General features: G+C 32.5%; 1 protein-coding gene across 4 annotated transcripts; it reads left to right on the plus strand.

Moving 5' to 3' along the window:
• The first annotated feature begins 18287 nt into the window (after window positions 1–18287).
• LOC149576630 (alcohol dehydrogenase-like 4) lies at window positions 18288–38277 on the plus strand. 4 transcript variants are annotated; one of them, XM_089818526.1, is made up of 10 exons: window positions 18288–18648; window positions 19782–19918; window positions 20203–20252; window positions 20338–20663; window positions 20759–20841; window positions 36098–36173; window positions 36252–36313; window positions 36406–36501; window positions 36605–36766; window positions 38003–38277. In XM_089818526.1, exons 1-10 carry the CDS (start codon window positions 18582–18584, stop codon window positions 38111–38113), a joined length of 1170 nt encoding a protein of 389 aa, XP_089674652.1. In that variant the 5' UTR covers window positions 18288–18581; the 3' UTR covers window positions 38114–38277. The 4 variants fall into 4 exon arrangements, with proteins under 4 accessions (XP_089674652.1, XP_089674660.1, XP_089674668.1 ...); XM_089818534.1 differs by lacking the exon at window positions 18288–18648 and adding an exon at window positions 19265–19444; XM_089818542.1 differs by lacking the exon at window positions 18288–18648 and adding an exon at window positions 19422–19663.
• Window positions 38278–72089: the final 33812 nt, after the last annotated feature.

The following is a 72089-nucleotide window of genomic DNA, read 5'->3' on the forward strand; positions in this document are numbered from 1 at the left end:
TATGAAAGAGGGAGATAAATGAGATCAATAGTAAGGATGCAGTAGTCAAGAAAGTAGCAAAGAACATATATAATCTTGGTGGTAATTAAGTTGATCAATTGATCAGTTTGGTTTGCCATCAATGCTAAAGAGGGAGATTGTTGGAAATGATTGAAAAGATCATGAGGGAGATTGTTGGAAATGATTGAAGAGATCATACATAAAGAGTAATGGAACTGGTAAAGAATGTTCTCAATCATTGTTTTGTCATTGATGTGAGACTTGCTACTTGTAGGAATGACAATTGCTTTAGTGATCCAAATACTATCAATTGGTTGATTGACAAGGAGGAGGCAATCAATAAGATGTAACTAGTACACCTAGAGAAAGGTTTAAGTTATGATGTTGTAATGAAGTACAAGGATCAGCTAAGCCATTGATGAAAAAGTGTATTGACGACATACTCTAAGACACAGAGAATGGGCACACTAAAACATAACAAAGATGTAAGGTTTTAGCTAAGTCATTTGTAAAGCCTAACTAAGTCTATTAGAGAGGGAGCCAATCAAGCTAGTAAGTGCCAAAAAAATTCCTAGTTGAAGCCAAGCAAGTGATCTTCAGATGCCGAGCAAATTTTAGATGCCGAGTGAACTTTAGTAAGTGCTAAGTGAACTTCAGATGTCGAGTGAACTTTAGATGCCGAGTGATCTTTAGATACCAAGTGATCTTCAAGTACTGAGTAGGATATAAGTGTTGAGTAACACAGAGGTACCGAGCATTAGTAAACCAATAATGTCAAGTTGGTGCATTATTTCTAAGATCGAAGATTCATCAGATCTAAGCCGACAAGGTTGTTATCCAGAATTTTGTGAATTAAATAGAAGATAAGAGTGATGATATGGTGGCATAGAATACCATGTAAAACATTTTTGGAGAATACAACTGGACTCTAGACAAAGTTTCTAGATAAGAGCAAGATATGGGGTAGATACATTGTACCCTACCTAATCCACCTGAAACCCTAAAATTGGAGAGGAAGAATCGAGCAGGAAAGGGACTCCAAATTTCTATTTAAGGAGTAACAAGGTCACAAAGCAGAAGAGAGGAGGTCAAGCATGAAAGCATAAAGTGTTGAAGGAGGTGCTAAGGAGTAAGAGAGCATAGATACTTCACTTCATTAGATGACCACAGATATGGTTGCATTGGTATGATGAGTAAGAAGACTTAAGGAGACAAAGCTAGAGATGACAAGCTATCAAAGCTGAAGTGATTAAAGCCAAGCAAAAGGACTAAACTGAAATGTGATATGAAATTTGCAAAATATGTTGTAAGTTGTATCATATCAAAAAGCTATTATTGTTACTCTCTAACAGTTGTAAAAGATAGTTTAAATCCTATGGACTTAGGTTGGTTTAATAGCCATGTTATAAATCCTTTAACAGGGTGACATTCCAAGTGAATGTTCAAAAGTCCTTTGACCAGGCCCATTCCTAACAGTATGGTGAAATCCTCTAACAAGGTCAGATTTAACAGTGTGTTGTAAGCCTTTAACAGGGCAGGCTTTTAATAGGGCATCATTTTAGAAGAGTGAGAATTAAGTAACATGTTACTGGTGGTTTTTTCCAAATTGAGTTTCCACGTAAATCACTGTGTCATGTGTTGATCTTGCATGTTTTATCCCTACATATTGATTTGCTGTAATTTGCTAAAATGATTGATTTAAGTTTGGATGGATGAAAAGTTTATGGGCTCACTATAATTAGAGAAAAAGTATTATTAGGGCATTTAGACCTTGAACAACTGATTCACCCCCCTCTCTATTATTCTAAAGAATTCTAATAGTTTCATGATTGTTATAAGTATGTGAGGAAGTGTGAAAAATGCACCTTCTTCTTGGGTAATAAAAAGCTCGTAGGTTTTCCCCTTCACCCCATTCAGGTGGACCAACCTTTTGGTCAATGGGGATTGGATTTCATAGGCCTTATCAATCCTTCTTCCAGTTTTGGTCATAAATGGATTCTAGCTGCTATTGATTACTTCACTAGATGGAAAGAGGAAATTGCACTAAAGGAGGACATTGAATCTTCAGTTGTTGAATTCCTTGATGGAATTGTGACCAGGTTTGGTGCCCCTTTAACTATCATTTCAGATAACACAAAATCTTTTTTAGGAGCTCAGATTTGTGCATGGGTAGTTGACCATAATATCTACTTGAGCACATCATCAAACTACTATCCTTAGGGAAACAATCCGGTTGAATCATCCAATAAAAATTTAATTACAATTATGAAAAGGACAATAGAAGATAACCAGAGGTGTTGGCATTAGAGGTTGAAGACTGCCCTGTGGGCTGATAGGATAACACCTAAGAGGTCAATAGGGAATTTTCCATTTATGTTGATATATGGCAGAGAAGCAAGGCTTCTAATTTAATTAGAGTTCCCATCCCTAAAACTAGCTCATCAGCTAGAGCTAATTGAAGATGATGCCATGGCAGTGAGAATGGAAGAGCTGATGAAGCTAGAATAAAAAAGAAAACAAGCCATGTAGACCATAGAAACTCATCAACAACAAGTGAAAATGAGTTTTGACAAGAAGGCCAGGGTTAGAATCTTCAGGGAGGGTGATCTAGCACTAAAATGGGATGCAAACAAGGCAAAGCTAGGGAGGCACTCAAAATTTGATACACTATGGAGTGGTCCCTATGTAATTGTCAATTGCAAGCAGGCCAATGCTTTTCAATTAAGCAAGCCTGATGGTGAAACTTTGCCTATCCCAGTCAATGGGATCTATCTCAAACCATGCTTCTAATGAGGGTTAAGGTTTCATGTATATAAGTAGAGTAGTTTTCTTCCTATTGGTTTCCTACTTTCCAAGAAGTGCATGAGCATAGGTTTCTCTTTGCGAGATAGCTAGTTTTCTCGAGTTTTGAAGGTTGCAAGGGTTTTGGTCTCTGTTTCCAATTATAGAGGGCAGACTTTCCAAGTTTTTTTCTCTCATAGAGGTAGGGTTAGGGTTTCATAATGCACTAATCCACATTTTTTACAATTCTATGGCCCAATGGATGCATAAGGTCACTAGTCATATGCATAGTTGGCTTGCATCCCTTCTGAGTCACCAAAAATGTTAGTCATGTTTGCTTCCTGCCAAAAATTTAAATTCAAATGCCTGAGCCCACCTTGATAGCTCCCCATTTTTCCTTGCCCATTATTTCTTATGATGTTACGATGGAGGGTTACTAGAATAACATAATCTAGGGTTGTGGCCTTTTTTGATCTCACAATTAAGGTTGTGTCTTGTTATTGTAGACAAAATTTTGAGTTTCCCTAATCATACGATATCCTTTGTATCATATGATCGTATAACATTTTAATTGGCTTGCATTTTTGTCTTCTCCCATATTATGACAAAAGGCTCATCATGGTGTCATGAGCAGTAAAAGGGCTAGTTATGATCTTGTGATAAGGTGTTCATCGTGAGATTGTAAAAGAATTGTGAAATGTAATTTCCTTGCCTTTTAGATCAAGATTGGATATACAGCTGTCACTTTGTCACTATGGAGAGTTGCTTGAGATATAAGGATAGCCATATAGTGAATAAAGCAAATGAAGGAGGGACCCACCACTCTAGTGTTAAAAAATACATTAAATGTCTGCCATCAAATTAAGATGAGATCAAGGGTTACCGCTTCATTTCTATGGCTACATGCACACTCTTTATGTATAGCAAAGTAGCAACTCAATGAGATGTGTCCTTAAGGATTAGTGGGTCCAATTTGTGTTACTAGTAGTGAAAGAAAGGTACACATGGCAGTCTACCATGAGATCAAAGATTACATTTTAGGGGTCTATGATGCTACGAAGTTGTTCTCTGTCATATGGTCGCAAGGTGAAATTTAATGGCCAGTGATGCTACAACTTGTCCCTTGCCCTGTCATGAGATTGGGGGCAGTTTTCAAGGGCTTGCAATTTTATGACTAGTGTAAGTGCATAAACGAAAAAAGAAGGCACTCAATTAGTTGCAAAGTGGTCAACTGCATGGATACTTTGCGGGTGGCAAAACAAAATAAAATCATTTGCGCATGTGGCTCATTCTGGTTACAAAACTTGTTTGACTTGCTAACTCTATTGACTCAAAAGCTAGAAACAAAGAGAATCATGGTTTCTTGCACAATTCGATCTTTATGATCAATTCCAACCACCATCAAATGAATGTTGTGCCCAGTAAATGAAGAAAACAATCTACCACCTCTGATCCTATCCATCTATTTGGTTAGAATGGTTTAATGGCATCATTTCTATCTTCTCAAGGCCCTATTTTAGCAAGATTTTGGATTTCATTGTATTTAAGTCTATGCCAAGGTTAGATTTTCCCTAGATCTATATGATTATTCTCTATAAGACTTAATGGTAGTGGTTGTGGAGTAACTTTAGTCGAAAAACATCTCAGTTATGCCTAAGCTATAAAGGCAATTTTTGTAGATTTTGAAATGGTTAGACTCTTCACTATTTTTCTCTGATATTGCTCTGTAACTTTAGTGTAAATTTCCTTTACCTCTGAACTATATGACATTATGTCTTATCTCTTCTAGCTATCAATGTAAAGTATAAAAATTACTTGCATCACATTGATGTATTGTGGATATCTATGATCTTGCATGACTGTATCTCTTTTGGCCTATGAATGGTATATAAGTGAATCTTCCCTTTCCTTGTGTCATTTATTTGGTTTTTTTGATCTTCATGTGATTGCTAGATTAAAGAAAGTTTGGATGTGTATATCTTTGGTGTCATAATGCTTCAATAGTGCATGTATGGACAAAGATTGGTTTGCACACTCTATTTTGGTGCATCACCCCCTTAGGTTAGAGTAGGTAGATTTGCTTCTAGGCATTCCTTCTCCCTTTTCCTCTCCAAGAGTAGTTAGGTGTGCCTTGATAGTAAAGGAAGTTGACCTTCTCCAGAGGATCAACCTCATAGTTCAAGTCCCACAGCTTGGAGGTTGTTTCCATGTTTCACAAGGTTGTCCTTAGGCAAAAACTTTGGACAAGGGTGCAAGCTTTTGCGACAATAGATACTTAGAATGCACACATGCATATGATTGACAAACACATTTACATTTGTATGCTTGATGAAAGGAGATGAAACATTTTGAAGAGATTCTTGAATAATACCTTGATAAATCAGAGAAATTTGAAAAAAATCCTAAACTAATTATCTTGAAAAGAGTAACATGATGTTACTCAATAAGATCATAGTCACTTGGTTTCTTGATTAATGGCTTAAGTTCTTGCAAAAGACTTATTTGATAAGCTGGAAAAGAAAAAAATTTAAGAAGCATTTTTAGATCAGCAAAACTTTTTTAAAAATTAGGAGAGTTACCATTTGGTTGTCTTAGAATGGTTTTGACATTTGAGTGTCAACACACTTAACCACATTCTACATTGAAGTCAAGTGACTTTAGGTGCCGAGCATTATATAGGTGTCAAGTCATAGTTGATGTCGCACAAGTAGAACGCTTCATATGCCGAGTGAGCCAAAGTCATACATGTGCCAAGCAAGACCGAATGCAATAGGTGCCAAGCAAAGCAAGATAGTATATGTGCTAAGCACCCATAGTCTAGTATGTGTCGAGTAACACAGAATCAACATATGAGTTTGTGCCTTCACAAACTCAGACATAAACCATTTTTGGAGTCGACATATAAGGATTTTGAAGGATAAAAAGGATAAGAACAAATCTTGTACATTTCCTATGCAATCAGCATGCAACCAATAAGAAAAATGGAGAAGGCATGCAACTAATGAGAAAAATGCAAGGCTATGAAGTCTTTATAAGAAGGCTTAGACCCAACAATTTTAAGTTGTTGAAGAGAATTTAAGGAAGTTGCTAAGCAGATAGAAAAATTGTCGAATAGAATAAACATCAAGGGCATCATAGACTTAGTGAATTGAGTAGCAATTACACATCTAGTTGATCAGAATAGAACAAGGAATACAAATAGGTATTAGATCAAACAAGGATCACATCAAAATGAGCAAATAAAATGCCTAAAATTAGTAATTGAAGATTGTAAGAAATTAGGTCAAAGATTTCTAATACTCTCTAGCAATTGTATTAGATAGTGAAAACCCTATGATGATAGGTTAGCTCAATAGCTATTTTGTAGATCCTTTGAAGAGGTGACTAAATCCTTTAATAGGGTGACACTTCACGTAAAGTGTTTGTAAATCCTTTGAATAGGTCACTATTGACACAGTGTAAAGCTTTTAACAAGGTAGGCCTTTCACAGGGCAGACCATCAGAAGTGGTCAAACAATTATTGTTGCAGTAATTTTTGTGGGTATCATCCCCACCCTAGTTTTACCTTCTTATTCTTGGAGGCTTTCTGGGTTACCAAATCTGGTGTTATGTGTGTTGATGCATGTGTTTACTTTATGTTTATTTAATATGTTTACATGTATGCAGTTTACTTTCAGTTATTTTTTTCAAAGGAGTTGAAAAGGTTAACGTGTGTTACTTTTGATTCACCCCACCTCTCAGAAGTACTCTTCCCATTTGAATATTCCAACAATTGGTATCAAAGTTTGGTTACTCACAAGGAAAATCCTAATAGCTTAGATAAAAGATTTGAAGATGGAAATCTTCAAACTTGGGAAGATCATAGACAATCAGGTGATTGATGTGCATCTCGCTCTACACAAATTGGAGGAAGCTAGAGAAGAATTAAGAAAATCCTTTAAAAGAAGGAAGGATATAGCCATAGCTGAAAATGACATACACTACAAGGAGATTGATACCACACAAGTGTTTTCAAGTGAAGATCCCAAGGAATTTGATCACAAGCCATAATGCTTTGTGAAGTGACTAAACAAAAGAAATGAGCCATTGAAGATAAGGCCGTGATAGAAGATGACAAGAGAAATCTTACCAATCGACTAGAGAAGATAATTGAGTTTGAAAGAATCTCAAACATGCAGCTTGACACCTTAAGCCAGATGATGAATGCTCATCATGAACTGAATATGAAAGACATTGAGATCTCTACATTGAAGTTACAAAATGATCAACTGCAAAATGACCTAGAAAGAGAGAAGGAGATAGCAGAAAGCTTCAACAAATCCAATGAGGCTATCAAGTACTTTGAGCAACTACTAAAATCACCAAGGGCTAGTAATGATACTTAAGGACTTGGGTACACCAGCATTGAACAAGGAGAATCATCCAAGACTACAAAAGAAAGGAGTAACAAAGGTAAGAACACTAAACCTACTTGTCATTTCTATGGTAAAAAGGGACATACCTCTAATATATATAGGAGCAAGGATGGTCATTAGCATGATAAGCCTAAAAATACAAACTTTTTTCACAAGTGCAAAAAGCAAGGACATCAAGCACATGAATGCAAAACCAAGACTATGAGGACACCAAGATTTGAAGGTCACTACTATAACTGCAAGAAATATGGATGTAGAGCTTTTGAGTGCAGATCAAAACCTATGTGGCGACCCAATCAACCTACAAATGGAAACAACCATGCACATCATTACAACTAGGATTACAATACTAGGTCTAGTTATCACTACTCTCAGGAGTTTGGACACATTCCTAAAAATTGCATAAGGACACATTTTAGAGGAAATTATTGCAGATGGTTAAGTCAAACCACATGTTTTAGTAGCTTGAAGATTGGTCATATCAGTAGGAATTGCCCAACAAAGTTAAAAGCACCCAAGTTAGAAGTCAACAAAGGAAAAGAGAAGATAAATGTTGAACAAATCAGAAGGAAAATGAACAAGACTTGGAAGAAGAAAGATGAGTGCAACACATCAAATGGAGAGATCACTTCACCCAAGAGTTCAAGTGATCACATCTCATCCAACTAAGCAAGAATAAGTGTGTACGACTAATATAAAAAGTTATATCATACATCATTCCCAAGATAAAGAAGTACTACAAAGAAGAAATTAGTATGAGCAAAGATGCCAAGTCAAAAATTTGAAGTCACTGCAAAACTATTCTCAGATGCCGAGTAAAGCTCTAATGGATGTTGAGTTACCAATAGCAACCAAGTTGATAGTTGATGCCGACTGAAGTGGAAATCTAGTGGAAGTTGAGTCATGTCGAAACCTTCAAGTGCTGAGTTTACAACTATATGTACTAATTATTTAATGCTAGTTTCAAAAGGTATAAGGTCCAATTTTGTTCATTTTCATGCCATTTGAACATAGAGAAAAGACAAGAAGAGTGCAGAAGCGATCATACAACAACTTTGAAGCCATTTGCATCGATCTCAACCATGATTTAGCATACATTTCATTGATCTAAGGTATTTATCAAGTGCCGAGTTAGGTCATATTAAAAGTTTTTAAAACCCTAGTTTGGTATAATGGCTACTAGTTCAAGAAACCCCAAAGGAAAGGAAATTCATGAGGTCCAACTAGTCAGTAATGAGGTCAAACAACCCAAGTTTAGACCAATCTCTAAAGTCACCTACAGAAATGATCCAGTTGGCACATTGTCCATTATTCCACCAAAGGTTGTCATGGTACAAGATGTGAGGAAGTGTTATAACTGCAAGATAGGAGCAATAGGAAATCTTGAAATATTTCAAGCCTATAACAAACTGTGTGATAACAAGATATTGAAGGATGAATTTTACATAGTTGAGAAGAAGGGTTTAACAAATGCCATAGTTTATCGTACAAGTTTCAAAGTAGAATGGATATGGATTGTTTTAAGAAGAATGCACAATGGATGTTTGTGGTTGGAAATAGGACTAATTAAGATTACCAAAAGGATAGTACATAGGGTTATGGGTTTCCCAACCCTAGATTGGCCTAAGACCCTATGCAGTGATTCAAAAGAGATCATTGAAAGGAATACATGAGCTAAATGGAATAAGAGAGGTATGACTATTGACACAATCACATATCCCCTTTTGGACTTTGTTGTGAGAATCATTTCTCACAAATTCTACCAACCAGTAGATTGAATAGTGTGTCATGTATAGCTATTGATGTAGCTTACAAACTTATGAAGAAAGATCATACATATGATCTATCAAAACTGATGTTGTAGTAGATAAATGAGAACTTACGAGCAATTAGAAGGTCAAAAGGTGCTCAATGCAAGTTTGATTCAGTTCTTATTTGCATATTTTTCTATGTCATGGAAGAGTTTCCTTCAATTGGAAAGGTGAATTAGAATCCAAACAAAACTACAATCACACAAATCAATGAGTTCATTGATCAAATGGATGATAATTTTGAGGCCCAAATGACAAGTTATTTTGAGGATTTTAAGAAATTCATGAAGTAAAGGGTAAGAATACCAGGTTCCCTAGTGGAAAAACATATCAATGAAATATGCTTTCTGGTTGACATTGACTATACCTATATCTAGGCAGCAATTCCAAGAGTAAGATGGCTAAGGCCATTGGGATATGAACTTGATGTAGATGAAGCCTCAACAGAAATCACAACATTGCTTATAGAAGAGATAGATAACGAAGCTCCTCATTTTGGCACATATGATGTTGTCAAATCTAAAGTTGAAACAGAATTGAAGACAGCCTCTATTATTAAGAAGAAAGATAAATTAGTAAAGTAGATAAAGAAGAAATTTGGTGCAAATATTGAAGGAGAAGCAAGTGTTGAAGAAGAAGAGGAAGAGCAAGGGCAAGATCCAATAGAATTGACTCAAGGCTTAGAAGAAGACAAGGAGGAAGGTGCTGAGGAAGAAAAAGCCAAGGAAACACCTAAGAGAAAGGCTAAAACTCAACCTCTGGCTCAGCCCAAACCCAAGAAGGCTACAGGAACAACATAAGTGAAGCTAGCACTAACAACAAGAGCTAGCACAAGGGCATCTACACAAAAGGCCAAGGAGCAAGTAAAAAAGAAGAAGCCCACTGAATAGACTGATGAAGTGCCAAAGAAAAGAAGAAAGTATGTGGCATAGCCAAACACTGATGATGAGGAGAGAACATAATCAAAGGATATCAGCCAATTCAGAGTGGTAAGCCATCCTCCCAAATCTGCTATAGACAAAATGTGTGAAAATGTTAGGAATCAAGATTTGAATGATTTGAAAAATCTTGATTTCAATAAGCTATATAGAGAAGAGCAAGATAAATAGAGGAATCTATGTATGCCATGATGGCTAAATTCAAAAACACACCTCTAGAACTAGACAATACCATGCCTAGAGAACTATATGAGATAATTGAACATAAATGGCATTATTTTCTGAAAATGGAAAAGGAGATCAATGAATCTACCTTAGCACAAGTGATGCCTGACCTAACAAGAGGTCAAACAACAAAGGCTAATAAGAAACATGGTGGAAAATTTGCACCTAAATATAGAGCCTTCAACATCCTACAAAATAAGATTGAGGGTGTAGTAAATAAATCCACACAATTGTGGAAGACAATCTACCAGATAACTAATGACAAGGATGAAGAAGCAAACAAGGCAGAGGCTAGTGCCAAGGAAAATAAAATAGAAAAGAAGAAAGGAGAGGAAGAGAAGGAGAAGGAAGCAACAACAAAAGAAGATGAAGAAAAGAAGAAAGAGGAGGAAGATAAGAAAGATAAGGAGGACAAAGAAAAAGGTGAGGAGGAAGAAACACAAAACGGAGAAGACATGGAAATAGTTGAACAACAAAAAGAAGAGGAACAGAGTGTGCAAGACAAACAAATACCACCTCCTAGCCCTCCTCATGTAACCATAACACCTGCAGACACAATAACTATCAAGGATGTTCCTAACAATTCAACTCAGAACATCAATCCCCTAACTGCAGAGCATCTCTCCAACATCCTTCACCAATCCACTCTACAGGCATAGTTATGCATAAACCCTGTATTGGTGAGTGTAGATGAGCTATAGAAGGTAGTAGTAGAACCAAAAAGAGGCAAGGTGAAAACATAGGAATTACCTTTTACCTATATAGCTACTAGCACTAAAATTTTAATGCTTCCACCACCACCTCCAACAATTGAAGTAGCAATAGGTGACACCATTCAGAAGCCATTTGCAAAAGAAGGGAATTCTGATGAGAAGGAGGAAACATCAAACAAAGAGGAGCAGCCCGCTATTCAAACATTGGTAGAACTACCAAAAATAGGCACTCTGATAAAGACTCCTCAGAAGTCAAGCACTGAAGCCATACCTTTGCAAATCTCCACACCAGGCTTGAGCTCAAACAAGGTGGCCAGGGTATTTTAGTATGGAGACCCTGAGTTAGATGAAGAAATAATCATTCCTTTGTATGACTCAAAGACTATCATGATGGAGCAGATTATAGAAATGAAAAATGCATTAAATAGGAGACAAAGACAAGAAATACTCAAAAAAGAGTATAAACATAAGCAAGCACTACATGGGATTAAGGACATCTTTATGGATGCCTTCAGCTTGCAGTCAGTAGATGAGTCAAAGCCCATAATGGAACAATTATCTAATATAGTTGACCAGGTGACTAGTGAAGACGAGGATACAAGTGTTAAACTTATGGAATGGTCTGAAAGGAAGTTTCAAGGGAAGGTGAATGAGAAAATATCTAGTGGTATAACACTTGAATAGGTAGAATTGGCTAAGAAAATTGATAAGGTCAAAACTATACTTGAGAACATTTTCTTATTGTACAAAAAGTTGTGTGATTTTTCCAACTTCACACAAGAAATAGGTCAAAGGATAATGAACTTAGAGAGAAATTTGAAGATTTCTAGCATACAATTACTAAGGGATCTAGCTCAAAGTGAGAAACATTTTTCTCAATCACTTTACACACAAAAAGAGTTAGCTACACTAACATGTGAAGAGGCCAATATAAAGGCCAAATTGATGCAGGTTCAATCCTCCATAACTCCACATTTAGAAGTCCTCCACAAAGAGCAAGTCTATGTTGAAGCTATCTTAAAGAAAGATCCTAATCTTTCTACATTAGATGGACTTGTACATCTTGCTGTAGAGACTGCCATCCAACATAAGTCACTAGACATTGCTTTGGAGAATTGGGATGTAGCTCTGAAAATGATAATGGAGGTAAACAACACATTTTTGGCAAAATATGGTATTACTCCTTAGAACCCTTGGAAATAAGTGTCAAAAAGGGGGAAATATAATGTTTTGGAGGAAATGATAACAAAGATATGACTAAGGGGGAGAGAAGTCATAATATGTAAATAGAATGGGGGGAGACATAATGAATAATGTTTTGGGGGAGATATGAATAAAACTTGCAAGTATAGTTAGAGTAGACAAAACAATACATAGGTACATATAACAGAAATAGGGCAAAGGAAAAGAATATCAGATACATCAGCACAAAAATTTTGGTTACAAGAATGAAAATGGCACAATCAGCTCAAGGGAGTTATAAGGTATTTTGAAATTTTTTTGAAATTTTGTGGAGAGCAGATTGGATAGGGTATTCATAAGGTCGGATCAATAATGTTTAGTTAAGTGTTTTTTACACTCATGTCAAAGGGGGAGATTGTTGGTCTTAGAATGGTTTTGACATTTGAGTGTCAACACACTTAACCACTTTCTACATTGAAGCCGAGTGACTTTAGGTGTCGAGCATTATATAGGTGTCGAGTCACAGTTAATGTCAAGCAAGTAGAATGCTTCATATGCCAAGTGAGCCAGCGTCATACATATTCCAAGCAAGATAGAATGAAATAGGTTCCAAGCAAAGCAGGATAGTATATGTGCCAAGCACCAGTAGTCCAGTATGTGCCGAGTAACACATAATCAACATATGAGTTTGTGCCTTCAAAAACTTAGACGTAAACCATTTTTGAAGCTGGCATATAAAGATTTCGAAGGATAACAAGGATAAGAATGAATCTTTTACATTCGCTATGCAATCAGCATGCAACCAATAAGAAAAATGGAGAAGGTATGCAACCAATGAGAAAAATGCAAGGAATGAGTGAGAATTCATCATAGATCCATACCTAACCCAAATTCTATGAAGTCTTTATAAGAAGGCTTAGACCCAACAATTTTAAGTTGCTGAAGAGAAGTTAAGGAAGTTGCTAAGCAGATAGCAAAATTGCAGAACGAAATAAACAGCAGGGGCATCATAGACTTAGTGAATTGAATAGAAATTACACATCCAGTTGATTAGAACAAAACAAGGGATATGAACAGATATCAGATCAAGCAAGGATCACATCAAAATGAGCAGATCAAATGCCTAAAATCAACAATTGAAGATTGTAAGGTATCAGGTCAAAGATTTCTAATACTCTCTAGCAATTGTATTGGATAGTGAAAACCCTATGATGATAGATTAACTTAACAACTATTTTGTAGATCCTTTGAAGAGGTGACTAAATCCTTTAATAGGGTGACACTTCATGTAAAGTTTTTGTAAATGCTTTGACCAGGTCACTATTGACACAATGTAAAGCCTTTAACAAGGCAGACCTTTCATAGGGTAGACCATCAGAAGTGGTCAAACAATTATTGCTGCAGTAGTTTTTGTGGGTATCATCCCCACTCAAATTTTATCTTCTTATTCCTGGAGGGTTTCTGGGTTACCAAATCTGGTGTTATGTGTATTGATGCATGTGTTTGCTTTATGTTTATTTAATATGTTTACATGCATGCAATTTACTTTTAGTTATTTGTTTTAAATGATTTGAAAAGGTTAAAGTGTGTTACTTCTAATTCACCCCCCCTCTCAGAAGTACTCTTCCCATTTGAATATTCCAACAACCATTGAGCATTTTACCATAGATAGAATTATTGTTCTTTAATGAGGTGATAACTACAAACACATAAATGATTGATCTCTTAGGCTTTTAATGATACACAAACACAATAATAGAATTCATAGAAAATTTAGCCTTTAAATATGGGAAGTCTAGGTGTGGAACATATTTAATGGACTCTCAAGTAGAAGGAAACACTTGTAGGAAAACATCTATGTGGTAGATCATCCAACATATTGAAGTCACCCTTTGACAATAATCTATCAAAATCATTAAAACATTGAAGGAATAATCCAAAATAAGTAATTCACATTAGGTTTACCAAGATATAGAATTGAACATTTTCTACCCTCAATATATTGAGATCTCAAAGAGAAATGGCCTAATGCTACCTCATTACTAGCACCCTAATGAGCTAAATAAATGAGCTGAATATATATCTATAATATAGTTACATGGATTGAAATTCCAAAATAACTTGATGACATAGGAACATAAACATATTTGACTTTAAAAAGTAGAAGCTATAAACATGTACCTTTTATCTTAAAATGGGCAAGATCTTGACCTTAGATGCTACTATGCTACAAGGATGTATACTATTCGCACTATAGTTTAAATACAAATAGAATACAAAAAATCAATATAACCACCTATAGAAGGATCCTCCCACTTCATGAATATATTTGAAACCTACACACATAGACATGATAAAAATTATTTACATTGTACAATGGTTTTCTTTAATCAAATCCCCATTTTGGTGTTTCCATTTGAACAAACAACAAGATATATAGATTTGTTATAATGATTTAGAATGGCTGAGGGGAGAGTGAATCAATTATCCTAAGGTCCAGATGTACCAATTCAACATTTAATAACTTTAAATAGATTAATTAATCTCAAATATCTTCTCAATCTCTATAGTGTAGTATCAACAATTTAACATTTCATGGAATATCTTAACTCACTATCTCTATAAGTGTTGTCTACAGTAAATAAATTACTAAAGAATATACCATGAAAAATAATAACATCCACACATGAAAATAATACTTTTGACACTAGGATTTAAGAGGGAAACCCAATTTGGAAAAACCCATCAAGCAATATGCTACCGATTTTTCACTCTTCTAAAGTGAGTTTGGTTAAGAGCCAACCCTATTAAAGGTTATACAACACATTGTTAAATGTGTTGCCTTGATAAAGGACTTTAGCATATGCCATTAGAATGTCACCTTGATTAAACGATTTACAAAATGATTGTATGATCAACCTTGATTAACTGATTTCAGATTGATACAATGGTTAGAATGTAACAATAGGTTTGATTGGTAAAGTAAAACTCACTTTGTGAATTAAGATCTCTATTTTCCCATCTATTGGTTCCTTGACTACCCTTCATCGACATCTCCATCACTAATCTACTTGGCATCTCCTACATAAATCATATGTCACAAACTCTTCACACTTCACCTCTTCTATTTAGCTCTTTATAGATTCTCCTTAAGATCACCAATCAACAATGAATCAACCTTAAACTTCATTCCTTATGCTTCCTTAAATAGGTTATTTTGATCTTTTTCTGCTTAAAAATATCACCATTGATCTTAGGATTAGGTCAGATTCATCAAATCCTTCCATATTTTTTTCTCCTTCTTCTTCTAGAAACTTCTAATCAAATCCTCATCTTTGATCACATAAAAAACTCTCCTTGTGCATTAAATATGCCAATTCATAAATCCTTATCTTCTATGCACTTTGACTGATTCAAAATTCCAACTGTATCGACCTCAAAATCAAATCTTTCTCAAATTGTAACTTTTGGTATCACTCGACAATTGTTGTGTTCTTCTACTCGGTCATGATTGTATAACTCGACAATCACTATATTGTCTCACTCAACATCAACATGTTCACTCGGCCAATACTACGCTCAGTCATAACTGCACTTCTTCATATATTTTCTTTGCAATAACTAGCACTCAAATTAATAATAGGTCAAGCTTATCATTTTGACTTGTTTCAACTGTTAGCTTCATTCAACTATCTTCTACACTACATCTATTGATTGAACAATGCATTATCTTGTCAAGGACTAACTTATCACATGCCCATTGTATTTCTATGATACTTAACACATCTCAACTCAATCTTTCACTAGGTCATCTCATGATCTCTTCTTTTAAAATCCTCTTCATCAATCAAATGATATGGTACTCTACACTATTAGTAAAATGTCTCTCTAGTAGGTTTGACACTTCATCTTACTAATAGGTTTGACATCAATGACAACATAACAATTGCTCCAATTGTAGTTTCCAACAAGATTTGGGGAAAATGATAAATGATTGCATAATAGAAACAAGCCTTTCTTAATGGAGGAAAACCCTTATAACATGAGATAAACAATATTTGATTATGCAATAGAAACAAATATCTCTTAATGGAGGCAAATCCTAATTACATGAGATTAAATGCAAATAGATAATAAATGCATTTAGAGATTTAAGAAATTAAATGATGCTACAAAGCAATACATACATGAGATAAGAGAGAAGAGAAAGTGTTACATAATGAAGACCCCTCCTTTGAGATGATAGCTTGGAAGCACATAAGAGAATATTCAACTACTTGGGAGATCATGTGTATTTTGATAAAGTTTTCTTAAGAGAGCCAAAGTGAGATCCAAGAGTGATTCCTTGTTTTATATGAATGAATAATGGAGGGTTTTTTTGCTTTGAATGAGTGGGAGTAAATATTTGAATGTGTTAATGGGAAGGAACATGAGTTAAATCGGTATGGTATAGAAAATGCTCTATTTGAATTTAGAATCTTTTTGGAGTGTTATTGCACGACATTTTCATTTGACCTAGTTGATCCTATATGTGGACTAGTGGTTGCTAATGTGTCATTGTTTAGATTCATGTCGTTAGAATGTTGAGATCAAGATCATGAATTTTTTCATAAGTGCATTGGGCATAATGCTTAGTTGTCAAAAATGCATAAGATGTAATTTGTGATAGTATGTAATTTGTGGCATACTCCCTTTTTTGGATGCGAGCATATCTAGTTCTTTCCCCAAGTTTTCCTGTTTTAATTTAGGGTAATGGTCGAATGTTAGCCAAAATTTTGGGGGTGGTTTGGTTGTAGTTTATAAAAATCTATTACATTTGTTTTATTCGAACTTATTTTTAATTATTAGAAATGAACTTAGAATACACTAAAATGTTGTTAATCATTATATAGTATGTGACATGAGACTATGATTTATAAATGAAATATATTACTAATAAAATTATAGAAAGTATAGAGACAATATATTATCCCTAGATTAGAAATTAATCGTATTATTTTACATTGGGATTATCATTTGATTAAATGGATATAAGATGCAACTTGAATAGGTCTAACTTAAGCCTTGTATACTTCTCTAACTAAAGATCACATGTTGGAATTTGGAGATGACTTTTCAACAATAAATAAAATAATAAATGCATAATGCTTTATGGATGGTCAAACATATATAAATAGATTACTTTTCATGATTATTTGATATCTTAAAACACCAAAAAGAATAATTTACAAAGAAAATTATTTTGTGACTAATAAAATAGAAACTTATCTCAAATTTTATAAACTCCTTTAATAATTATATTTTACAAATTAACAATATGAGTTATTCAATAACAATTACATCTTAATAAAAATTATAATCAGAACTTCCAATAAAGCCACACCATATTGTTGTCATCTTTAATTAAAAAACCATTTTCATTTAAAATATATAAAAACTAATTGAAGCAAGAACTTTCCTGAATGAATGAAACTTTTGAAACAATTTTTTTTTACAATTAGTTATTTTAAGTATTAATCAACTTTTGTTACCTTTAAATTATATTGATATTGAATTACACAATTATATATATATATATATATATATATATATATATATATATATATATATATATTAGTTTTATTAAATTATTTGAGAGTAGCTAAATGCAAATTATTTAATTAATTTAAAGAAAACAATTTATAAAACTAGACATGCATTGAGATCTATTAGGTTTCCACAATCCATGCTAATGTGCTCACAAATTTCTGGATTTGATTGTGTATAATTTTTTTACATCAACATTTCGGATCATACTACATGATCCATCATCAGGATGCTTTCTAAACCAACTAGTTAATACCATTGACTAATTTAAGTACTAAATGACTTTTTCCACTAAATTAAATTTTCCCACCTTTTCAATAATATTAATATTGAACTAAACAAGAAGTCAAAAAGCATGATATTGGAAGTTTAGTTATCCGGAAGCAGATAAAAGAAAATATTTAATTAATATAAATGATTGGCATTTTTTAAAGCTTGACCTCTTCCACGTATTAATGGTTACGCTGTGGCTGTGAGAGAGTTTAGCGGGTTCCGCCCAATGTGATTGTGTTTTAGTGCGTAAAGTGCTCGAGACCAATCGGGGGCATTTAATGTGCGTGGAAATTTCTCGTTTGTGCTTTGGTTAATGGCCGGCCGCAGATGACATATTTGACTTCTTGTGGGGTCCTTTTATTTAACACCATTTGTTGCAATTCTTTATAGCTACACTTCATAAAATTTAGATTTTTCTCTTTGCCCTCATCCTCATATGCATTGAATCACTCATATATTGACTGCTTACTTATTAAAAGTTTTAAATTGAATGACCAATTTAGAGCTGTGAAGTATTAATACCTCGCTATTATTGTAGGGTTTTAACTTGACGGGAAGTTTAGGGCTATAAATGAGTGCCTTGCTTGGGAAGATTGAGATCAAAATATAACTTGTACTCTCTGTTGTTAACCAGAGATTCTGAAGATTATCACTGAAATGGAAAAGAATGATTCTTGCGGCTCTCTGGCCTCTGAAACATCTGGCAAAGTTATCACTTGCAAAGGTACGTTCCATGTTTTGGAAACATTCTTTTATGTTGAACTTTTACTAATTTTAAAGATTGCTTTTTGAATCATGGTAAATGATACTTTATGTTTATATTTGATCATGAATTGTACTTTATAAAAAGAAAACTGTGTTGTATCCTCAAAAAGAAATATATTTTAACTCTTCATTGTGATCTGTGAAAATATCATATCCTTTGATGATGTCAAATCCACAACTTTTTACAAGGTTGCAGATGCATGGAATGCAATTACTGGAGCATGGTTTTTCAGATTATTTCTCTGCATCCATCTCAGGGACTTGAAAGATATATTGAAGACAAAAACTAGAAAACATTGATTTGGTGTTTGGTATTCATCTTTTGTTATGGTTTTGTTTGTTTTGTTCTGTTTTTCAATATAATTGATGGTTTATATGAAGAGATTTAGACAAGATGCTATAATTGATGGTTTATATGATAAAATTTAGATGAGATGTTAAGAGTTAATGTGATACAGTTTATGATTTTTCATTCTTTTTTCCAGTATGATTGATTGTTTATATGATGAGATTTGGATGAGATGTTAGAGTTTATATGAAACAGGGATTGTTGTATTACTGAAAAACCCATATCTTTAATGGAGATGTGACTTGTTGTCAAGAAGCAACATGTTTTGAAGAGGGCTTTGGAAACACGTGGGTCCCCAAATCAGATATATGGCTAAGAGAAAGTGCCCTGTCCGCCATTAATTCCTAGTGAAAGAGATCTATACACATGATCCATCTTAACCCTGTGATCAACTATTTACAGATGGGTATTTCTACAGTTACATTAGATTCTTTCATAAGTATTACTACATTTTATATAAATAAATTCAATTTCCAGACATGATTTTCATCCAGAGGACTTTATGACGAAATATTCTTGAGAGATTTTCTTTGCCAAGCCTTTCCTATTTGGGTTTTTGCTGAAGATTTTGCTAGAACTCTGGTCTGAATAGAAGCCTCATAAAATTGTTTTCATTTGTATTTAGGTTTGTGTTTAGGTTCAACCATTATGCTCCCTGTTTTACTACTAATTTCAATTTCTTGCACAATCTAACTCAGAAATAAGAGCAAAGTTCATAATTCTGAAATTGCTTTTGTAAACAGCCGCGGTAGCATGGGGAACAAAGAAACCGCTGGTAATGGAGGAGGTGCAGGTAGATCCTCCAAAGGCAATGGAGGTCCGCGTCAAAATCACTCACACCTCTCTCTGCAACACAGATGTCATGTACTGGACTACCGATGTATGTAATTCCTAATTCATTTTTACCCTCTATTCACTCAAAATTTGTTTGATTGAGCAATTCATCAAGATTCAGATCTACTCTTCTTTGTACAACTTCCATTGAGTCGATCGCCAATTTTTCTTTCTACTCTCCTCAATCGAAAAACTATTAACATGGATCCATGCTCTCATATCAGATTACGTAATAAATTCATAGATACTATGAAATCTTCATTTGAAAAACACTTACTTGTATGATTTAACGGGCTAGATTGTGTTTTTTCTGGGGTTTTGTTTTCGCAGAACGAGATGCTACAGGCGTTTCCACGCATTTTGGGGCACGAAGCTGCAGGGTAAGCGAAAATGTCCCAAGATAGTTTTGACTTCAATCTTTTAAATGAGGAATGTAATGCTTCACTGCATGTGGGATTAAAACAGGATTGTGGAGAGCGTGGGAGAAGGCGTCACCGATCTGAAGGCAGGGGATCATGTTCTGACATTGTTTACAGGGGAATGCGGAGATTGCGTCTACTGCAAATCTCCAAAGACAAATCTTTGCGGAAAATTCAGGATCGATCCGACCAGATCAGTCATGCTCAGCGACCACAAAACCCGTTTCTCGATCGCCGGAAAACCAGTTTATCATTGCATGGGAACCTCCACATTCAGCGAATACACCGTTCTCGATTCCGGCAACGTGGCGAAGATTAATCCGCAGGCTCCTCTCAACAAAGTTTGCCTGCTTGGCTGCGGATTAGCCACTGGTCTGTATTTATTATAAACCAGAAAGATTTGTACAAACATTGAAATGAAATTAAAAATGAAAAAAATGGCTAAAACGTTTGTTTTGAATGTGCAGGATTTGGGGCGGCGTGGAACACTGCAAATGTTCAGCCCGGCTCAACAGTTGCTATCTTTGGTCTCGGTACCGTCGGCCTTGCGGTCAGTGGCATGCCTTCCTTTTTTAATTTCCTCTTTATTAATTGTATTTAATTGTATTTGACTTTGACTTTTATTTTTATTTTTATTTTTGAAATTCTTCTAGTTTGGAAAATCATTTAGTGGATCAATGTTTCTCTCATAATGAAAAAATTATAATTAAATCAAATACTTTTATTATTACAATTAATACATGATCATTTTAGTATTTGTACATAAGCATTACATATGTGGTGCAAATTTTGTTGTATATCTGACTTAGGTTGTCTATATTTGAGTCCATACAAAAAAAAAAAAAAAAAAGTAATAGATATTTTCCACATTAAACACTTTCTTGCTAAAGGTCTTGCACATGGGGTTGTAAGTTGGGTTTAACCATGGCGGAAATTTCATAGTTAACCATGGTCAAGCTGAAGTAGTATTGAGATGGGTGACCTCTCACAAGTGTTTCACTTCTTTTAGCATCACCTAGATGCAATGGATGCTAAGTGGCCTATCCATTCTCATGAGAGATGGTTTTGTGTGAATTATACTCATAAAACATGGATCTATGAATTTGACTAAAACTATTACACTAGTAGCAGCATCACAAAATAAATAGTCAAATTTTGATGTGACAATAACAAGTTTAAGGTACACAAATTAACTAATAGATATTGAAATCTTAAATTCTATATAGTTATTTTTAATAACTGATTGTGTTTAAGATATTCTAACATCAATCTTTAGAATGCCACTGTGCAATCCATTAGCTTTCAACTCTCTTTCATCTTGATGATAGATAACAAATTGTGCTTCAAAATATTGATGATATAAAATTTCAAAAATAATGAAATACATATGATGTGATAACCAATCTTGCTCTCTCAAACCCCAAGCTCTATAGGGTCTTCTTAGGTCAATCAATTGACCAAATAGGGCTTTTACACACCCTATGCCTCTGAGGATTCTATCCAATAGATCCTATTCATTCAACTGGGGCACATCAACTAGGTAGTACAAGCTTACTCATCAACTCCCATCAACAAACACATAGCCCCAAACACCATTGGATCTTCCACATGATCAAATGGACACCTAGGCATGCCTTAAGTCTCTTTCCTAGATTCCAAACCCAAAACAATGCCACAACCCTAATTGAGTTGCAATCCACAACTGCAAATGCACTTAAATGCTTGGAAAAAAGCTACAAGGATTAGCCCTCCAAATGCACAAAAACTTGAATATCTAGCAAAATTCCTCAACAAGTACCCAAACAAATTACCATTCCCAATACCCTTTTTAGTGATCTTAAAGATTTTGAATGTCTTGAGTTCCCAACTTGTTCATACAATATGGGCACAATTTTAGCCTAGAAATCAGGGTTTCAAGGGGTTTACATGTTGTCTAATGCAAAAACTCATTTTGCATTCCTTCAAGTACACACCAAAGCTTCTCCTTAGGATTGGGGCTAGTCCACAATACTCCCTCACTTCCCACATGCTTGGGTTGAAGTATCTGCACTTTCAATCCTCTCTATAGCTCCTTCTCTACTTTGTGATCCTTAACCAAATTGAAAAGACTTGCCTAGGGCATCACCTTAAAAACCACGGTTGTGCTTTCCATGGGCCCTCCATTATTATACATCGAGTACATGGAGTCTAGTTCCAAATCCCAAGAAATTGTACAATGCCTATAGTGGGAAGTGGCCCTAGAACCCCATTTGTACTAAGAACTTTGTTCAGAACAACAGACCATTTGAATACAAAAGAATTAATCTAAACACACAAAACCTTGCTAAATAACAAATGAACTAAGTAAAAAATTTCTGAATGATATCTACTAACACTTCTAACACTAACATAACTGGAACTAATCTATAAACATGCCAAAAGCTTAGAAAACACTAAATTGACTTTTAAAATGTTGCTTTCTTAATCCGTACAATAGCAAATCCAATTACTCCAACCCTTGGAACAAGTGGAGAATGACCTTATATAGCCTTAACATGAACATTCCAAAGTGACTTAGGTAGTTGAAGAGCTCTAACTAATAAGTTGCTCATTTTGCAAGAAATTGACAAAAAGTTGTCAATGACAACTTTTGCAAGATTTAGCAATTTTTTCAATTTTTAACATCTGCTTCCCAAACTTGCTCTAATTGATATCAAACTGTGCAAAAGACCTTAAATGATTCCTAAACACCTAATGAGGTCCTTAAAACACTTACTTGACCTATTTAGTGACCAAAACCCAAAAATGCTCTATAGAGTCAAATGAGCAATTTTGAGCAACTTTGGGCAACTTCACCATTTTAGGTACTTCCAACCTACCCATCCACACCTTAGGACCAAGTTAGTCCTCTTATTGATCTAGTGATGTGGCTAGCATCACTACAAGCCAAAACATCAAAGAAGCCCTAGGTCTACCACTAGCCTACCTAGGTGCTTCTGCACCACCATACCTCCACACCTCTTAAAGATTAAGACAAATGTGATTATTTAACCATCATGTCATACATGCTTAGAAGCCTATTGCTGCACAATACATAATATCTTAATAAACAATGAAAACATATCATATTTCCCTAAAAAATATATACTAACCTTATTCTTTTATATATATATATATATATATATATATATATATATATATATATATGATCAAAGCTAAATATTAAAATGAAAATGATGACTAACCATTAAGAAGTATAAAGTCTAAAATAGAAATGCCTTGCTTAAGATTCCAACACATGAGCTTTCCATTAATTCAACAAAACCAAAAAATCTTCAAGACATTTTATCAACATCAAGTGGGTTTGTTGTCTCCACTAATAGTAATTCAGTTAACTCTACTAGCATTATTGTTACTACTGATCCTCCTGCTTCTAAGGAGATTGTTGTCCTTATTATTACGATAAATATTGTGTCCTCTATTGGTTTTGGCTTTGATCCCTTTGGTAATCCTACTATCCATGTCATTGTTGGTGTTGGCTTTGCCTATCTAGATTATGGTCAAAGAAAAACATTCAAAGAATCCTTCTCCTTTCGACATGACCCTTAGATTCCACAAGCAAGGGACTTGAAGGCAAAATCTTAATTTTGTTGTCTTTTTCTTTTTGTGGGGTAGTCTGTTGATTTAGAATTTATCCTTTTCTTAGCCACCAGTTTGTGTTTGTGGGGGTTGTAAGTTGTTTGACACCCCTTCTTTGTCTCTATCATGTTTTCTTAATGTTCTGTATCACTTTGTTGAGTCTATTGCATATCTTTTGGTGTGGGTTTCAGAGCCCTCTCTTTAAAACCTACTTTATATTAGGTTTTAAGGTTCCTTCAAAACTTATTGTCACATAATAAAAAACATTAGTTGAATATTTAAATTTGAAGGTCGTATTTGAGCATATCAGTTCAGGCAACATTGACCATTGAATTAAGAAAATTTGATAGTTGCGGCGATAACTTCTTTTCTTTTTTTCTTTTTTCTCGTCATGTGATGCCTTAGGATTTAATGCAGACATAGACTCATTTTATTGTTAAAAACAACTTTCAATGACAAATTAGTTTTTGGCTTGTAGCCATTAGATACCAATCTAAGAAAACTAATTATGGTATTTTTTAAATTGCAAATTATTTAAATTTAATGAGGCTCAACAAGTATTTGTAAAGAATTTTTTTAATCATTTGTTAGATTTTGTAAATTTATGTTGCCAAAAAGATTATATATAAGTGAAAAGAGTTTAATATGCTATAAGTATTTATATGAAAGAATTTCAATTACAATTTTTTTTTTATATAAATTTTTTTTGATTAATTCAAAAATAGGTTTTAAAGGGATCCCTAAAACCCTTTACAATAGCATTACGTAATGATATTCAATAAGATTATAGTCACTACAGACCAAGACATAATAGACTTAAATAAAACATGACAAAAGAAACAAATGACTGGAACACCAACAATCATTACTAGCAGAATCAGCTAGCAAAAGAAAATAGAGCAAAAAACATGACATTTGACAAGTTTTTCCAGAATCTTTGTCATTTCTAGCTCAAGTTCCTCCATCCTCTAAAAGCCCATCTTCATTTCAGTTAGCTCATAAGCCTCCTAGTCTTTATTATCCTTAATGGCTTTCTTCTTCATGCTTTCTCTAGTTCTTTTCCCAAGTCCCTCACTTTGACCAACAATCAAGTCTCCTTCAAGATCCACATTAATGATCTTGTTATTTCTATTCTCCAGCATGGCATAAAGACATTTTAGGTTATTGGGTGACACTTTAAGACCCTCATGATTATGGATGAGGATTGACTAAGAACATTTTCATTTATTTCCATTCTATCAATCATATGCAATATTTTTTCATCCATAATATCTTTACTTTTCTATTCAATATTAGTCATTACCTATTCTTTAAAAGAATCCCAGGTTTAGACCTTTTCAACTCATCATTGTTGATAGCATTGTCCATCTTTAGCTCAATCTTCTTAATCTTTCCATGAAGATCTCTAACCTCATTTACCTTCCATTTTTCAATTTAGAAAGAATAAATATGCCTGGCCTTAGCCATCTGAAGAATTCCTAGCATGTTGTCTCTGTCCTCTCTAAGGTCTTCTAATTCCATATGGATAGAATGCTCCTTTTGTATCTCAACTTCAATAAGTAGGATCACAAGGCACAAAGCAAGTTGTCCTCTTGGGGGTGAGAAGCAAAATTCTCATAGTCCACAAGGTTTGGATTTTCCTAGAGATCCTCATTCTTATCTTCACCTTGTTTCTTGTCCTCAATATTATCTTTATCCTTGGTAGTCACCTCACCTTGTCGATTCTCAGTAACCAATTCTCCCTTGTTCAGCTTATCATCTTTAGTAGCCTTTTCATTACCATTCCCTTCATTATTCTTCTCTTTAGCGATAGTTTCCATATTGTTCTCAATCCCACTGTTAGCATTGATTTTTTGGAGAATTGAGGAAACTTCATCTTTAGGTCCACTCTAGCTTTGACATCTCTTATCATTCTTCTTTGGAGACTTGGTCTTCTCAACATCTGAATCTTCAGCAACCATATCATCTATTGTCTCTTTTTTGTTTGAGGCTTCACAAAAAGAATTTTTACACTTTTTTTGACTTTTCATCTTGCTCTCCTCCTTATCCTTGTTCGAATGACCTAGAAAGACATCCTTCTCCTCATCCTTTGTGAAATCATCATCATCATTATCAAATACCTCAATACCAGAGTCCTCCTTAGTTTTTTCAGGGGGATATTTACTCTTGTTCTTGGAGCTGTGTTCTTATAAATCCTCCATTTTCCTCTTACTCTACTCCTTTTTGGGTTTTAGAAAATTACTCATCTTTTCATCACTATAGTACTTATAAATGAGTAGAAATAATCCTTTACGCATAATATATTTAGTTGGGTTTTTACAATTCTTCCTAATGCTTTTAGCCATCAAACTATAGATATAAAAGGGCAAAAATTATTTAGAAAATACAACATGGAAGGTATGAACCCTTGTAAATCTACCATCCAAGGTAAAATATTCCATTATCACTTTAAGGATTTTTACCCAGAAAGGGTTGATTTGGCTCATTTCAAAGAAATCGTGCTTAGCCTTAACTACTAAATCTTTCTCGTTTTGATCTTTTAGAAAATTAATCACCGCATTCTTGGAAGTTTTCACATCATTCTTAAAAAAGTTCAAGCCAAAATTTGGTAACTCGGTAATCTCGACAATTAATTCCATGGTTACCTAGGTGCTTCCATCACCGGTATTAACTTTCCCATTTTTCCAACTCTCCATGAAATTTTTGGTAATTTCAAGTTTTTTGCATGTAACTTCTCCAAATAAGGTGTAGCTCCACCTTTGGTTAACTTCTTCCAAACCAATTTTTCATATATCCACCCATAGTCTTTAGGATCTTCATGGTTAATTTTACCCCTAATTCTCATAGAGAAAAAATCCTGGAAGACCAAATATTGACATAAATCAAAATATAAAGCTCCTTTAGTCACCCAAAATACTTGTTTGCAATGATAACAATGAACAACATTAATTAAAGAAACATTTTCAAACACCTAAAAAGCGTGTGGTGTTATTGTCAAAGTTATGATAATCTATGCTAGCTTACAAAGGGGGATTAAAACATAATGACAACAAGTACTAGTTGTCATGTCAGACATTGTAGAAATTGGCCCCTTCTCTAAGGTTGCATTTATCATAATTGATTATATCTATTAATTTATTGCACACGTGTGCACATGCACACACACACACACACACACACACACACACACACACACACACACCATTCCATCCCACTTAATATCATGATTTCTTTTAGTTCTAATTTTTGCTAATAATTTTTTTGCTATGTTAGTTTCCCATAAATCATGAGATATTTAACATTTCTAAATCTTTGGGATATATACTTTATTTGTTCAATGATATGGTTTATATATATGGAAGCTTTGATAGAACCATTGATACAATTAAAAATGTTAAGGGAGTCTCCAACTAACCACACGTTAATGTAACCCTTTTCATAGGCCAACCTAATAGCTTGTAGTGCAGTCATTGCTTCACCCACATGGATTGTTTGGATTCCCAAAGGCATGGCTATGGCCCCTAAGCAACCCCCTACTTTATTTCTAATAATACATTTGCATCTAGTAGGTCCTGAATTACCTTTAGCTGAGTCATCAAAGTTTACCTTGTGTCATTCGATAGAGGGGGTCATCTAGACCAAGTTTCCTATGACTTTTTTATTATCCTTTTTCAAATCAAAAAAATTCCTGTTCTTTAGATTAATACCTTCACCCTTCAAAAAGTCCAAGTTGAAGTTAGCCATAAAAATTCCATTCACATTTCTAGAAAATTTATTTCTTGTAATATAGGTTGTAGCATGCAATTCATGAAAGATTTGATTGTTTCTCTCTTTCCATTTATTCTAGATACCATGTGGAGAAATAAGCTTCCATAAAATCTTAGCTCCATTATTACTTATCGGGCACTTCCATTGATCAAAGAAATCCGCATAGAATTAGGAAAACCCTAGCTGGTGTTTAATATGAAGAAAATATCAGCCCAACCTTCAGCCAAATAGGTACAATGTAATAGGAGGTGGTCAACAAATTTAACTTCATTACAACAAAGATAACAATGGTTAGGAATAATAAAGCCTTTTTTTAGTAAGATTGTCTATAGTGATAACTTTATTTCATAAGAAAGCCCAATAAAACATTTTGATCTTAGGAATTAAAATTTTGTTTCATGCATTAGCATAGATTGGGATCTCACGGTTTTTTAAACCACGAGGAATAAAAAGAGGAAGTAGAAAACCTTCCATCTAGATTAAGGGATGAAATCAACATATAATTTTGATTTGGTATAATAAACCACAATTTCATATCCAAATCAATAGAAGCAAGTATTGGGCTAACCTTCTTTAGATCAATCCACTCATTATTTCTCTAATAATTTATAACTTCACTTCCATATGCATTTTTGTAGTTCTCCACCATCTGGTCAAAGGATGGATCATTAGACAGAGGTTTATCATTTAACAAGCAATCATCCCAAAATCTACTTCGTATTCCATTTCCATGAATCCATATCTTTCCTAGACCAACAATAATTTTAGCTTTATGAATGCTATTCCAAATTTGAGATCCATTAATCAACTAGCTATCCATGAAAAAATCCTCTTTAGTAGGAGTATCATAAAGATATTTTCTTTTAATGGCCCGATTCTATTTTTTTCTTCTTGAAAAATTCTCCAACATTGTTTAGCCAACAAAGATTTATTAACCATTTTGAAAGATCTTAAGCCCAACCCTCTCCTATTCTTTAGTTTACAAACAATGTGATATGAAACTAGAGAAAGACTTCCCTCTTCTTCACCCTAGACCATAAAAAATGCTTTTGAATATTGTCTATAATATCTGCATATTTATCAGGAATAAATAAGAGAATCAGAGAGGACACCAGCTTGTTTTGAATCTTGTAGATTTAAGAAGTTGGATTTTCCCATCTTGACTAAGCATAGTTCCTTTCCAACCATTCAAATTTCTTATTAATCCTATCAATAATGGTATTCCAAAAAAAATTAGGAAATTTAGTTCCTAGAGGGAGATCAAGATAAGTAGAATAGATCTTATCAATGTTACAACTTGGGATTTTAGAGATTTTTCTTTATCTTCCCTCTGGGGTGTTAATAAAGTATAGATTAGTTTTACCCCAGTTGATAAATTTTCTAGTAGCTTTTATATAGGTAGTCAAGACAATCTTCATATTTTTAGCTTATTTCATAGTAACTTCCCTTTAAAAAAAATGTCATCTACAAACTGTTCATGAGAACAAGTCAAGTTAGCAGAAGAAGGTTATAAGCCAACAATCCTTCCATCCTAAACAAACTTACTTATGTATATGCCTAACAATTCTTCCATTACAGAAAAAATAATAGGGGAAATATGATCTCACTTCCTGAGACCTCTAAAAGGTTTGAAAAATTAAGAGGAAGAACCATTCACCATAACCATCATTGTAGAAGTAGAAATAAGTTGGTAAATTAGATTGGTGACTCTTGAGTTGAAACCAAAAGCCTTTATAATTTTATAGAGAAAAATCTAGTCTACTCTATCATAAGCTTTGGATAGACCAAGTTTCATCAGGAGCCCTTGTTTGGTGGATGCTTCTAGAGAGTGAATATTTTCATGCACCATAATTATAGAATCCAAAACTTGTCTTCCTAGAATAAAACCATTCTCCTAGCTAGAAATGATCCCAAGAAGAATATGAAACAATATAGAAGTTAGCACCTTTGAGATAATCTTATACAATGAGTTATAGAGACTAATAAGTTTAGACACATCAGGAGAATTAGCTTTAGGAGTTTTGGGAATTAGGGCTATAAAAGTATCATTAATTTCTTTCAAGAGAGATTGAGATCCAAAGAATGATTTGACAACATCCATGACATCCTTGGCCACAATATTCCTAAAAATTTGGAAAATGAACATCGGGGACCCATCTGGTCCTAGGGAGTTGATAAAAGATCATCTTGATCCTCCAAGTTTAGATTCAAGTCAGTAGATAGAAAATTTGAAAACTAACTAGCCATTTATTTCTTAATATCTTCCACTTTTTCCACCATTCCATTGTGAGATTGAATAGACTTTTCTATTGGTAGCTTTGTGTTTTAGGGCCATTGTATGAAAAATATAAGTATTCTTTCCATCTACTTCCAATTATAGAGCTGTATATTTTTGTCTCCAAAACACTTCTTCCTTGGAAATAATGTCATTATATTGCACTACTTTTTCATTATTAGTCTTCTTAATTTGATCAAAACATCCTACCTTTTGAATTTGATCTAGATCATCTTAAGATCCCTTTTAATAATCTCTTTATTATCAAAGATGTCCCCAAACACTTATTCCAAACTTTAATGTTTTCTTTGATGTTTCTAAGTTTCTTTGCCACTCTAAAAAGAGCAATACCTTTTACTTTTATATCCCACCATTGATTGATTCTTTTGTCCAAATACAGATGAGAAACCCACATTCTCTTCAATATAAAAGGAGGTCTAGTTAAACTCCCAACCAAAGGATTGTCTATAAAATTAATGGGGTAATTATTTGAACCAATACAAAGAAAAGAAGACAATGAGAAGGAGAAGCTATGCAATCAATCCTAGGATAGAAGAGCTCTATCCAATCTAACTTGAATAAGATTATTACTAGATCTCCTATAAAACCTAGTAAATTTAATACCTACAAGATCAACATCCAACAAAGTGTGTCTATTAATAAAGTCCATAAGATCAATTCTATTCTTGAGATGAGAAGAAGCACCTCCCACCTTTTCACTCTCTTTTAGAGGAGTATTAAAGAATCCCATAATCAATAAATAGACATTAGGGAAAAGATTTATAGACATTTCATTTTTTCTCCAAAAGTTAGCATCACCAGTTTTAGAATTAGGAGCATAGATATTAGAAGAAATCCACTCAAGAAATTTCCTCAAATGGAGAAATTTAACAACTATATGATTATTATCAATGAGAATAAAACTACCTTTTTATGTGATTCATGTTCTAGTAATTCTTTCAACTTTCTCCTCAGTCATTTTTTTTATTGGTTGATTATAATGTTAGGCTTATGATCCCTCACAATATTTCTTAAAACATCATGTTTATGGGGACTATTGAGTCCTCTTATATTCCAAGAGATGGTCTTCATTTCTTAAATGTTGAACAAGCTTCCTGGATGGTCTTTTTTTTTACATTTGAAATGTTCTATTTACTTTCTAGCTCTTTAATTTGTTTGTCCATTTTCCTTCCTACTAGTTGTTTTGGAGTCACAATATCTACTCTCATTCTTGTAGCAACTCCAACCTAAGAAGCATGTACTACAAGAATAAGATCTCCATTTTTGTTTCCTTTTTTATTCTTACATTTTTTCTATTTCTCTCTATAATAATCCATTTTGAGACCATCATTTCCTTAGAAGAAGAAAACAAATCCTCTTCTTCCCATTCTTTTTTAGAACAATCAGTGCTACCATTAACTTTTTCCTTTCTTGAAGAAATTTGTAGATTTCTTTGAGAGTTGTTTTGATTCTCTTCAATTTTCATCTGGTCCCCTTCAATGGAGATTTTAGTCTCATAATCACTTTTCTTTTTCGAAAGTCGTTTATTGCTTATTGGAAAATTATTCTGATCTCCATCCATGGAAGATTGTTTATCATTTATAGTTTCTGCTATCTGACTTTCCACAGATCTAGTATCTTGCATTGAGGATTATTCCTGATTTGTATTGATATCACTCTTTTTATTATTGCCTTTTTGGGTATGAATACAGATCTTGTTCTCTAATACCATGACCTCCATGTTGGAAACTATAGAATAATAAACAATACTCTTGGGTTTTTTATTACAGTTTCATCATTTTGAATCCCCGCTTCTTTCTTTTTCTAGTTTGGTTTCTATTTGCAGTTTTCACTACTTTTCCTAATTTTTTAAAATTCTCTCTATGTCCATTCTTTTTGGATATTGTGAGGACATTGTTTAGCCTAGTATCCCATTTTTTTACACATAAAGAAACAGAAAGGAAAAGATTCATATGCCAATGGTTGCATTAATTTTTCCACTTTTAAGTGAATTTAACAATATCATGTGGTATATCAATATATTGGTTTATATTGTCATAGATTCTTGCATAAATAATTGAGGATCTAGTTGTTCTCATAGGATCCTGCCAATCCTTTGAAAACATCTTCGTTCCAATATTCAAGGGGTAAACTAAGAAGTCTTACCCATAAAAAAGTTGATAAAAAAAAAAGTTTCATTCAAATCTAGATTTAGAGTCCATTTTTTAAGAGCCAAAGAAGCTTTTCCCATCATCCAAGGACCTCTATAGAGAACATCACACAAAACCTTAGCATTCAAAAATTCAAATGAAAAGAGGCCCTTAGGCATTGTTGCTATATCCGAATGCCCTTTCAATTTCCACTCATTTCTAATGAATGGTCTAAAAATATCAATGTTAGATCTAGCACCAGTAAATTTTCCAATTGGAGATAAAGCCATGAAGGAAACTGAATGTTCTATAAGAGGGTCATGCACAAAAATACCGTATTCCCCTTTTTGGATGTTTGAGAGGTCATTTACTTTAGGGAAATAAGATTTACCTTTTGGTTTTATCTCGAATAAGGATGACCAATTTTGGGGAGCCAAATTAGTATTATATTTTTGGTTTTCTATATTTCTATCAAATCGTCCTAGATTTAGACATCTTTCCCTTAAATCTAGTTTTTTAGGGCCTTTCTCTCCTTCTACACTTACCTCGGACTTGTCCCCACACTAACCTGCACTTTTGGTTTGATCAAGTGATACCCCACCATTGGAAGCCAAGCCTAGTGGAAGAATGTCAGTAGAGTTGTCACCACATGTTGGATGACCACCATTATTTGGCTAAAAATCCCCCTCTTGACTGCCAGAATTGCCTCCATTCCATGCCTTTGTTTGAATACCCTATGAGTTGCCTCCATTCCTTTCTCCCATTTGAAATCTTGTTCCCACCATAAAATCTTAAACAGAACAAATATGGTCATACTAAAATCAAATTTAACTTTGATATTAATGAAAAGTAATTGGAAGGTAAAATCTAGGAGGATAAAGGTTTATTTGAAGAAAGAAGTTTAAATTTATTCAAAGAGGTAGAAATTTCAAATGCATCCACATGAATTTATATATTGTTTAATAAGATAAGAACTTATTATGCCAACTCCACAATTATAAGAATTCAAGTGAAATATAGATTCATAATTTAATTTCTTAGATATTCAATAACTAAAAAATTCTTGTTCTTACTACTAAGGGAGGAATCCTAAATAAAGATGACTAAAACTAGACATGATATTACCAAAAGAGTATTGTACTCATGCACAAAAATACCTAGATCCCCCCTTTTTTTTTTCTATTAACTATAGAGAGATCAAAAAAATATACAATCACCGAGATTCAAAACAAAGGCATAGCCTCACTCTGACACTAAACTGGCAGGAGTAAAACTAGAATAGATCATATACAACAAAAGCCCAAAGAAAGATATAGAGCTAGTGTAGAGAATCAAAGTAGGCACCCACCCACACAGTCCAACTGAGTGGGCCTTCCATCCAAATGATAGTCTTCCGCTCTTGGATCTGGGACAACATAAAGATCTCCTCCTGTCTAGTGTTGTGATTCTTCTTAATAGCTTGGTTTAGCTTCCAGCACATGTGCTCAAACATCCACAAATTATCAAGAGTCCTCCTCCATTGGTACCCATTTTAAGCTCATAATAGAAGAATGTAGCTTGGCCATCCTTGAGAAATCTTCATAATTTATCCTTTTCAATAATCATGGTGGTTTGAATCTGCAAGAATATTTTAAAATATGCGAGTTTATGATAAAACTCAGTAAGAACCCTTGGCTTACCTTGGTATTTTTCCTTGTTTTTGCATTTCCAGATTTGCCAAAGAATGTTAGAAGACAACATATTCCAGAAAAAATTAGCATCCTTACTAAGCCCTTTAATGTGACCCGTAACAATTTCAATAATATTCACACTAAAAGGAAAGTAAATACCAAAAGAATTCCATATTTCTTTAGCAAAAAGGCAATCAAACAAAATATGTCTACCAGTATCAAGAAACCTAGAATTATTGCATAAATCAAAGTGTTGATTATCTCTTTTAATTGGAAGTCTATCAATTAACCTAAGCCATTTAAAAAATTGAATTTTTGGTTCAACATGACTTTTCTAAATATAACCTAGCAACTTATTCCAAGCTTTATGATCAAAAGAACAGTACCAAACTTTATTCAAATGAACAATAATATCCTCATTATGATCAATGATCTTATATACGTTCTTAGCTTTAAGTTTGTCTAAGACTGTTCCATCTGGCCATTTACATTTAAGGTGCCTATAAGAGTCCACATGACAAATTGAGGGAAGGTCTTTAGAAGCTTGCAAAATTAAATTTTAAGTCTTCTTCTCAGACTGAGGTAAATTAAATTTATTCTTGAGATCATCCCAAGGAATAAGAATATCATGCTCAAAGATATCAACAAATTGAGTAATACCAGATTTAGCCTAGGACTTGGCAAAACATCCCTGGTAGAGGGCAAGGGGTTTATTATTCATACTCAAGTTCCACCAAATGGATCTCTCACCATGGAGTTGATTATCATTATGAAAATTCTTATTGGTGATAAATCTTTAGACATGGTACTAGGCATGCCAAATAGATTTGAAAATGGTAGAACCTTGAACAATAACTAGAAAATTACTAACAATAAGGTCATAGAACGGGATGTTCTTCCAAGATCTAGCCTCCTTGGAGAAACCTCTCTCAATTTTGTGTCTAATCAACACTATCGAAGGACTATCACCCTCCAAAGACTCAAAGATCCACTTGGCAAAAAGAGCTATACCTTGTAATTTGAGATCTTTTAACCCTAGTCCACCCAGGCTCTTATCAGTATGACATATATATATATATATATATATATATATACATATATATACATATATATATATACATATATATATATACATATATATATATACATACATACATACATATATATATATACATACATACATACATATATATATATATATATACATACATACATATACATATATATATACATACATACATATATGTATGTATGTATATATACATACATACATATATATATGTATATATACATACATACATATATATATGTATATATACATACATACATATATGTATGTATGTATATATATATGTATATATATGTATGTATATATACATACATATATATATGTATATATATATGTATATATATGTATGTATATATATATGTATATATATATATATACATACATACATTTATATATGTATGTATGTATATATATATATATATACATATATATATACATACATATATATATGTATGTATATATATACATATATATATGTATGTATATATATATATATACATATGTATATGTATGTATATATATATATACATATGTATATGTATGTATATATATACATATACATATGTATATGTATCTGTATATACATATACATATACATATGTATATGTATATACATATACATATACATATGTATATGTAATCTTTAGTATGAGTGTAAAGTGATCCACAATGACCTTTCTAATTAATTATTGCCTATTAGCCATATAAAATCATTTTTACATTTTATGATCAATTACCTTGCATGCAATAAATTTGTGATATCAAGTAGTTGCAAGCATTATACCTACTAAATACCCATCTCATATTAACCACCTACTATTAATAGATGTGCTTACCTGAATTTGCATCTTCATAGACAAAAATTTATATTATCTTCATGTTATTATTTCAAACAATTTGATGTTTAATTTTTAATATGTTATAATCATAACATTCAGTCACAATCAATCCAATCTCTTACTAGTTTTTTGAAATAACTACAAAATGACACACTTAGGTGTTATATTTTAAATATTTGAAAAATAAAAGTATTTATCTTCTCTTACAAATCAAACTTCATCTTTGATTAATCTTTTTGAATACCCATATAAAACATTTTACATGTGTTTAATTAGTGAGAGATTATTTATAATGTAGATGTCATTCAAATGAACTTATTTTCATATAGTTGTCCTATAAGAAAAAGTTATTTCAATTATCTTAACCTTTATTATATATTTTAGCAAACATTGTTGAGAGGTCATTGTCTTTTGTAGGTTGCAGAAGGTGCAAGGGTAAGAGGTGCATCCAAGATAATTGGTGTGGATACAAATCCTGACAAATTCTCTATAGGTATTTACATACTCATTTAGTCTTAACAGATTAATTATGTGATACCATATTTATATATGATTACTTTATATTGTTCAGCTAAAACTTTTGGAGTTACTGATTTCATCAACCCCAAGGACCAAGATAGGGCCACACATGAGGTGGTAACTTTAAAGCTTTAGATTTTTCATCATTATACTCAACACTTCAAAAAAAGTTAATATTTATTGATGAATGCATTTGAATTTTATAGAGAATTCGAGAAATCATTACTGGTGGAGTGGATTTCAGTTTTGAATGCATTGGCCATGCAGATATTATGTACGAGGCATTTTTGTCTGCACATGATGTAATACATTTACTCCATAAGTATCCTATTGTGTATTTATACATGATATAAATTTTTAGATCAATATTAAGGGCATTATGCTTGTGTTAATGTGTGAATGTAGGGATGGGGTTTGGCAGTTATTGTAGGAGTGGATCAAAGTGGACGAAGATTGAGCTTTTTTCCTCCTGAGTTGTTGGATGGTAGGAGAATCGATGGCACTATCTTTGGCGGTTTCAAGGGAAAAAGTCAATTGCCTAGTCTTGTCGAAATGTACATGAACAAGGTATGTTTATATATTGAACTATCTATAGTAATATAGGCATCAAACAATTCACAACTATTTTTATTTTATGTATTTTTCCAAAAATTATTTGCATAATGTTTTAGATTATCATTTCAACATGAAGAAACAAGTTTGCAGTGCTTGACTTGATATTTTTTCACAAAGATTTATGTTTTTTTTTTTTAATTTTAATTTTTTCTTTAAAACATAGGAAGATGCATCATGTCACATATTTATGTATTTTTAAAAATGTATAATGTGGTTTCTTAGGTTGATTTCACTAGGAGCTATCTAAAATCATTTTTATCAATTTTGAAAAATTATTATTTTTATAATTCCTCAAAATAACTCAATGCTTATTATTAAAAATATTCCATATTCTAAAAGAAAAAAGTTTTAAATGAGTTGTCTAACTAATTAATGATTTGTTTTCACTAAGAAAGTGGGCAACAAATTTTTGAATAATCAAATTGTATGTTCAAAATAAGAAAATTAGTTGTGTACATATGAATCTTCTCTAGAAATTATAAAATGTAAGAAATTATTAACTCTACACATTTGTATTTTTTATAAACAAAAAATATTTAGTATTGTTTAACTAATTGGTTTTGACCTTTTATAATTAGAATAGTTGTAGTAGTTATATTTACAACTTACAGTTTCTAAATTCTGTCAAATCTCAATCATTTGATTATAATGTATAATTTTAAAAATGTATGTTCTCTTATCTTTTAGATAGAAAGTATCAAGTGGTTTTATAAAGAAAATGTTGAGTAGAAAATAAGTAATTTTAGAAAGAAAATATTAAATAGAAAATTTGAGCACTAGTCTATCACTTTTGAATACTTAAATGAGGTGGTTTGTGTTTACACAAGTCTTTTTTTTTGTCTACACAAATCATTTTCCAATTGCCAATTTAAAAGACTTCAAATATATAAGTGTTACATTTAATGTAGGCATGGGAATCACATATGTTGTTAGTGAGTGCAAATGTAATATATTATAAATCGATCTTATTTTGTATATTCAACACATGTCATAGTGCATGAATATTTTATTATTTAGATACTTAATTTATAATTTGGGGAGAGTTTTTCGGTTGACAGTTATAATTTAAACAATGTAAGAGATCAATTTTGATAATTAGTTATAACTTTATTTTTAATAGAGTATCACTAAGTTTGACTTGTTCTTTGATGAACAAATGTTTTAATTCATTTTTTATTTTGATTACAGGAGGTCAAAGTAGATGAGTTTATCACTCATGAACTTCCATTTTCACATATCAATGAAGCATTTGATTTATTATTAAAAGGACAGAGTTTGAGATGTGTTCTCCATCTTTGATTGAAGTATTTTTTAAAAAAAATCTTTCTCCAAAATTTGTGATAAATGATAATAGTTTTTATATATTTATAGAGTGATAGGAATGTTCATTTTATGACTTTAATACCAAAACATTTTTAAAATGTGTCTTACATTTTGTTATATTGATGGGAAGTTTTAAGTAACAGAGAGTGAATGTAATTTTGCATCTATAATCTAACATTCTAATAGTTGTAAACTATGAGTGCATTGTAGAATCTCCTTAAGACTTTATACATGAATTTTCATTGTATTAGATTTGGGGAAATAATATTTGAATCTAGATTTCATATTATCATTCTTCATTAAAAACTAAAAAAACCCTATTCTTATATTTCTATATCTATTTTATAAGCATGCATTAAATTTAGCAATTTTTCTTGAATGAGAACTACTTCCTTCAACACTTTTCTTGCCTTATCTATAGACTTTATGTTTATTGATAGGTCTAGTGGAACTATTCCATTAAAGGGAGTATATATGTTTGTAACTTTCAAGTAACATATTTGAAATATATAGCTTAAGGGGAGATATTTAAAAAAACCTATTTATTCCAAGAACTATCAAGCTACTTTATGAAGTGAGCCCTTGAAGTGTTTTATAATTTTTTTTGGTGAATCACTTATATAAAGACACAAAATTTCTAATGATCTTTCATAAAATTAAACCAAAGTGATAGAGTGGGTGACTATTTTATGTGTTCAAATATTAATCTAAAAAGAGATTATAGGTAATTAATAAAAATTAAATATTGTTTCTAATCAATTTAATGAGTTTTTTTTTAAAACTCTTTATTAATAACATAAGATAAAGTACAAAAACACATCTATTCGATATGGGCACTGGTAGGAAAGAACGAAGTAAAGAAAAATCCTAGTCTAGCTCAAGACTTGAAAGTCCAAAATAAAATTTATATACAAGTCTCACTTTAAATGTGCAAGTGACAATAAATGAGCACATGTCCTCACTTACATTTGAACCTTACTTTGTCAAAGTACAAAGTTGTATTTTTATTTTGTTATTTTTTACATACTTGGAATTTGATCATATGGGTTCATCTTTACATGAGAGAGGTTATACATTATCATTTTTTAGCTTTGCTAAAATCAATCAATCAATCTATCTATCTATCTATCTATATACATATATATATGTACATACATACATATATGTATATATATATATATATGTATGTACATATATATATATATATGTACATACATATATATATGTACATATAGATATATATATGTACATACATATATATATATATATATATATATATATATATATATATGTACATATATATATACATACATATGAATGTATGTATATATATATAGATATATACATATATATATGTGTATGTATGTATATATGTACATACATACATACACGTGTATGTATATACATAGATATATACATATGTATATATATACATACACATATATATACATACACATATATATACATATGTATATATATATACATACATACATAAGTATGTATGTATATGTGTATATATATATATACACACACATACATATACATACATACATACATATATATATATACACATGTATATATATATATATATACATATATATATATACATACATATATATATATATATATATATATATATATATACACACATATATGTATGTATGTATATGTATGTGTGTATATACATACATACATACATACATATGAATGTATATATGTATATATATGTATGTATGTATATATATGTGTATATATATGCATATATATACATATGTATGTATATGTATGTATGTATGTATGTATGTATCTTTAGTAGCTTTAGAGCTTTTTCTTGTGAACAAAACATGTAATACATGCATATCTCCAATACCTTTCAACTAAGATCATTTTGTTAATAATTCAAGATTAAAACAAATATAATCAAAATTGACCACTATAATCTAATGAAACAAATGACTTGATTTGATAGGTTAAATAGTATGGAAAAATCTTATTTAAGAATATGATAATACAATTGTGCCCCATCACTCCTAAACATTCTATAATCATATTACCAACAATACATACAGACTGTCATACCCTTTATATATGGAATCATATATTTAAAATATATACATGATATTTGACTTTAAATATATGGTCACATAATATATTGAGATTTTTGCACTATTTATGGATTAAGAGTTATATGCCTTCAAAAAGATTTTATTGAATGAATATATATTGCCAAAGTTTCATAAAAATACACAGTTGTCGAAGTTGTCCAATAATCTCATTTATTAAAAAACTAACCATAAAGTATACACATCAATCACTAATACCCAATTCAGGTTCTTTAGACCTTATTTTAATATTTCTATAAACAAAATCCCACACATTATGTATTAACGACCAAGGTCACATATGATATTTTCTCCCTTTGTTCATTAAAGTTTTGTAAAATAGCTCTTGTATGCCAATGTGCAAAATTTTCAAACATGGACCTATTTGATTACTCTAGAGATATTATTCCATTTTTTTATTAAAATGAACCAATTACTAGTCATCTGTTGAGAGTTGGGCAATGAGCAACAATTTTTTAAAATAAAAGTTTGAAATTTAAATATCTTATTTCAAGAGTAATTATATATGTGTATATAGTGGGGTGTGTCTGACTATAATTCTTATTCAAGATTACTGTAACCTATAAAATGATTAATATCACTATATAATTATTTATCTTATGGGATAATCTATTCCCCCATATAGCCCCACCTTTAACATCAATTATTCTAATGGAATATGTAGAGCCCTTAGCTTTATGCTTAGAGATAGCAATACTTTTTCTTGGATGATTGCCAAAACTGAGTGTTAATCAATATGATTAGTGAGAGGTATCTGCAAGGTATAACCTTCAAATTGGAATCAAATTTAAGAGATCAAAATAATATTCTCAATATAGATAGACAACAAGATAGAGCCATGTGAAGAAGTTGAAACTCCTTGTAATCACAACATATTAGGGTGATATTAAAGTGCTAATATTTATTGATTTGTATATATAAAGATATAGACAACTTTGAATAGAAAGTAGTAAAAATATGCCATACGACATAGTTGAAAGATAGGTACCAAAAAACAATATATTGGATAAGAAAAACTAGCATCATATGTTTACAAGTACTTATAAAACATAGTATCCAAGCATGAAAAACTGCAAAAAATGTTAGAGGAAAACTAAACTGCTATTATAACTAACAAAGAAAAGGCACAACATCCACAACAAAGATAGAAAGAAGTAAAAATCAAACTAGAGAATTGAGAGACAATTATAATTTATAAGGGAAATATTGTATAAGCATAAGCTAGATGACATTGATTTCTTCATTAGAGTTGCTATTAGACCCTTTGGTGTGACCTATAACCAATTTACCCATGGAGTCCTTGTAACCAACTAGATTTTTCATCCAACTACTTTTAATGAGCTTAGGCAGAATGAATTGAACGCGATTCAAAAGCATCATAGCTTATATCTTGTAAATAGTTGTGGATTTGTTGAGTATCCTCTATTTTGATTATTCATAATCACCTTAATAAGAAATGGATATTGTGTTTAGTCTCACTCTAACTTCTTTATCTTTGAAAATGAGGATGAACCTCCTAACCACATGACTTTAAATCTCCAAGCTTCCAATTGGTGCCTCCCTATAAACTTCAAGGGATTGTTTTTTCATCCTAAGATTAATGTTACACACAACATACTCCAAACCACCTAAAAATTCTTTGATAAACAATTATTGACACAAAGTTACAACATCCCACTTGGGATTCTAGCCCAAACCAAATAGGACATAAAAATGTGTATAATGGCACCATTGGTACTGATTGTGTATTTCATACTTAAAAATACCTTTCAACCATAACCATTTCAATTGTCCTCCTTGCCATATCATCTAGGTGGTAGAGGATCATGTTCCACCTTTTAGGCTTCATATCACCTCTTAAAGTCATGGAACTATTATCAAAGATGTGGAAAACCTTGACATTCATTTCCATGAGGGTAATTAATAGGGAGGAATCACACAAGGAAAAAAATACACCTTAAACCAAACAATTCCAATGAAATAAGAGGACCTAGAAATCTAATCAAAAGAGAGGGTGCCAGAAGGATCTAGAAAAAGCACAAACCCAAGGCGATGAAGGTAAATGGTTATAGATAAATGAAACATATCCATTCGATGACCTTCTCATTGGATATTTTTATAGCTAGTTGCTAGCAAAACAAGACTGCAAAACAAGACTAACTCCTAGGCCAGAGCATCCTTTGAAAAGAGCTCACTAGTAAATTTGGACCTATTTTTCAACACGTTGGTGGTCAAAATTTTGACACTTAAATGTTGAAAGTTAATGTCACTAGAATTGTGTCAAAATTTTGACACACTCCACAACCGTTGATAAATTGATGGGTCACTCCATTGAAAATCATCCCCATATATGTCATATGTCAGCACCAGACAACTAATTCAAAATGTCAAACTATCGATGCCAACAAGAGATGATTCACTGAGTTTATTATACCATCAATGAAAAACCCTATTGAACTATCAATGCTAGCCAGAGATGATTTGATGGGTTTGTTATACCATCGATGAAGAACCTTGTTGAACTATCGATGTTAGCCAAAGATGATTTGATAGGTTTTTCATACCATCGATGGCAAGCCATGTCAAAATTTTGATGACAACTAGAGTTTTTAGAAAAAAATGAAATAGTCTCATTGCATATCAAGATAATAACAAGCTAACTAGTGCTTGCCCCAAGAATAGCTACAAATTATAGCTAATATAAGTCAATCATTTCATAAATGTGACAAAATATGCATCAAAATTGATGTATGAGACATTTGCAGTAATTCTACAGAATTTGTGTATTGATGATAATTACACCATCATTTCCATCTATTTTTTCTAAATTTCTTTTTTGTCATGCCCTCTGTTCCCACACCTAGTACAAATTTAGGCTTTTGCTTAGGTGGTTGGATTCCCCAATTGGCACCACACCCATGTCATATATCACAATCTCTCAAAGACATCGATTTCATTCTTGTTTTCTTTTCCCATTGTATTCACATCTTCATTGCTTGATAGGGCAACAATAATTGACTCACTGGCTTTTATCTATGTAGGGGAGAAGACCAAGATTGGTTTGGTTATGGCAGTGATTGTAAACTTGAGTTGGGAATTTGTGAAGAGATTTCTTATGTATGGAATGATGAGAGGAAGTGATGGTAACATTGGATGAGAAACCCCATTGCTAGTTTTGATGTATTCCATGGTAGCTTTAATTGATACTTTGATGACCTTGGATAGAATATTCTTTGTATACTTTGACAAATTTATTTTTGGTACCACTTACTTTGCCTACATTATCCAGAAAGGTGAAGAGCACGGTTGTGCAAAAGAAATACTTGATGCATGCTTGTTTGCATGTTGTTTCATTGATTGGGTTTATGTTTTCATAAGCATTCCCTAGCCTAATCCTAGCCTAAAGTGGCTTGATTCTAGCACTTTGCATTTGATTGAACAAGATTGTGTGCACTCTCCATAGCATCACACTTTGCATATATAGTTACAAGAGTACTTTCTAAAATAATATTTTATTCGTAGTCCATTTTAATGATGTAAGAGTGGAATTTCTTTGTTTATCATATTTAACCCCTTCCAATTGCATTTGCAAGAAGAGATTTTGGGCTTCAGTTCCATGTCCATTCTGACCATACCCTACAATCAATTATGTCAACAAAACTTTATTTGATTCTTCCTAGTGTCTCTACCTATTTTTGCACAACACAAACAACTACCTCTCTTGCCACACAACACCACCACTCCCTTAAACCCTCCTGGACCTTTCATAAACTCCACACCCCAAATGTTTCCAAGGGATTAAATACTCCCAAACAATGTGATTTAAAACATTCAAAAGGTTTCATGCACCTTAGTGGGCTCCAAACACCAACCTAACAAACTGACCTTATAAGGGCTCTTCCTTGTAGCCCTATCTTGGGGTTTAAGGAAAGACATCAAAATCTTTCAGAACAACCACTAAAACTAAAGGAGGATTCAAATACCAACTATTGTGCTCTACTAAACTTCCAAGTCTTAGGGTTTCAACTATGCATTAAGGCATTCAAATTGTAGGCCCTAGTTGAGGCTAATAGGTCTAAAAGACACACTCAAACTCCAAACTCACAAAAACCTCAAAGAACTTGAACAAATGAACTTAACTACACATTTAACTTATCAAGAGCTTTCAAAATTCCAACTTTTGGGATCCTAACCATTGAGGAGATAACTAATCATTCAAACCCTTGCCTCAATGAGGGTTCATTGTTGTTTAAAGTAACTGCCCTCCAATCTCCATTATCTTGCATACCCAACTCTTCCAATGGGGTTTTCAGCATCCCATGAATGTCTTAAACCCTCCAAACACCATACACATTATACATAAGAATCTATCACATTTCTTGAGTGCTAATCCCTTGTATTCTTCATGCAACAACATGTGTCTTATAGATTCTTGGCCAACTCCATTATAAGGAGCAGGGGTATGGTGCCAACCTACAAGATGGAAATCTAAAACAAAAAAGAACATATTTAATGTTGATCTCATTTTGGTTTTGACATATGAGTGACAATATACTTAAGTCATTACTTAACAGTACTTAGTGCATGTCGAGTAAGTAGTGTATGCCAAGCATAAGTTGCCAGATAATGCATGTCAAGAAAAATATATAGAATGTGTTGAGCACTAGTGTGTGCCAAGTAGATAGTTAGTGCCGAGTCACTCCAGTGATGAGAAAGATAATACATACTGAGTGATTCAAATGCTGAGTGAACAGTGGATTCCGAGTCATTTAGAGGTTGTGTTACAACATTGAAGATATAGTGGATGTCGAGCATTAGAGGCTTCAAGTGACGAGTAAAAAGTTTTGGACATAGTTGTTTGTAATGGAACAAACTCCTATATAAACCATTTTTGAGCCAACTTAAGAATTATTTTATGATTCTAGAAGATAAGAATGAATCTACATTGAGAATCCCATGAAGTACATGCAACCAATCAGATAAAGGGATGAATTAAGAAACAAAATGGACAAATCATAGTCATTGATTCCTACCTAACCTTAGGTCACCTAAGTCTTCTTAAGGAGGGAAAACCCTAAAGATTTTTAGTGTGAAGAGAGAGTTTGCATGTGTAGATAGAGAATTCATAGTGACTAATGAGCTGTGAGAAAAATATGAATTGTAGAATTAGTTAGAGAGAATAGAGGAAAGTAGAGAGAGGACAGAAGTGATACATCTGATCAAGAGGATCATGTATACATCAGGAAAGAGGTGATCTAATATCTAGTAGAGAGGTTCTAACCAAAAGATCAAGGAAGAAACATTCTAATAGGTGAACTAGTAAAAATCTCTTAACCAAGTAGTTCTAGTAGGCTTTTGTAAATACTTAACATGGTGCTTAATTTATTGCAAGTTGAATTTCTTTGACTAGGCACACTTCTAAAAGGGTGTTGAAATCCTTTAATAGGGTAAGATTTAATAGTCTTTGTAAACCTTTAACAGGGAAGACCTTTCATAGGGTAGATCATAGTTTATGATCAAATAGTTGTAACCTTCATTCGATACACTTTACAACTACACTAGTGAAGATTTGTGGGTGTCATCCCCACCCTAGTTTTACCTTCTCATTGGAGGATTTATAGGTAACCAAATATCTTGTGTCATATGTGTTAATTGCTTTAATGGTATGGATGAATATGTTTAGTTTGGTATTTCAGTTTACATGCAAATTGTGAGATGGATGTGTGGTGAATGTTTTAATGGTTAAAGTTTTGAAGTATTGAATCACCCTCCCCCACACCCTTAGAGTTTACTTTCCCTATTTTTATTTCCAACAATTGGTATCAAAGCCTAGTTCCCTAGAAAGTAAAGCTTTTCATCTTTGATGAAAGATCTTGAAGATGGAAGTCTACAAGTTGGGAAAAGTCATTGAGAACTAGAAGATTGAAATCCAACTTGCCCTACACCAACTCAATGAAGAAAGAGATGATTTGAAGCACTCATTAAATAGGAGGAAAGAGTTAGCTCTTGAGGAAAATGGCACACATTATCAAGAGGAAGACACTACTGAATTGTTTGTAGATAGAAAATCAAGTGAGTTTGATGCAGTAGTTGTAGATTTGATGGAAAAGAATGGTGCTCTAACTAAAGTGGTAAAAAATCTTAAGATAGAACAAGAAGTTCAATGAAAATTATTATGTGAGGTGACCAAGTAGAAAAATAAAGCCAAGGAAGACAAAGTCATGATTGAAGATGAAAAAAGGATACTGACCAACATACTAGAAGAGAAGGCATCAGAGGTAAAAAGGATTGCTAACATGCAACTGGAAAAAATGAATCAAGTGATGATTGCCAATCATGAATTGAATAGAAAGGACATTGAGATCACAACCCTGAAGTTACAAAATGAACAACTAAGGAATGAACTAGGAAGAGAAAAAGAATTGCAGAAAGTTACAACAAACCTAGTGAAGCCATCAAACACTTTGAGAAATTGATGAGATCTCCTAGATCTAACAATGATACTACTAGATTGGGATACACTAGTATTGATGAAATATAATAATCTAAAAGTGGTGAACAAAGAAATAACAAAGGTAAGAACTACAAACCCACTTGTCATAATTGTGAAAAGTTAGGTCATACAACAAATGTTTGTAGGAGCAACAATTCAAATTAGAACCCTAAGTACAAATTCAAGGGTTATTGGCATAAGTACAACAAGAAAGGACATTAGGTACATGAATGTAGAATCAAGACTTCAAGCACATAAATATTTGAACAATATTGCCACAATTGTCAGAAGTATAGACATAAAGCATATGAATGCATATTAAATGCCAAGTGGACATCAAACAAGGAAACAAAGGAAAACAAATATATAGAATCTTACAATTGGGATTACAATACAAGGTATAGTTGTCACTATTGTCAAGATTATGGACATGTTGCTAAGAATTTCATTAAAACACATTTCAAAAGTGATTACACTAGATGGTTGAGTCAAACTACAGGCTTTAGTTGTTTGAAGACTGGTCACACCAGTAGAAATTGTCAAGGTCAAAGACACCTAGCAGTGAATTCATCAAAGGCAATATGAAGGTTGATGTTGAGAAAGAAAAAGTGTAGATGAACAAGACATGGAAGAAAAAGGAAGATTGTAGCACATTAAGTTTAAATGGAGTCACTTCTTCCAATAGATTAGGTGATCACATCACCCCCGAATAGACAATCAAAAGGTATGTGGGACTAATATTTCAATGATATATTTTACATTAGTTCCAAGAATCTAAGTTCTAAAAAGATTATATATGCATGAATTAAGATGCAATGTATTGGTCATAACTTGGAAGAAATCTATAAGTTTTGTTATATTTCATGTTGCTGTTGAGCATGAAAAGTTTCACAATTGTTGCCAAGGCAAAATGAAATTTTAGTTGATGTTGAGATATTAAGGGTGATAGTATTGGTTGTGCTCGATGTGGTTTTTGATCGTAGTAGAAATTATGAGGAAGACAAGTCAAGAATCACAATAGACTTGAAGACAACTTTTGTGGTGAGAAAGAAAGAAAATAATTGTGAAGAAGCTAAAGGAAAGATTTGGTGAAGGGGGAGAAGAATAAGATGATGATGAGGATGAGGATGGAAAATATGATCAACCATCCCAAGCCCCACTTGAACTTACACAAGGTCAAGGAGAAGACCAAGAAGAAGTAGAACATGATGAAGGTGTCGAGGAAGAAGAAGCCAAGGAAGCACCTAAGCGAGCTGAAAAGAAAAGCTAAGGAGACAATAGTGGGAAAACCAAAGAAAGTTGTGAAGCCAACATAAAAGAAGCCAACAGTACCTATTACTTGGGCTAGTATAAGGGAAACTGCAAAGAAGATACATGAATTTGAGAAGCCTAAAGGCAAAAGAGCTATTGTAGCTACAAAGGAGGATGAGCCTAAGAAGAAACAAAGGAGAAAATATGTAGCTCCAATTGAGTTAGTTGAGGAGAGGAAAAAATCAGATGACATCAGTCAATTCAAAGTGGTAAGCCACAATCCATCTTCTAATTTAGACAACTTGTGTGAAAATATTAAGAATAATGCAGATTTATTAGGGTTCACACATCTTGAGTTTGATAAACATGGAAAGTTAGATATGAATAAGGTGGAAGATTCTGTATATACGATGATGGTCACATTTAAGAACACTCCTATTGAGATTGCCAAATTATTACCCAAAAATCTATATGACAGAGTTGAGCAAAGGTGGAAATATAGTTTAACAACTGAAAGAAATATAAGGGAGACTACTCTAGCTACAGTAATGCCAGATTTGGATGAATCATCAATGACTAAGGACATAAAAAAGTATAAGGGGAGATTTTCTCCAAAATATAGAGCCTTTAATATTTTGTAGAATAAAATTAAAGAGGTTGTCAAATAAAGCACATAGATATGGAAATTAATCTATGGGTTGACAATAGAAAAGGAAATTGATCAAGCACCTGAGGAGGTTGGTGAAAAAAAAAATGATCAAGAGGTGGTAGAGACTACTAAGGATGTATTTTTCAAGTATGGACATGAGGGAGGTATAGAGATTGAAGCAGATGAAGAGGCTACAATTGAAGAAGAGTAGCAACAAGATCATAATGCACCTGAGGCACATATGCCAAGTGTCGGTCCCCTCATGTGGACCAAGCAAATCAACATGATACAATAAAGATAAAGAATGTTTCTGATAACACAATGCAGAACATCAATCCTTTGACAGAGAATGATTTGAAAAGGATATTACAAGATTTTACCTTAGCTACTAAATTATGCACTAATCCTATATTAGTAAGCATAGCCGAGATTGACAAAGTATCAGTAGGTGAAAAGAAAACTAACACATCTAGTGTACCCCCTACATCTATAGAGACAAAAGGTACAAAAGGACTATAGGGTGTCAACATTGACACACATGTTTCAATTTCCATTATGGTATATCAAGTGAAGGATACATTGACATAAGATATTAGCACATTAGTGTCAAATGCTTCAATGCAAGCAATTTTGATAGCTGAGCAAAAAGGGACACAAGTCCATATAGGTCAAGAATTTAGTCCTGCACCTATCTCATAGATACAAGGTGAAGAAGACATCATAGAGAAGGAGAAGGATAGGACTGAAGAGTTAGTTTTGACTATGAAACTAGAGGAACAAATAGAAATTTAGACATTGGTTACCCTACCAATCTCTACATCCCCTTTTCCTAGTCAAACTCTTCATACGATGAGGGTAGATGCTACACCATTACAATCATCAAGGCCTGGTCTTGATACATCTAAGATTGAAGAAGGCACATCTTATGGAGATGTCAACTTAGATGAGGTGATTGAACTTCCAAAGTTTGATCTTGCAACAATCACCATAGAAGAAATGAACATATTGCAGGAAGCTCTAGCAAGAAAGAAGCACCAAGAGTTACTCTGAAGGGAGCATAAGAAAAGACAAGTTCTACATGACATCAAAGAATATTTCTTGATGCATTCAACCTCCCAACACCTAATAGGAAAAAGCCTATTATTGAGCAACTGGTGAATATAGTTGATAAGATCAGTGATGCAAACCTGGATACAAATACTAAACTTCTAGAATGGTCTAATAAAAAAATTCAAATAAAGGTCAATGAAAATATTTCTAGTGCCATTACACTATGATAAGTTCACTTAGCATCCAAGATGGAGAGTCTAAAGAAGGCATTAGAGAATATATTTTCTCTCTACACAAAAATTTGTGATGTGAATTTATTCATGCTAGAAGTTTAGAGGTCTGCTGACCAATGACAAGGAAACCTATGAAAAATAGGTAGCACTTTTAAGTTGTCTCTTAGTCAGAGCCAAGCTCATTTTCAAAGATTTTTTATTTACTCAGGGTCAGCTAGCTACATTACATGCACACAATGAAAACATTTAGGTTACCTTGATAAGTATTCAATCCATGTTAACCCCACACATGGAGGTGTTGCACAAGGAACTAGCCTTTTCTTAAACATTGATGAAGAAAGATTCTCATCTTTCCACTCATGAGAGCTTAGTAGACCTTGCTGTTGAGCTAGATGCTCAATTTCAATCTCTATAGGTAGTGTACAATAATTGGGATGCAAGACTCAAGATTATAATGGAGGTCCATAATTGTTTTTGGACAAACACACTATTAGTGTACCACCCATGACATAAAAGAGGAGAGAATACACAATGGGGGGGTTAATGCAAAAATAGATGAAGCCAATAGTTCAGCAAATTCACTCAATGGGAGTATCATATTCAGATACAACAAAGAATAAGATCAACTTAGGGGAGTTATGACTGATAAGTCATCAATTTTTTGCAAAATGTCGACATTTTGAAAATTTTTATGCGAGCCGAGTAAAGAATATAGATTATCTGTTATGCTCATAAGTTAAGGTTATATAAGCATGACAAAGTTTTTTTTCCACTCATGTCAAAGGGGGAGATTGTTGATCTCATTTTGGTTTTGACATATGAATGACAATACACTTAAGTCATTAACAATACTTAGTGAATGTTGAGTATATAGTGTATGCCAAGCATAAGTTGTCAGAGAATATGTGCCAAGAAAAATATATAGTATGTGTTGAGTAGACAACTAGTGCTAAGTCACTCTAGTGTCAAGAAAGCTAATAAATGCCAAGTGAATAGTGGATGCCAAGTCATTCGAAGGCCATGTTACAACATTAAAGATATAGTGGATGTCAAGCATCAGAGGCTTCAAGTTCTAAGCAAATAGTTTTGGACATAGTTGTTTGTAATGGGACAAACACCTATGTAAACAATTTTTATGCCAACTTAAGGATTGATTTATGATTCTAGAAGATAAGAATGAATCTACATTGCAAGTCCTTATGCAGTACATGAAATGAATTAGATAAAAAGGGATGAATTAAGTGACAAAATGGGTGAATCACAGTCATTGATTCCTACCTAACCTTAGGTCACCTAAGTATTCTTAAGGAGGGAAAACCCTAAAGAGTTTTTGTGGGAAGAGAGATTTTTCATGTGTAGAAAAAGCATTCATGGTGACTCAGGAGTTGTGAGAAAGATATGAATTGCAAAATCGATTAGAGAGAATAGAGGAAAGTAGAGAGAGGATAGAAGTGATACATTTGATCAAAAGGATCAAGTATACATCAAGAAAGAGGAGATCTGATATCTAGTAGAGAGGTGCTAATTGAAGGATCAAGGTTGAAACATTCTAATATATGAATTAGTAAAAATCTCTTAACCAAGTAGTCCTAACAAGCTTTTGTAAATCCTTTAACAAGGTGCTTACTTTATTGTAAGTTGAAGCCCTTTAACCAGGTATAGTTCTAATAGGGTAAGATTTAACAATCTTTGTAAGCCTTTAACAGGGTAGACCTTTCATAGGGTAGATCATAGTTTATGATCAAACAATTGTAACCTTCATTGGATACACTTTACAACTGCAGTAGTGAATATTTGTATGTGTCATCCCCACCCCAGTTTTACCTTCTCACTGGAGGGTTTCTGGGTAACCAAATATCTTGTGTCATATGTGTTAATTTTTTTCATGCTATGGATGAATATGTTTAGTTTGGTATTTCAGTTTACATGAAAATTGTGAGATGGGCATGTGATGAATGTTTTAATGGTTAAATTTTTTAAGTATTGATTCACACCATGCCCCACCTCCCCCCCCCTCCTCCTCAAATTTTACATTCCCTATTGTTATTTCCAGCATTTATAGCTTCTCTAACTCCATACAATAATAACATGCAGTAACTATGATACTTCACCCCAAAAATACTGTAATGCCTCGCCAAGGGATCCAAAAGAATTAACCTAAAGTTTCACTAAGTTTGCTAAACATTTTTTTAAAAAAAGTAAGAAGGTATAACATACACATCAAACACATAGTAGGGGAAGCAATAACATGTAATCATCGAAAACATACATTGTAAGTTACATTTCTTAAAGATCCCAAGACGTTGAGTCACGTTTAAATTTAATTAATTCTAAGTCTAACAACTATCACATACATATGAAAGAATAATCAGAAAGTCCCATGTCCATAATATACATTTGTTCCGAATGCCTCTCGAAAAATTAATTCGGAATGCTCAATCATCCACTGTACAAGTCACAGGGTATGAAAGGCTTAAAAGAGTATACATATGTAAATATAAAGATACAACATCCTCAAATCCATGATACAAAGTACAGTAAAATATATATGAAACTATTCCCCATACATGATACATCCATACATCCATAATGATAAAATATCTATCATAAAATCTAACCATCCATCATAATAATCCAAGAACATAGTGAAGGTAAATGTCAATCATGAAAACTCCAGCCACGGTGACCATGGAACGGATCTCAATGGTAAGAGTAAAAGCACTACCACCCGACCGCGTGGAACCTAAATGGTCCACTCCCACCGTGCTGAGGAGATAGTCTCAAGTCCCAAATAGGATAACAAAACCTATAATCATAAATACTCTCTAAGTATAGGAAATCCTATAAGTATGCTAACTCAAGGGTTCCTAAAAAGATCGACATCTAAATCCCAGAGGTACCACAAGACACGTAGGAAACCTAATATGCAAGCGGGAAAGTGTCATCGTAAAAGTCACGTAGAAGTTACCTGAGCAATCCCTTAGGAATCCCGGGTGCCTACTGATCCCTGCGGCCACTAGTATTCTCTCGTACTGACGAGGCATACTATGGAATGCAAGGTCGTAACCAAGCATTCTCTCTACCCCATCCTAGTCTGTACTAGCACTCAAGGCATGGGAGAGAACATACAATTATCTTGTTAGGTTCATTTTCTCCCATTTAGTGTAAATGTTTTCACTTATTAAATCAACTTACAATGGGTTACTCCAAGCAGCCTCTTAGGGCCCCGATCCCCATTGCAAGCCACTTCCTGACACTACACATAGATAACCTACCCTAGGCTCATGAAATCATGAATCAAAGAATCATAATAAAATCACCTCAGTCCTATACAAGCAACTGAAAAACATCATAAAAAGATAAGCCAAAAAATTACATCAGTTCTTCATGAGCAACAGATAATATCAAATAGTAAACATATGATCACGACAGTTCTCTATTAGCAACTGAAGGCATCAATGATAAATCACAAAATCCAATGGTCTCCAATGAGCAACCAGAAAGTATCCCAATAGTAAATTACAATACTGATCGAAGACTCCAAAATGGTCAAGTCAAAACATGACATCATCAAGAACATAACAAACACTTCAGTCCTCTCAAGCGATCGAAAAGCAATCAAAGTATAACTGATCGAGACTCAAAAATGGTTAAGTTAGGTATCTCAAATACATACACCTCAACTTCACACAAGGAAACTGGAAATCAATAACAAATAGTAAATACATCCATCATAGAGCATACTATCACATTACCTTGGTTGGTTTGAAAAGATTGAGAACAAATCATCATAACATCACATTCACAACCCCGAGCCTCTGGGGACAACCTAAACTGGTCAACGCTAAACCAACCCCATAACACTCAAACATAAACAATATATAGAAAACATCATAGTCTCACAATTGGTTTTGATTTGAAATATAAAGTTGAGTTAAACAATAAGGTTTCAGTTTTTAGTGTTTATTTTCAAATAAAAAGTTTTATAGTTCAATTTGATTGATAATATACTATGTGAGGTTTCCATTTCCAGTTGAACGTATGTTTTAAACAGATAGAACCCATAGTTCACCTTTACAAATTAACCCGTTCCTAACTCCAAATGAAACACCTAATTACCCTTAATTGATTTTAAGTCAAAGTCCTAAAACAATCTAAGGTAATAATTAAATTATTAATAATCTGAGCTTCCATTAAAATCGATGTTATAATATTAAACTTGCTTACACAAATATTCGATTTAATTAATCTTAATTAAGTCAAACTATAACTAAGATTAATTAATGATACATAAAGAATAATATTATATTTATTAATAATTTATTTATTTATAAAATTATTAATAAATAATAATAAAATTTCAATATAATTTAAAATTTAATAATTTCAAATTATCTAATAACAATATTAAATAAAGTAATTCTATTTAAAACGTTTTAAAAAAAAAATGATTTATAAAAATTTAAATCGTAATACTTTAAAAAAAAAAACAATGGCGTTTTTAAAGGCCCACCGACTTGCCGTCCACCTGTGGCCGCAGGTGTTATTGCTGCCGCAGGTAGCAGTACCACCTGCTGCGGCAGTGTGGGAAAGAGTGTGGGGCGTGGGAAGTGGTGGCCCCGCCCCACCCCAAATATATATATTTTTAATTTTAATTTTTTTTTAAAATTTAAAACAAATCTCCAATTTCGATTTTAATACAAGTATTAAATAAATTAATTTTATTTTAAATTAGATTTATTTAATTTTATTAAAACAATAAATATATATATAAAATAAATAATGTTTATTTTAAATTTAGTTTTATTTAATTTTCATTAAGACAATATCCTCCAAGGAAAATATATAATATATATATATATATATATATATATATATATATATTTAAAACTTAGAACTTTCAATTTTACATTCAAAACCCTTAATTAAATCTTAATTTCTAAATCAAGAAAACAAGGGTTCTAATAATTCATCCAGTCTCCATGGATACAAAAATTATTGACGAACAATTAATAAATTCACAATATTGAAAGTTTAAAACTTTCATCACAGAGAATTCGGATTTACAAACCCCAGACACGAAGAAGACAAGAAAGGATAATTGCGTATTTAATCGATAATCAACAACACAAGACCCTACCTGATCCTGATGCTATTGTGAAATCCCCAGGAACTGTAAGAGAATTCGCTCCTCTCAATAACCTTCTTCCCAAAATCTTTCTTTGGTATTTGCCTTCTGAAAATCGCTTCCAAAAGATGTCTCCCCAAAAATTCCCGTCCAACTTTGTATGTCCCAAAAATGAACCCCCCAAAGTTGTGATAAGAAGTTTTCTCCTCAAATCGGGGCACTAATTGTGCGTTTACCTGAGAAGACTCTTTGCACAACTCAGTTAACTCCAAATTAACCTTTGTTATCTTTTCTTTTATTTTGCATTCATCTTTCATGCACATTAAGTTGATTTATTAAATAACTTTATTTAATATTCCACTTGACTTCAATTTTTAAATTAATTTATTACTTTAATCTCATGTGCACTTTATGAAATTAAAATAACGTTATTAATTTCTATTATTTAATCTTTTAATTTAATTCTCATTTTTAAACTCATGCTTAGATCATGCGATCTAGAATTCTTAATAATTTAATATCTTTCAACTTTTAACTTATTTTAGAACTTAATTGATAACATATTTAATTAATTTAATTAACAATAATATTTAGCATTTATTTAAAAATGAACTCCAATATATTATTATTAAATTAAATAAATATTATCCTTTTCTAAATTTATCTTTGAACTTTAACCTCTAAATTTAATTAATTTCTCAATTAATTAAATATTAAAGATATCATATTAATTCTCCATTAAATTAAATCTTTAATTAATCTTTTTAATTAGACTTAATTAATAGAAAACACAACAAGGACTCATATAACATCATACGAAAACCCAACATAGAAAAACACATACTAAATCAAACAAAAAGGGTCATAATCACGAAATTACATCCTTTGATGCATTCAGAAGGTACTTAACTCAGATACTTGTCCTAATTATCAATTAGGACAATTGGCTATAGGGTTTAGGATTTGGACTTAAGAGTTTATCTCCCCTCTCTTACCATTGAGACAATGCGATAGGGTACGCTCATCTTGGCAATTCAGGGAAGTCGATACCCGATACCTGCAACTTGCATAAAATCCACGCATGTACAAACACAATATTTAATCTAAACAGACAATGGCAGGAAGTGGTGCATCGTGTAGATCCCGACTAGTAGGTGACTACGACTCTCTTCCTTAACCACATCAGAAACACCATACATAAATAAAACAAACATGCACACCATACACATGCAGTATGGGGTAAGTATCGATAAGAAGGCACATATGATAATAAACCATCTAACTAATCGTCATCGATAACTGAAAACATTGAATAATCATCATACATGCATGAAATATAGAGTACCAAGTAATCTCATCATATAATAAACTGAGTGTAAAACAAGATCTGATAATCTCTAAAATAATAATACTAATCATCAAACATAAATTGGCCTAAAAGAGTTTGGCAATGATAACGAAAATGCGACTTAGGGGCAAGCACTACAAATACATATAGTTTACTATCCAACCAGTGGGTAAAGAGAACTTAGACAAATAACCAATGAAGTTAGGCACACATGTAGCATTAGAATTGATTCTATACTTCATTCAACTTGGTCCATGGATAACTCATTGCCTCTACATTATGAGACTCCAATTCTATATTGTCTATGGTCTTGCATTGACCCATCACCATCTTCTTGTCATCGTGAACCTCTTCTTGCATCGGGGTTGGCTCTTAAAATTCATTGCTCTAATTGCATTCTTTCTAATTCCAATATTGCTTGCCAATAGTAGAAAAGAAATTTAGCATCACATTTTTTATACATAGTTATGGGAGTACTTTCTAAAAGAATATTTGATTTATAGTCCATTTTAATGATGTAAGAGTGGATTTTATTTTCTTTTTAGATTCAACCCCTTCAAATTGTCCATTCCATTCCACAAGAAGAGATTTTAGGCTTCAGTTCCATGTCCATTCTGACCATACCCTACAATCAATGCTAACCACAAAAATTTATCTAATTTAGACATTTTGTAAAACAAGTTGAGGGAATTCTCTATATTTCCACATTTTGAATACATGGTGACAAGTGCATACCACATTCTGTGCAAAACCAAGATTAATAGCATCAGTATGGACCTTCTTCCCATGTTCTACTGATGCCAAATTTTCACAAACATCCTATAAAGCTCAATGGTTTCATCCCCATGCCAATTTTGAGCATATCCTAAAATCATTGTTGTCCATGAGATAAAATTCCATTTATATATTAGTCAAACATCTGATGCATGTAATCAACAAACCCGCATTTCACATACATGTTTGTTTCTGTGTTTTCCATAGATATGTCCATTGGAAAACCAGTTTTGAAACTGTGGAGGCGCGTCTAGAAAGCATATTTATAATGCTTGATTGAAGGGCAATTGGTTTTGTGTCAACATAATAAATTAGTTTGTCAAGTGATGCATCTACATATGCAATTTTATCACCTTGAAAAATTATATTTGATCCTACTAGCTAGGAACAACTGATTGTTCATTTTATTGTACCTAATATGATGATAGTCCTACAAGAATTCGTAATCAACCTAGCTAATTAGTAACTAGACCAATTTAACTAGTTTATGGCTTGGGCATTTGTTATTCCCATTTATCACATGGTTGCAATGTTGGAGGCATCATATTTTATTTGTGCATGATATGCAGGAAGAGCAGTGGGGTTGACAAACATGAAAATTTAATAATATAAAGTCACCTTGAGGAACTTGTGTATGCTCTTGGAAAACATGTCATTGAAAATGTTCATCATGACTTTTTTTTTCTTCTACATGTTTTTGCATGGAGCCTTCACACACCTAGTGCTCACAAATGTCTACGTAAGAAAGTATGTGAATCTGCAATGCACTGTTATGTGGTGAAATATGTAGAAATTTATACAATCCTTCATCACACAAGGTCTTTTTATTGGTGTGCTAATTCATTAAGTTAAGAACCCAAGTTTGCATTTCAAATCATGATTTATCGATTTTGGGCTTAAGAACTGGTACAACAATTGAGAATATTCATCCTTTAACATTCATTAATAGTAGCACTTAAACACATAACATTCAATAACATGTGAAATTAGGTATTCAAACATGTCTCAACCAATTATGATTTAGTTTTGGATCACCTACAAGTTGTACAATTTTTCATGTACGTAGCTGCATTTTCTTTACCATTTTTTAAGCTATAAGAGTGTTTCAAGGTTGGGAACCACTTCAACATCCTTTGCATGGTTTAGAGGTTACGTCATTATGGTAGTGGGAATAACTTTAGTGAAGAGTTGAGTGAAAAGAGTTATTACCCTGAACATTGAAGAAACATTGACTAACATGTGAAAAAAGGTATTTAAATATGCCTCAACCAATGTTGATTTAATTTTGGATCACCTACCTAATTAGTTTGGAATTTTGTTCTCACCAAAAATCATAAAATGTAAGAACACTATTCCAAAAAGAGTGTGAAAAGATGATTATCATGCAAAATAAATTTTTTAACTCTTTTGGTATAATCATTCTTACAATTTGTTGGCTCAATCTCCAACTGGCTAGTATGTGTTTTAAAAATTTATTCTTCGACTGTGAGGCAAGCAAAAGAGAAATATCAAACTTGAGAAAGATGTACATAAATGCAATTAATTTTTAAACTTCAATTTTATAAACTTACAAAGAGAAACATATAATTATAAGAAACTATTGTGGTTTAAACTATTTGAAAATTATAGTTACAAGTGATAAAGTTATATACCTTTGATTCAGAGAGTGCAAATAATGGAAATGAAGTATTGTATAAGGTGCAAGCTCAACTACACCCCCCCCACCCCCCAACCCCCATGTAGATGAAACTGTTAAGTAGAGAATAGTTACATACATACATACATGGTTAAGTTCTACCTAACTATGTCCAAGGCATCTACACACTGGAGGTATACTTTGCCTACTAGGCTACCTACATACTCGTATACATAGGATCAAGACCCTTGAACACTTACTCTAATGAATATGTAGTTATGGTTTCTATTTTTTTTGATGTAGTTGTATTCCTATAACCACTGGTGAGCTTTATTCATTTAATACATCTCTTTGCCATCATACACCCACTCAAGCGAATCAAGTAGTTTTCTATAATTACAATCCTATAATACCCTAGTGCATCGTGTTGTAGTTTTAAATTAATGTAAGGTTAACCTATATATGTCATAACTCACTCCTTATATAACTATGTTTAAAAGCTTGTGACAATAATAAATGGGACTAAATAGACCAGTCAGGTTAATGGTAGTTGGGAACAATTGATTGTTCATTTTATTGTACCTGATCTGATGATAGTTCTATAGGAATTTGTAATCAACCCAACTAATCAACAACTAGACCAATTGAACTAGGTTATTGGTATTCACTTAGCACGGATTGAGTGTGTTTTATTTTAAAAAAAATTTGGATTAGAGGTAATCTAATTGTTTTATTATTTGGAACCACTTTAACATCCTTTGCGTGGTTTAGAGGTAATGTCATTTTATTATTATTTGGAACCACTTCAAACACCTATGCCAGAGGTACAACACAATGTGAAGTAAAAAGAAAACACGACATAAATCATTCCTAATTTTATGTTCGCAACTCAAATTCTCTCCCATGGTCTGATTTCTTTGTTGTGCCAAGTTCTCTCTATTTATATACATACACATATACATATATATATATATATATATATATATATATATATATATATATATATATATATATATATATATATATATATATATATATATATATATATATATGTATGTATGTATGTATGTATATATATATATATATATATATATATATGTATGTATGTATGTATGTATATATGTATTTATGTATGTATATACACATTCATAAATACATACACACATACATACATATACAACGATCACTAGGGCACAACAACAAAATCCTAGATCTCCATAATCCACAAGATCTCTCTATATATATACATACATATACATACATACATACATACATACATACATACATACATACATACATACATACATACATACATATATATACATACATACATATATATACACATACATACATGCATATGCATATGCAATTTTATCACCTTAGAAGGCATTAGAAGGAATTTGATTAGAAATATGGAAAAGTTGCAAAAAATGACAAAACATTATCATGCAACAAATATTGTTGTTGAGCGAATTTTTTTGCAAATTTGGAAGGTCAACAATCAAAGTTTTATTATGATTGAACAAGTAGGAATGAATATGTAAGGTCAAGAGATATAGCCTATAAATGAATGTTCTTCAACCTAGGAAAGGGTTGGAGTCGATAGGTACAGATTTGAATCAATAAGAAAGTAATTTTGGTGGGAAAATATGTGTAGACAACAAGTACAATTTTAAGGTCTCCTTGCAGTTTTATAGTAGGTACACGTGTATATTATGAAAAGTTGTATTTTTGCTTCCTAGAAAAGGTGCTAATTAATTTGAGGTGTGTAGGTTAAGCTTGAAGTACATTTGATTTATTTTGTGTCTATTGGTTATCCTAATATGTGATTAGAATTTTAATTGAAATGGAGTCTCCTTTCTAATCCCCATAGTGGAAAACCCTAATTTTTGTTGTGTAGAAGGGGTATAGGATGGAGATGAATGTTTTACTTTTTATTTTTAGATCACCCACCTACTTGGAGTACCTAGTTCTAGGGAAAGTAAGTAGAGATGGTGCAAGAGGTGAAGCCACCTAAGATGTTTTAAGATGCTAACTTGCAAATACATATAGTTCCCTATAGTAAAAATTCTTAAGAGATGATGAATTGAAAAACCCATTATTTACAATTATAGATTCTTTATATAACAATAAAAAATGGAAACATGTAAAATTGGCCTTCTTAGATCTCTTGTAAGTATTGTCTTTCTTGGGAAATAAACAATTTGACCTTCTCAGCTTTTTGTGACCACCCATACACATATCTTGTGTCCTTTTAACGTCTTCAACAGTGTGATGAACAAAATCATGACCTTTATGCCTCAAGTCCATAATATATATCTCATGTGCACCACTATCAACTTGAGTATGAACATAGGAAGACTCAACCATGTTATCGAGTTCATGTGAAATGGATGCTACCTCATGATTAAAATTATTTTTACAAAAATCAAAATAAATGTCACACCTTGGTAACATGTTTTCAACATCTATAATGGGATAGGTCGTGATTTTAATTTGATCCATTTTGTGATCAATGTGAAGTCTCAATGGTGTAATATATGCCTCCTCTTGATCCAAGGTTTTTTTCTTCTTTAGGGATACCATATGATGATTGATTTTTACATTGATTTTAATGAGTTGTAGTTCACAATTTGCAAACAAGAAACCCTTTTCCTTTCCTTGTTCTTGCACAATTAATTCTTCACTTCAGCCAATGATTCATTATTTTATTTAGATTTTTGTTTACTTTTTACATTTGATTTGATACACAAAAATTATGTGAATGAAAGCATGTCTTCTATCTTGTGAGGAAGGGAGTGATACTTATCATAACTAGCCACAATTTCTTTATTTTTTGGTAATGATACGATGATTAGCTATTTTTGTAGATGGAGATGAAGCATTAGTGTGACCAATTTTCCATTATTATCCTATATTTATTAGAAGATATAAATTTATAAACTATTCTAATTTTTTTTCTCATAGCATTAGATAGTCATCCTTCAATACTATTTTGTGGTTGAGTTTGTTTATTCAGTGCATACTATGATTAATTTTGTTTACATGGCTAGAATCTTTATAAATATTTGTACAACCATGATCAATTCCTATGGAACATGGGACAAAACCATTAGTGAACCACCATACCATATCCCTACACATGTAACCAAACCCATATAAGGATTGATAACTTAGCTAGAAGATCTTCCATTTATATTTTAGTTGGTGGGTATTCTGACACAACATACATTGAAATTATTTATAGAAACCTTTGTGCTCTAAAATAAATCCAAATTTGTATAGTTACATAAAATTATTCGTCATTCCCAATTATCAATTTGCTAGCAACCTACTGGTCTAGTAGAACATATTTGGTAATTGTCAATTTACTAGCCACTTACTAGTCTAGTAGGCCATATTTGGTTAGTAAGATAGAGTTATGGCATGTTAGAAAGCTCGAGAAAAATAGCTAAACAGTTTCACGACATTAACAATGTTCTAAGCTTGTTACTACACTTCCAATGGTTTGGGCTTCAACAATATATTCAATTTTATTGTTTAAAATTTTGACGATGGAATGGTTTACTTAATATTAATTTAATAGTGTGTGCTTGTTATGACTAACCATTAAAAAATGGCTTGATCTCTTTGTTGTGCCAATATCTCTCTATTTAAATACATACATATATACATACATACATACACAAATATCACAAGGGCATGACAACAAAATCCTAGATCTCTATAATCCACAAGATCTCTCTATATATACATACATACATATATATATATACACACACATACATACATATATCTGCATATACAATTTTATCACCTTGGAAGGCATCAGAAGGCATTTGATTAGAAATATGGAAAAGTTGCAAAAAATGACAAAACATTGTCATGCAATAAATATTGTTGCTAAGCAACTCTTTTTACAAATTTGGAAGGTCAATAGTCAGAGTTTTGTTTTAATCGAACAAGTAGGAATGAATATGTAAAGTCAAGAGATATAGCCTATAAATTAATGTTCTTCAACCTAGGAAAGGTTTGGAGTTGATAGGTATGGATTTGAATAAATAAGAAAGCAATTTTGGTGGGAAAATATGTACATAAAACAAGTACAATTTTAAGATCTCCTTGCAGTTTTACAGTAGGTATACACTTATACTATGAAAAGTTGTATTTTTGCTTCCTATAAAAGGTGCTAATTAGTTTGAGGTCTATAGGTTAAGCTTGAAGTACTTTTGATTTATTTGGTGTCTGTTGGTTATCCTAATTTGTGCTTAGGGTTTTAATTGAAATGAAGTCTCCTTCTTAATCCCCGTGGTGGAAAACCCAAAATTTTGTTGTGTAGAAGGGGTATAGAATGGAGATGAATGTTTTACTTTTTATTTTTCGAACACCCACCTACTTGGAGTGCCTATTTCTAAGGAAAGTAAGTAGAGATGGTGCAAGAGATGAAGCCACCTAAGATGTTTTAAGATGCCAACTTGTGAAGACATATTGTTCACTATAGTAAAAATTCTTATGAAATGATGAATTGAAAAACCCATTATTTACAATGATAGATTCCTTACATAACAATCAGAAATGAAAACATGTAGAATTGGCCTTCTTAGATCTCTTGTAAGTGTTGTCTTGCTTAGGCAATAAACAATTTGACCTTCTAGTTTTTTGTGACCACCCATACACATATCTTGTGTCCTTTTAACATCTTCAATAGTGTGATGAACAAAATCATGACCTTTATGCCTCAATTCCATAATATATATCTCATGTGCACCACTATCAACTTGAGTATGAACATTGGAAGACTCAACCATGTTATTGAGTTCATTTGAAATGGATGCTACCTCATGATCAAAACTATTTTTACAAAATTTAGTATAAATCTCATACCTTGGTTACATGTTTTCAACATTTGTAATGGGCTAGGCCATGATTGTAATTTGATCCATTTTGTGATCAATGTGAAGTCTCAATGGTGTACTATATGCCTCTTGATCCAAGGTTTTTTCTTCTTCTTTAGGGATACCACATGATGATTAATTTTTACATTGATTTTAATGAGTTGTAGTTCACAATTTTCAAACAAGCGACCCTTTTCCTTTCCTTGTTCTCACACAATTAATTCTTCACTTCTCCCAATGATTCATTACTATATTTAGATTTTTGTTTAATTTTTACATTTGATTTGGTACCCAAAAATTGTGTGAATGAAAGCATGTCTTCTATCTTGTGAGGAAGGGAGTGATACTTATCATAACTAGCCACAATTTCTTTATTTGTTGGTAAGGGTATGAGGATTAGCTATTTTTGTAGATGGAGATGAAGCACCAGTGTGACTAATTTTCCATTATTATCCTATATTTACTAGAAGATATAAATTTATAAACTATTTTAATTTTGTTTGTCATAGCATTAGATAGTCATCCTTCGATACTATTTTGTGGTTGAATTTTTTTATTTAGTGCACACTATGATTAATTTTGTTTACATGGCTAGAATATTTATAAATATTTGTACAACCATGACCAATTCCTATAGAACAAGGGATAAAACTATTAGCAAACCACCACACCATATCCCTACCCATGTAACCAAACCCATATAAGGACTGGCAGCTTAGCTAGAATACCTTCCATTCATATTTTAGTTCATGGGTATTCTGACACAACTTACATTGAACTTGTTTAGAGAAATATTTGTCTTCTAAAATAGCTTTAAATTCACATAATTCCATAAAATCATGTATCATTCCTAATTGTCAATTTTCTACCCACCTATTGGTCTAGTAGACCATATTTAGTAATTTTTAATTTACTAGCCACCTACTTGTAACACCCTGCCAAGGGATCCAAAAGAACTAACCTAAAGTTTTACTAAGTTTTCCAAACATTTTTTTTATAAAGAAAATATATTACAACAATCATAAAGTACCAGAAGCAATAACATACAATCATACATAAGAAAACATAGTAGATTACATTCCTTAAGGATCCTAATATGTTCAGTCACATTTAAATTTAAATAATTCTAAGTCAAATTAGTAACACATCCACATAAAAGAATAACTACAACACATACACATTCTCTTTAATCATGATAAATGGAGGTCATCACAGAAGGCTTTTTAATTATGGTTGTATCAGTACAGGGTTATGATGTGGAGTTATGTGGCCACGGGTTTCTTGTTTTAATTCCCAATGATTTTTACAAAATCTTGCACAGATTCTGGGTCTATTTTGCCTTTATGTTTGCAACTATTCCTGAGCTTTCCTTCAATTGGGAGTTGCAAAATAAGAAATTTGAGAGTTTAGGTGCTTGGATAATGGGAGGAAAGAGGAAGCTTTTTGAACCCATGAGTTGTAGAGAATGGATGAAAAAGGACGAGGTGTGGGAAATTTTGAGAAGGGGTAATTTCACTGGGTTTATGGAGAGGTTGAATGACAACAATCCTTCCATCATGCAATAGTTTATAAAAACTTGGAAAGAAGGCTCAGTCATGGTGGGCAATCAATGTATGGAGGTATCTTTGGAGGTGATCGCTTAGGCTATGGGTTTGGATATGGAGGGCCTCAATTTCTGCAGGGATAAAAAATTGTTTGACCTAGCCATTGTAGAGTTTGTGGATTCTGAGATTGAGAAGAGCCGTCTGGTTAAAATTGGTAAGTCCTACATTAATCTGGCCTCTATCTCTCATCCCTGGCGGTTCATTATGTATGCTATAATGGAGTATTTAACTTTGGATGGGAGATTTACAAAATGTTATGGTTATCACTTCATGCTAGCCAATCATTTTAGGCATTGTGTCAAAATTAATTTCCCTTACTATCTGAATTAGTCCCTTAGTATTTCTATTCAAGCTTTACAAATAGACCCTAATGGTAATCATGTTTGTCATGAGGGTCTAATGGTGCTTATAATGAATGTTCTAAAGTCCAAAAGAATTGCAAGGAATATAGGTTGAATTAAGGATGCAGATTATGATATGGAAGGGAGTATGCAGGAGAAGGGTTATGATTCTAAAACCTAGGATGAAGCTAAAGGGGGTGATGTTAATACAAACAAGGGAACTGGGAATAGGTCTAAGAAGAAAAGAAGAGTGGTGGGTCATTCTGACTCTGACAAGGAAAGCGATTTTGTGGAGGATTTGGTGAGGGACTATAAGAAGAAATCTGAGCTTAAAGGTAAGAGGGTTAAGGTGAGTTTAGGGGTGAGGGCTTCTCCCCCTTCGGATGATGAGACCCTAGCCCATCGAGTGGAGAAGAAAAAATATCCTTCAAGGCACCTCAAGAAAGATTTAGGTGATAAAGGGGAGTCAGGTTATGAGGACACTCAGGAGTAGGGGACACAGGAAGATTTTGATGACAAGTTTGATGTTTCTTCTAAACCTCTGAAAGGGATGTATGGTAATCCAAGGGCTATTCTGAAAGAAATTGGGGTAATGAAAGGCCAAATGTAGACACTTGGTAGGGAGATGCAAGAATTAAGGATGAAAGTTGTGCATGCCAGTAAAATTTCTCGTGGTGAGCGCACTCTCGGCCAACATATTGATAGGCTCATGGAGGTGGTTAGAAGTGCTAAAGATGTTAAAAACTTAATGATGAAGATCTTGTAGTTGGAGGCCAATATTAGGGCTATGGACAACATACAATTAACAATGTAGTTTCATAGTTTGGTTTGATTTTGAAGACACACAGTTTGAGTTAATAGTAAGGTTTAAGTTTTCGTTTCAATGTAAATTTTTTAATATATGAGGTTTACATTTTACCCTTACAACTTAACCCATTCTCGTACTTGAACATATTACACAATTACCCTTACCTTATGAAACTTCAAAGTTCATTGTTAAATATCATAAGATGACTTTAAAATAATTATTTCCAATAAATTATTAAAATAATACTAACTGATCATTAATTAAAATCTTAATGAAACTAAATTAATTAAATTCAATTAATAATTATTTAAAAACAACTACATAAATAAACTTTTATTTATTAGTTAATTAATAATAAAACTTATCAGTAAAACTTAATAATTAAATTTATTAATAATTAACAATAAAATTTTATAAAACCAAAATTTTTAAAACAATTTTTAAAAAAAATATAAAACTTGTGTTTGATGGCCCACCGGCCTAGAAAGTGTCATGTGGCCATTTAATGGTTGTCGGCTGTAGTGGGCCTATGGCTGTAGTAGTAGTACAAGGTATTGCTGCTACTGTCACAGTCTTTACTACAATCAGCGTGGCTTTAAAATGTCATCGGGAAGGGAGGTGGGGGGTGGAACCCACCTCCTTCACCTTTTTAATTTAATTTTTAAGATGTATAAATTTTAATATAAATTTTTTTTTTAAATAAGCGCCCCCCCCCCCCCCCCTTCCTTTCAATATATAATTTTTTATAAACATTGCAAATTTAGTCTGATAGGGAAACCCATATAAACCCATTAAATTTTCAATCTAAAATTGATTTCTCTTCAAAGCTAACTCTGATGAAATAATGACTATTTAATTCATAGAATGAGGGTTTCTAATTTTCAATCCTCATATACATAAGAATTCAGTATGAATACCAATAAATTAAAAATGAAACATTGAAATATTCATCACAAACAAAATTTGGAAAACAATTCAACAAACATGATGTAGAAAGGAATATTAAATTACATAATTCATTATGCGAATAAAGCACAAGATTCTACCTGAATCTAATTGCTAATACGCAACCACCTGAAGATTGTGAGATAATTCTTTTTCTCTCAAAACTTTTTCTCTAAAAAATCCCTTCGCCAAAAATCTTGGTCCCTGCGAAATGAATTCTCAATCTCTGATGTGGAGTTCTCCCCTAAATTTAGGGCATTGATTGTGCAATCACGTGAGGGAACTCATTGATCACAATATTTTAACTCTTTATTTACTTTTCTTTTATGTTTTCATGCACATTTTTTGCAATATAAAATATCGTTATTAAATTTATTTGCTTTGTCTTTTTAATTAATTAATTTATATTTTAATTTCATGCATAAGCTTTATGCAATTTAATTAAAATAAACTTTATTAAATAATTGCTCACTCTCTCTTATTAATTTTCAAAGCATTTTTAATATAATATTTATTAACTTAAGTAATAATGATATTTAACATTTATTTAGAAATGATCTCCTAAATATATTATTATTAAATTAAATTAATATTATTATGCACTCAAATTAGAACTATAATTTTCTCTTTAAATTTAATTAATTTCCCAATTAATTAAATATAATTAAATATTGAAATTATCTTAATAATTTTCCATTAAATTAAATCATTAATTAATCTTTTAATTTGACTTAATTAATAGAAAAATCACCAAAGACCTACAAGATGAAATATGAAAACCCATCATAAAATACCACATACAAGATCAAACTCAAGGGTTTTAATCATGAATTTATGTCATATGATGAATTTGAAAGGGTAATCATTTCAGAAACTTGTCCTAATTTTTTAGGACAATTGGTTTAAAGGTTAGGATTTGGACTCAAGAATTTATCTCCCCTCTCTTACCATTGAGATATTACGATAGGGTGTGCTCATCTTGGCAATATAGGGAAGCCAATACCTAGTACCTACAATCTACATAAAATCCACACATGTACAAACACATATATTCTAAACTAAATAGGCAATGGTAGGAAGTGGTACATCATGTAGATCCCAACTAGCAGGTGACTATGACTCCCTTCCTTAACCACATTAGAAATGTCATACATAAAGAAAACACACACACACACACACACACACACACCATACACATGCAATTATGGGGTAAGTATCTATAGAAAACATGTATAGATAATCCATCTAACTAACATCATCAAATAACTGAAATCACTATAAATCATCATCATCAAGGTATGATCATGCATACATGAAGTAACTAGTACTAAATTAGTCTCATCATATAATCAACTGAGTATGAAAGCAATGTCCAATAATTTGGAAAATAATGCTACTAATCATCAAGCATAAACATAATCTGGCCTAAAAGAGTTTGGCAATAACAACTGAATGTAAACTAGCGGCAGACTCTACACTACTAGTCTAGTAGACCATATTCAATTAGTAAGATGGAGTTATGGCATATTAGCAAGCCCTAGAAAAATAGCTAAAGAGCTTTATGGCCTTAGCAATGTTCTAAGCTTGTTACTACACTTTCAATGGTTTGGGCTTCAACAATATATTCAATTTTATTGTTTAAAATTTTGAGGATGGAAAGGTTTACTTAATATTAATTTAATAGTGTGTGCTTGTTATGACTAACCATTAATCAACTGCGGTTGCAAGCATTTATCATCTTAATGGTTAGTTCTGAAAGTTAGGATTAATCAACTTACTGCTTCATTGAGGGTGTGCAATTTTATCAAGTTACTAGATAAAAGATATTCATGGGTGTGACAGTCGACCAACTAACTAAATAAAAGAAAATAGTGAATCATGGGGGTTGTCAAGAAAGTGTTTTAAAAAAAAATGTGGTTATGAATTATTATCAATTTATGGATATAAATATCAATTTATGATAGAAGTTAGAAGCATAGAAATCTCAAAAATACCTTATTATCTAGCAACCATCCTAGTAATAAACTTCTCTAACATGGGAATTGGGGATAATGAGATCCTTTATAAATGAAAGAAGGGTATGGACATCAGGATCTTTGCCTAAACTTTTATTAACTTTCCTGCTCAATACATTCCAAAGGTTTTTAATGCCTGTTAAAAATCTATCCAACCTTATGACAAAATTTGACAAAGAATGAACACCCACATCATCTCCTACCTATCCAAAATACTTTCTGAGAAAATCAGAGAGTGTTTTTTTTTGGTTTGGGATGAGGCAAGGCTAAGAAAGCCTATGTAGTAATGGAGAAAGTGTAGCAAAGAGGCAAATTGGCATAGAGCTTTGCATCAAAACTAGAGGAGCCTAATGTTTGCAATGCATATTGGTGCAATTATTGTAAAAAAGGCAACAAAGTAGAGGAATTTTCCTCTAGCCCATTTTTAGCCAAGAAACTTCCCTTTCCTCCTGTCAGACTAAAAGCAAGTGCCAAAAAAACAATTATGGTAATGTATCTTATGGAAATGAAAGTTAATCCATGAACCCTTACCTTGAAAGAAAGTTCCAAATAGAAGAGGATAAGAATGAAAGTTAATCCATGAACCCTTACCTTGAAAGAAAATTCCAAATAAAAGAGTACAAGAATGAAATTTAAAAAGAGTACAAGAATGAAATTTAATCCATGAACCCTTACCATGAATGACACTGAAAAGATCTTCATGTCTAAAGCCTCCCACTTGCACTTTGCTGCATGAATAAATGAATTTTCACTTCTTTTTTTTGTTTACATCCCCAAAAATGTCAAATTTTGATGATAAACTTAACTGTTGTCAAAATTTCAACATTATTGGGATCATATTTTTTTAAAATTGAATTTGACAAGCCAAATTAGCCTACCATCAAAAAATTTGGTCGAAAATGGGCCCCAAATGTACTAGTGGCTAAGAGGGAGTGAAATCCCATAGTGTTATATTGATCCTCCTTCCATGGTAGGAAGGGTAGATAAAATGGCACAGACAATCATCAAATCCTTGTATTTACGTGGTCATTATGGCACACCTTTCATGAATGAGTCTGAGATGAAAACTACTAAAGCCTAGATTTGCGCATGCCATGCTTCTCCAATGTGTATTCACATTAAAAATTCTTGAAAAAAATCCATCTTTCTTTTGTGACTAAGAAAATGAATAATATTTCCAGATTTTTTCATTGGAGATCAGTCTGTTTATGCAATCTATAATCTTTGTCACTCATTGAAGTTTTTGTCTAAAATTTGTTTACAAAGGTTTGTTTCATATGATTTCTATGTTTAGGGTTTACCCACATGGGATTTTCTTTGTTTGAGCAAGACTCATGAAATGGAGGACAATGTGATTCTAGCTTTACTCTTGTACTCATCATTGTGAAGAATAAGAAATGAATGGATAAGGGGTTAACTTTCAAAAAGCATACCTGAGCTACTTGGCAATAGAGGGAACTAAGTTGGAAATAGAAGGAAACTGAGTTACTCAAAAAAAGAAAAAATTGAAATTGTTAATGCCGAGCAATGTTAACATTGCGAACTAGTCATGTTAACCCACCACGTAAACTATGAAAATAAACCCCAAATCATAGAATAAGAACAAAGATTGTTGCTTTGTTGTTTCCAACAAACAAATGCATAGTGGAATAAAGATTCAAATGGAGACAATCAAATCATGAGAGGAGATGTGCAAGTTCTTGCTTGTGTGTATATTCAAAATGGATTACAACTAGTAATCTGTAAATAAACTTCTACATCAAATAACTACTATTGTTACAAAATACAAAATCTCCAGCACTCAATGGTTGCATACTAAGTTCAATCAAACTTCTATAAGATTTACAACAATCTAGAGCAATCATTTCTCTACAGATACAAAAAAAACATTAAGCTACAACTGCTTATGTAAACACTCATTAAAAAACAAAGGAAGGTTGCTCTATTTTCTCTCTGTCATCTTCTATCTTCTTTTGCTCCTCTGTTGCTCTTTGGAATGTTGCCTTCTCCCCTATTTATAAGTCAAGGACCTTCACCACTAAGTAATTGACAAAGCTACTTCAAAAAATTTATTCCTAAGTTATGGTGAAATAGGGGATAAGATTTCCGAGCATCAATTACTATCTTCCTGCTGATATTGTTCAATAGCTCAAGCTTCTCAAGCTCCTTCAAGCTAATGGGAAGTAAATGAGTTACTCAAGAAAAAGTTAAGCGGAGGCTTAACACAATCAGATTTAAATTCTATATTCCAACACTCCCCCTTTGTGTGAGTTGTCAAAAACAAACTCACAAAAAGATCATGCTTGATCCAAATCAACTACACCTAAAATCTTCCTTAGTCACTAAAAATTTTCAATGCTTAAAGGCTTGGTGAATATGTCTACTAGTTGTTACTCAGACTTGCAAAACTTCATATGTATTTTTCCATTTTTAACCTATTCATAGATAAAATGATATCTAATTTTGATATGTTTACTTCTACCATGAAACACATGATTTTTTGTTAAAGCAATCGAAGATATATTATCACAAAATATGATGGTTTCTTCCACTTGTTCTTCCTTCAAATCAACTAAGATCCTTCTTAGCTAAACCGCTTGACATGATACTGCATTTGCTACAATATACTTAGCCTCAACTATAGATTGGAAAATTATGG

This window comes from Cupressus sempervirens, chromosome 1 (assembly GCF_028749045.1).
Source record: "Cupressus sempervirens isolate cs-2001-9-10 chromosome 1, ASM2874904v1, whole genome shotgun sequence".
Classification (NCBI taxonomy): Eukaryota; Viridiplantae; Streptophyta; class Pinopsida; order Cupressales; family Cupressaceae; genus Cupressus; species Cupressus sempervirens.

Excerpts from the sequence above, each read along its gene's own strand:
- LOC149576630 (XM_089818526.1), top strand. The coding sequence starts at position 18,582 with ATGGAAAAGAATGATTCTTGCGGCTCTCTGGCCTCTGAAACATCTGGC. Across the intron at positions 20,253-20,337 it reads TTGGGGCACGAAGCTGCAGG|GATTGTGGAGAGCGTGGGAG; the intron begins GTAAGCGAAAAT and ends GGATTAAAACAG. Across the intron at positions 36,767-38,002 it reads TCGAAATGTACATGAACAAG|GAGGTCAAAGTAGATGAGTT; the intron begins GTATGTTTATAT and ends TTTTGATTACAG.